The sequence below is a fragment of the Hippocampus bargibanti genome, linkage group LG20, assembly GCF_051943395.1.
Source record: "Hippocampus bargibanti isolate YZ-2025 linkage group LG20, ASM5194339v1, whole genome shotgun sequence".
NCBI lineage: Eukaryota > Metazoa > Chordata > Actinopteri > Syngnathiformes > Syngnathidae > Hippocampus > Hippocampus bargibanti.
The window spans coordinates 1,774,268-1,837,988 of NC_142753.1; the positions used below are offsets into that span (position 1 = coordinate 1,774,268).

Genomic DNA, 63,721 nt, shown 5'->3' on the forward strand with positions numbered 1-63,721 from the left:
TCTCTACTTAGTATTTGAACGGTAAAGGGGAAAATTCAGCAATTTTGAAGAAAAATCCAAAAAATGGTGAAGTTAAATGGAAACTTTTAACTTTAAAGTACAAATCACTAAATAAATCTGTTTAATTTGTTTTTTCATTTGATATTTCCATGATGACACGTGAGGCACAGCCTCACCTGACTGCACGTCACTGTACAGATGAAATTACTGTCCTCTCGGACTCAGCGTGCAAGGCACTTATAATGACTTCAACAAACATAATAAACACGAAAACACCCTGGCATCAGCAGTGAGGGTCGTTGATTAGATCACAGGAATGAGATCGCTCTACTGGATGTTGATTAAGAGGAAGAAAGCCCAGCTCTGAAATGTGCTGGACGGCAGCTTGGAATAAAAGCAACAACTCGAAGGGAAATCCTAAATCATGAGACTTCCATTTTCATTTCCGAGGTGAACTGAACTCGGTAATTAACGTATAGTGTAAAGTACTTCGAATCGACGTTATTGCAGTCATAAAAACGAGCAACAGGTGGCGGTATGGTTCGATAAGACAGTAAACCACCGTTCAGGAAGAAGCCGAAGAATTGCGACCAATCACCCTCGCGCGTGAAGAAAAATGGCTGCCTCCTTCCAAGTCGTTGTCAGGGCAATGTTCCGCATCTCGCCGTCTATTTTATATCCATTGCGACAATGCCAGGTAATATGTTCCGGTGGATATACTTTTCATTAGCAGGCATGGTGACAGTTTTTTTTTCTCGAGCGAAATCATGTTTAACCCTCATATTATGTTACGGGCCAATTTTGCCCGTTTCCGTTTTTTGTGTTGACTATATGCTGTCTTTTTCCTTTCTTCAAAACAGTCCTAAAATATCCCAATTGGATATAACATATTTTGTCTCTCTTTTAAAGTATCTATATAACATTTCAGGAACACAAAAGTTATTTGACTGTGGATTTTTACAAACGGGTAAAAATGACCCACAACATAATCAACGTGATTTTTTTTTTCAACATAAGGGTTAATCAGTAGCCGGTCAGCCACGTCACCAGCAACGTTCCAAATGAGAAATCGACTCCCCAAATATTGTTGTTGCCCGTTTCCTCCAAATGTCGGGATTAATTGACTGAGTCTTTGTATCGGCATGTAAAACAAGCCACCTCGCGACGCAACGCTATTTGCAGAAACATGGTCATTTGTGTTGAGCTGCTATTAAACAAAAAACACCTCGATTTTGGCCTATCACCCACCTTTATTTCTCCCGGGTGACATTTGCTCGTGTGTTCAATCAACGAATGGTCAATTCCACTTTGACAGGGGACATCTGCAAGGTGTCCATCTCTTGGGACCTTAGCACCACGCCCATGCCGTTCGTTCTGCCAAGCAGCGACACTCCAGGATGGTGATGAAGATGTTGCTGCTGCCGCGACTCAGGAAACCAAGACATCCTCTCGATACAAAGACAGGCCGTGGGACTACCTGGACAGTGAAGGTATCTTGCGTACACAGAAGGGGAAGCTTTCTCTCGCTCAGACCGCGACTCCCATCTCCTCGACAGAGTACATGGAGAGGTATGGAGCCAATCCGGTGTGGGCAGGTTACAGGAGGAACCACAAGGGAGGCATTCCCCCGCAAAAGACTCGCAAGACCTGCATCGTAAAGTGTTTCTTAACTTGCCTTTGTCAGACCAAATGTCATTTTCGGTGGGCGACTGTCACCTAAGTCTGAAAATTGCTGCTTTAGAGAGGAGACAAGATATGCGGAAACCCCTGTCCGATCTGTCGTGATTCCAACGTCGTGATTCATCATCAGGTGGGTCGCGCCCATGAGCTCGGCCGTAGGAGTGTCGTAGTTTGTGTGGCGAGGGATTTGCTCTTGTCACGTCACAGCAAGCTAACACACAATTTGTTTTTCACAGAATGTGAAGCTGTTGCAGCAGTTTATCAGCGACCACACCGGGATGGTGTACGACGCCACTCATACGGGTAAGGAGCGGGCGGCAAATTTGCTTGATTTAAAGTCGCAAATTTGCTAGATTTAAAGTCACAAATTTGCTAAATTTAAAGTCACAAACTTGCTAAATTTAAAGTCACAAATTTGCTAAATTTAGTCACAAATTTGCTAAATTTAAAGTCACAAATTTGCTTGATTCAAAGTCACAAATTTGTGAGATTTAAAGTCACAAATTTACTAGATTTAAAGTCACAAATATGCTAGCTTTAAAGTCACAAATATGCTAGCTTTAAAGTCACAAATTTGCTAGATTTAAAGTCATAAATTTGCTAGCTTTAAAGTCACACATTTTCTAGATTTAAAGTCACAAATTTGCGAGATTTAAAGTCTCAAATTTGCTAGATTCAAACTCGAAAATTTGCTAGATTTAAAGTCAAATTTGCTACATTTAAAGTCAAATTTGCTACATTTAAAGTCACAAATTTGCTAGATTTAAAGTCACAAATTTGCTAGATTTAAAGTCACAAATTTGCTAGATTCAAACTCGAAAATTTGCTAGATTTAAAGTCAAATTTGCTACATTTGAAGTCACAAATTTGCTAGATTTAAAGTCTCAAATTTGCTAGATTAAAAGTCACAAATGTGCTAGATTTAAAGTCTCAAATTTGCTACTTTTAAAGTCACAAATTTGCTACATTTAAAGTCACAAATTTGCTACATTTAAAGTCTCAAATTTGCTACATTTAAAGTCTCAAATTTGCTAGCTTTAAAGTCACAAATTTGCTAGATTTAAAGTCACAAATTTGCTACATTTAAAGTCTCAAATTTGCTACATTTAAAGTCTCAAATTTGCTAGCTTTAAAGTCACAAATTTGCTACATTTAAAGTCACAAATTTGCCAGATTTCAAGTCACTTCTGTCATTGGCCCAGGGGTGTGTAGGAAACAGCACAAGAAGCTGACTCAAGCAATCAACACGGCCCGAGATCACGGTACCGCGTCACGCATGTCGCGCCCGCCCAAAGAAAAGAATGGCGGCTCACCGGGAGAACCTTTGTCCTTTCAGGCCTTCTTCCCTTTCGGATTCCCTATGTGGACTTTGCGGGCGAAGATTACTCCAACGGCCACCACGCCGTGGGCTTGACGCCTCCCGCGCCACCGGTCCAGTCGGGCGACGACGACTGGTACAAATGGTACGGTCAAATAACGCCCGATCCCAACCAGGTGGCCAAAGTCAGGAAGACTTATAAGGCTTATCTCAAACCGGGCTTGTGAAACAATTCAAGGCATCGAGATGTCAATCCAACACAATAAAAGACAAAAAAAACAAAAACAAATCGGCTCCATCTTACTGCTTTCTTAACTTTATCATCACGTCTTTGAGAAGCATTGGATGGCGGGGCTGGTATACAGTCCAGCGGGGGAAGGGGAGGGCAGTCGCTGCCGCACGTTCCTCCCACTATCACGGGTTGACCTGATTATTGACCACCGTCTCGCCAAGGGACTCCAGAACTTCCCGCTTGTAGTCGTAAAAGTCGCCGTCGACCTGGTTGACGGAGCGACCCTCCACCACCCACAGCTGGCACCGAGTTTCCGTGATGAGGCGGGCGTCGTGACTCACGATGATCACAGCTGCGTGCGAGACAAGACGCCCGGGAAAGGCGCTGAGCCAGGGGCCAAATGCTGACTGACTGACTGACTGGATGGAACGTTCCTTGCACCCACCTCCTTTGTAGTCGTTGATGGCTTCGGACAAGGCGTCAATGGACTCGATATCCAGATTGTTGGTGGGTTCATCCTGAAGGGGCACAAGAGGCAAAAGCTTTTACCAAACCGACGGCGGCTTACGAGAGTAAAAGAGGCCAAGCGTCTCGCGGGCGCTTTCATCCGATCTGTCGCCAGCGCCAACTTTAGTGTCGCGTCGACCAGCGTCTGTCAAATCCGAATCCGACTCTGGCCATTTAAAAAGGCACGAGATCATTTTGAATCACCGATGACGGACTTTTGGGCGACCGTTTTGACGCTCCCCGTTATCGCACCGGTGTCAAAGTCAAGCCAAATCCGGCCCGCCACATCATTATTTTTTTTCCGGCCCGCGAAAGCCAATCACACGTGAAATTCCGTGATGCTGGTTAAAAATCTTAAAGGACAACCGACACCATTTTTTTGGTTTCCTAACTGACATCAGAAAAACGTTTTATAGCATCTAAAATAGTCAAAACGCGCAGGCTGATATTTTTACTCAAAGGCAAAACACCAAGAAAAATGACTTGAACTTGCCCAAAACTGCCACTAATGAGCTCAAAACTGGAGAGATTCAGAGAGTCCCGCCCCCAGTTCGTGACATCATATCAGGAAACTCCTTCACAAACTAAACTGCCTTGCTCCAGAATCAGAACAATGGCTTCAGAGAGTTCAGATTCGCAAAAACATCCTTTCTTGTTACTCGTATGATTCAAATGGTTCTGAAGAGGAAAGCAAAAGTGTTTGCCATCGATTAAAGAAGTCCTTCCGGATCAATTCGAGCCGTAAGCGATGAAACTGGTGAAGGACACGACATATGAAGCATATATGAAGCTCCGTGAATAAGCAATTTGATATTGATATAATATATGAATATATATTTCTAATTAATATATGAAATTTATATAATATATGAATATTTCTAATTAATAAAATATATGCCACATATCACGGAAGTTGATGCTATCATCAACTTCCGTGATATGTGGCATATAAGGACATGAATAACAAATAATAAGCTAAAAGATATCAACATCAATGCAGATTGTTTACTGGTTGTGCATGCAAAATGTTGTTTAAAGGACAACCGACGCCTCCGGACAAGTTGTGTCCATAATTTGTAAAATCACTTCAAATGACTTCTACTGAGCGTATTTTACAAAGATTCCACCGCACAACGCTATATTTTACGTTTTAAGACTCGGGCTGAATATTCCGGAAGTCTTGTTTTTGAGTCGGTGACGAGTCCGTACGTGACGTCACGGTAGGTATTGTCACTGACCGAGAAAGTGACACACAATGCATTTTGGGTACTTTGTTTGGTCTGAAAACTTCGTGTTGATGGTGAAATTAGAAGGAAAAAGACATAAATAATGCGATGGTGAATCGTGTGTTGCACCAAGACTACTATTTGATACTAGTTGACACAAATTTCCAGCAGACAAATCAGCCCATTCCCAACAGAGCTTGGGCGCCATCTTGTGCATTTTCTGGGACGCTACATTGGAGTCCTGACGGCTCGAATTGATACGCAAGTACTTCTTTAATCGATTGCAAACATGTATGCTTTCCTCTTCAGAACTATTTGAATCATATTCATAACTGGATGAGTAACAAGAAAGCATCTTCTCCAAATCTGAAGCCATTGTTTTGATTCTAGAGCAAGGCAAAGACGTAGTTTTGGGACACTGCAACTCATTTTTATTGGTGTTTTGCATTTGACCAAAAATATCAGCCTGCGTGATTTGGATATTTTAGATGCGATAAAACGTTTTTCTGATGTCAGTTAGGAAACAAAAAAAATGTTGTCGGTTGTCCTTTAAACTTTCAAAATGAAGAGTTACGAACATGCGAATGAATGACAGCAATTATCCATCGCTAACTCCAGTTAGCTCCTCGTTCCAGCAGCTAAATGCCTGACCGATAGGGTTGCTCCACTATTATGACGATTGCTCTCTTTCACCACTGGAAGCAAGGGGATGACAGCCGTTACCCAAGCGGGGTTTCGCGCTCTCTGGGGAGCTCCTCGGCCGGCGTTATACTGCTCTGGCTCCGTTGCAAATGCTGCATGATTTGTACGCTGGGAATTTGTGTCAACTTACACCTTCTTTATGCGTTGTTACCGCAATTGGCTGCCACACGATTCACCATCACGTTATTTATGTAGTTTTCCTTCTAATTTTGCCATCAACACGGTGTTGTCAGACGAAACAAAGTACCCAAAATGCATCGTGTGTCGCTTTCCCTCTGTGACATGACTAAGGGCATCGTCATCAACCCGAAAACAAGATGTCCTGAATATTCCAGTGCGAGTCAGAAGATGTAAAATATAGCTACAGTAAAGTCTCGTTATATCGATATCGGATATATCGATAGTCCCGGTTAAATCGATACTATTTCTATGCACGCACGGAGAAAATTACATGCAAACAGGGTCGGATATATCGATAGTCCCGGTTATATCGATATTTTTTCCGACTCCCTTGAATATCGATATAACGAGACTTTACTGTATATGCGATGGAATCTTTGTAAAATGTGGTCAGTAGACGTCATTTGAAGTGATTTTGACAAATTATGGACGCAACTTGTCAAAAGGTGTCGGTTGTCCTTTAACCAAAATTTCATATTTTTGGATGTAAACCACAATAACGGTTCTTGACTTCAGATTTGAAAACTAGTTATTCATTCATTTGATTTGTTGTGCGCTCTATATGTAATATGTGGAGGGGACGAAACATTCTAATGGCTTCTCCAAATTCATAACGGCCCTCAAGAGGAAAGCGGAACTACAATGTGGCCCGCCGCAAAAAATGACTTTGACACCCCTGCCTTATCGTATGCGGCGTTACGACCAGCGGGGGCCGCCGACCGCCTTACCAAGATGAGCACGTCTGGCTGGCGGCAGGAAAGTTCAGCAAACACCACTCTGGCCTTTTGACCGCCTTTGGGGAAAAGGAGAGAGAGAAGGGACGGCGCATCAGAGGCAGCCAGGAAGCGCCCGACTTTGTCGCCCGACTTTGTACCGACCGGACAGCTTGGAAATCTGAATGGTGTGCGCGTGGCTCTCCAGGCCAAAACGGCCCAGGCACTTCCTGCTGTCCTGGTAGGGGAGGTTGAAGTTCCTCATCAGGTACTCGCTGGCGTTCTCCTCCATGTTCAACTGATCGGCGTACTGCTGGTTGAAGAAGCCGATTTTCTGCAAGCAAACCGCACGCGGGTTGACGGCAAAGGGTCAAAGGGTCAAAGTGAAGCTGAAAGCGCCACCTACCAAGCGATGGTTCTTCCTCATCTCGCCTTTGGTCTGGAAAAGACAACAAAGCGTCACTCAAGTAGGCGGTGGCGTTGGACTGGAAGGCGTGGTGAGCACACGTACGGGCTGTAGTTTGCCGTTGAGGAGCAGCAGCAAGGTACTCTTGCCAACACCATTCGGGCCAACGATGCAAACTGGATTGAAGCAAATTGTGCAATCACAGTCAAATCCGCAACCATGTGTCCAACTATTGCACCTTATGCAAAGCGATAAAACAAGTGCAGACCCCTCCCCCGGCCCCCCACGCTTACTTCTGGACTCCAAGTCAATCCCAAAGTCGATATCCTTGAAGAGGGGCTTCTGACCCTGGTAGCAGAAATCCACACCTGCAATTGACAACAACGAAAGATGAGGCAAAGGCGGAGGCCAGCAGTGCCCCCTTTTACAGTGATACCTTGGCTTATGAACTTAATTGGTTCCCAGACAGAGTGTGTAAGGACAAAAAGTGTCTATCCCAAAAATGTATTTCCCATAGGAAACCATTAAAATGAGAATAATCCGTTCCCAGGTCCCCATGAAACATAATTTTCTACTTTCTAATTTTCTAAGCATTAAAACTACACAAAATATACCTTATTTTATGTATAATAAATCTGATATGATATTATAATTAAAGAAATAAACTGTACTGTATAATAGTCGTTTTATTTACCTTTGTGATGGCCGATGGCTTGATGGAATGGAGTGGCCAGTTTGATCAGCATTAAACACTTGATGAGGAACGCAGCCTTCTTCTTTCACCATCTAGCGGAACAATCCCTTGTAGGCGCTTTCCTCTACGATAATTTTACCTAGTTCCTCATCAATTGTGTTCTGTTTAGCTGGATTGATAGCTTTTTGCATCAAGTGTATAGATGGCGTGTGCGGGTTATTTGTGGAGCCTGATTGATGGGAATTTTAACCTTGCAGTCTGTACTCTGCTTTGGAACTATCAAAGTTGAAACGAGTCCTAATTTCACTGTTTTCTATCCATTGTCTCACTCTCTCTGTCGTCTGTCTGTCTTTTTAATGTTTAACCCCCCCTCACTGCTGCGTTCTTGAGCAATCACGTGGCTTTAACCGAAGACTGCGGGGAATAGAGGACCCAAAAAAAGTCGGCTGCCATTTTCATTTTTGGAGAACGGCCTCTCTCTCTGTCTGTAACACCCCCCACCCCGACTGCTGCGTTCTTGACCAATCACGTGGCTTTAACCGAAGACTGGGGGCGGGGAATGGAGGACAAAAACAAGTCGACTGCCATTTTCTTGTTAGGAGAACGGGCTCGTTCGCGAATGACACATCACTCATTGTGACGCTGCGTGTGTTTCCCGAAAAATAGTTCATATGCCAAGGTTAAATGTTCATAAATTTAACGTTCGTAAACCTAAAAGTTCGCAAGCCAAGGGGTTCATAAGCCGAGATATCACTGTACTTACTGTGCAGGCCCAGGATGGGTGGTGAAAGAGGGGGAGGGTTGGGAAAGGTGAATTTGACGGTGTACTCCTTGGGCCTCTTGAGGAGCTCGGTGCTTTCTTGGCTCTCCTCCTCCTGCGCCCCCTTCTTCTTGCCTTTCTGTTGTTTCCTGGTCAGCGTTTCTTTGGTCTGCTTCTCCTGAAAGGGGCGCAGCGACAGGCGTCACGCGCCGTCCCCCACCCGGAAAGCGGGCGAGCGGGCGACTCACAGCCTGTTTGGTGGACTTGCCGCCGGCCTTCAGGTCCTTCAGTTTCTTCTCCTGCTTGTCGTACTGCTTCTGGAGCTCCTTTTGCTTCTGGACGTACATTTTTTTGAAAGCCACTGCAAAAAGAAAGCGGCGGGCGTCGCGTGTGACTCGTTTGGGCCCAACGCTCGCTCGGCTTGGGCTCGGCGGACTTACGGTAGTTCCCTCTGTAGTAGTAAAGTTTCTGGTTGTCCAAGTGCATGATGTCGGTGCACACGTCGTCCAGGAAACTCTGGTCGTGGGAGACCACCAGCAGCGTCTTCTTCCAGCCTTGAAGGTAGCTGGAAGGGGTGGCGGAGCTCTGTGAGCCGAGAAAAGGGGGTGTGGGGGGCAAAGATCATCTCACTTGTTGAGCCAGATGACGGCATTTAGGTCCAGGTGGTTGGTGGGCTCGTCCAGCATCAGCAAAGTGGGTTCCATGAACAGGGCCCTGCGGGGAGGGGGGGGGGGGTCGGTGAGGTCAACCGGGAAGGAGCGGCCGTCAATTGGGTGGGGGTCTACCTGGCCAGCGAAACTCTCATCCTCCAACCTCCCGAGAACCTCTTGGTGGCTCGGTTCTGCATCTCGGGGGTGAACGAGAGGCCGGCCAAGATCCGCCTGGCCCTGGCATTGGCCGCCGCCGCCCCAATGGCCCTCAGCTCTTCGTAAACCTGACCAGGGGGGAAGGGTGGGTGAGCGGCGCGTGGGGAGCGAATGGCAAACGGCGCGCGGCACCTTGTCCAGGCGCTCGGCCACGCTGTCCTCCCCCGTCTCCAGGCGGGCCTGCAGCTGCTTCTCCTCCTGCAGCAGCTTCAGGCGGCGCGTGTCGGCCTTCAGCACCGCCTCGACCGCCGGCGTGTCGTCCGCCACCACCTCTGAGGGCGGCGCGTCCGCCGGTGAGCACGGGGACGACGGCTCCCGCAAGCAATAGCTGCGGCGGCGTTCTCACCTTGCTCACAGAGCAGCACGTCGATGTTGGGCGGAATGCTCAGCGCTCTGTTGGCGATGTGCTTCAGCAAGGTGGTCTTCCCTTTGCTGAAAGAAAAGCCCGCAAAGTCGATGAGGCGGAAGACAAAAGCAGAAAGAAGGTGGAGGGGAGGCTTATACCCATTGGGTCCAACCAAACCGTATCTTCTTCCCGCCACGATCAGGAGGTCGGCGTTGACAAAAAGCTCCTTGCCGTGGGCCGAAATGCTAAACCTCTCCAGCTTGGCGGGAACATGGAAAAAGGGAGCGCCAGGTGAGCAATTGCATTCCAGCTGATCCTTCCGCCACGGATGGAGACGAGAGGAACCTTGATGTCGGAAGCATTCTCCAACATGGCCTGCCTGGAGGACATTTCGGCTTGGGAGACGGAGAAATCGCCCTCCAAGTCCTTCTGGGCCCGCAGGCTTGCCACCTGACGCTCAAACTCCATCTGGAAACGTCCGCGCGACACAATCGATGAAGACGTTTTCTAGAAGACGCAAAGAGACGGCGGTGGAGGCAACGCCTTACCATTTTTTTCTTCTTCTTTTTCTCCTTCTTGCTCAGGTTAGAAAAGGAGTCGTCGGCAGCGGCGTCTTGTGGCGGCTTGGCCTGCTCGGCGATGACATCTTCGGCGCTCTGCTTGGACCGAGATGGCAAACGTGGGCCACGTGCGGAGGAAAGAGACAAAATGGCCTCAGGCGCCGACAAACCATCATCATATCATCCGCTTCGCCCTTGTGGTCAGCCGCTGCCTTTTGTCGGAGCAAACGGTGGAAATTGACATCGGGAACAATCAAAACGTCAAACAAATTGCCGGAAAGGTCGTTACGTACAGCGGCTTGTGTTTTGTCCTTGTCCTCCTTACCACTCTCTTGCATCTACGAAGGAAAAAGAACAGGAATAAAAAGCACCTTCAAAGAAAAGCAAAGACAGGTGGTAGCTGGGTATGCCCCCCCCCCCCCCCCCCCGGTCGAAGAAAAGCGTCAACGCAAAGCCAAATTGAGTCAAGGAGCAATCGGAGCTGGAGTCCATCACCCACCTTCCGCTCGGCTTTCTCTTCATCCTTTTTCTCGGCCTTCTCAGCCTGCTGAATGGTTCAAAACAATGGCGCCAGTCAGAAAAAGTGCAAACCGCGGTTTGCACTTTTTCTGAGGATCCCGTTTTTACCGGTTCCTCTTCCTCCTCCAAATGGCAGTCGTCGTCCTCATCACTCATCCCCTGGCTGAGAGCTGCAAAAATGTTGGCAACCTGCGGGAGGACAGAAAACTCTTGACGGGGTCGCTGCGCAAAGAGGCGGCGGGAGCAGATGATGATAGCAAACCTTGTTTTTCTTGTTTCCTTTCTTGGGGGCTACTACTACGGGGTGGAAAAAGACACTTGAATAAACGCGCAGACTCAAATCCAGACGACATCCCGGGCCTTCCTACCGCGCTCGTCGTCTTCCTCATCGCTAGCTTGCGCCGAGAGCTTTTTCAGCTTCAGCAGGACATCTTGGTCGCTGTCGTCGCCCGCATCAGCACTTTTTCCTTTGCGACGCTCCTTTTTCTTTCGATGAGGCTGAAAAGTCAAATGCGGCTCACAAAAGGTCATCACTCAAATTGAAGCTGAATTCATTGGGAGGGGAACTAAAACAACAACAAAATCTTCAGAAGACGCTACCCCGAGCGCATCGTCACCTGTTTGGCATCCTTCACGGGAACCTCGACGTCCTTTTGAGGCACATCTTCCGACTGGATTTCCTCAAAAAACTGGAGGAAAACACCATTTGCAGCAAAGCAAATCAAAGCCTGGTAAAGTCAGCCACGCAACTTGAAAAAGGGAGACGGACACTTTGTACTCACACTTTTTTTCCCCTTTTTGTCTCTCTTGCCTTTTTTCACAGCTTTTTCTGCAGGGTGAAAGCACATATATTAGACACGCTACAGTGATTATTTCTGTCCAGTGAACCAACGCACTCTGTACTCGCAGTTGTATATCCTTGCATTGGGTGGGGGGGGGGGGTGACATCAAAACAATACAAATCAACTATTTTACTTTCACTTGGCATTCGGTGAATGTCCCGTTTTGGACAGCCCAGGTCGCTTGAAGGCTCATGTTCAAGCGACACCTCCGCCGGCTTCTCGGGGACATTGGAAGCTCGTTCCAAAGCTAACAATTCCTTAGAGGACAACCGATGCCTCCGGACAAGTTGTGTCCATAATTTGTAAAATCACTTCAAATGACTTCTACTGAGTGTATTTTACAAAGATTCCACGGCATGTAGCTATATTTGACGTTTTAAGACTTGCGCTGAATACTCAGGAAGTCTTGTTTTCGAGTTGATGACGATGCCTAACGTGACGTCACGTCTGGAACGCCCCTGACCGAGAAAGCGACACACAATGCATTATGGGTACTTTGTTTAGTCGGAAAACTTTGTGTTGCTCAGTGTGGATGGAGAATTTAGAAGGAAAACAGATAAATAACACGATGGTGAATCATTGTGTGTTGCACCAAGACTACTATTTGATACTAGTTGACACAAATTCCCAGCAGACAAATCAGCCCATTTCCAACTGAGCTTGGGCGCCATCTTGTGCATTTTCCGGGAGCTACAATGGAGTCCAGACGCCTCAAAATGATACGGGAATGAATTCTTTAATCAATTGCAAACATGTGTGCTTTCATGTTCAGAACTATTTGAATCATATTCATAATTGGATGAGTATCAAGAAAGTATCTTCTCCAAATCTGAAGCCATTGTTTTGATTCTTGAGCAAGGCAAGAGGTCCTGATGTGACGTCACGAAAAGGGGCGGGATCTTCTGAAACTCGGAATTTCCGGGGTCATTTTGAAGTAGTTTTGGGACACTTTAAGTCATTTTTATTGGTGTTTTGTATTTGCCTAAAAATATCAGCCTGCGTGTTTTAGAAGCTATAAAACGTTTTTCTGATGTCAGTTAGGAAACAAAAAATGCCGAGCCGAGTTTGAAAAGAGCCCACCCAATTTGTGTTCGTTTACAAACTAATCATCGGGCGAAAAAGCAATTTGACGTTAGAGTCGCCACAGAAACACGCTGCTAGCTAGTGTGGCTATCGTGGGTAGCGGGCCACCCCAATGGCCGCTTGATCTCACCTGTTGTCGGGGGGTCTTCGTCGCCAACCCACACTGCTTCTTCCTTCCCTTTCTTCGGCATTTCGTCCCGGAATTAAACAGGTGGATTCAAATGTCCAAGACTGCGGTAACAGAGTTCTCAAACTGCGACGCAGCACAGCACTGTAGGTGATGCACTTCGTCGTTTTTTTTTTCTTCCGCCTCGTCTTCTTCTGTTTCTTCTTCTACTACTTCTGTTTCTTCTTCTTCCGCTTGTTGTTCTTCTTCTACTCCTCCTCTTCTCCCGACCCCCACCCTTCATCTCCTTGTCCTTCTTCGATGGTGAAGGTGCATTACTGCCCCCTACTTGACTGGAGATTGAACTGACAAATGAATGAAAAAGGCTTTGAGGGGCTCAATTCGGTTCGCAACACGGCTTGGTGCATTGGAATCCTTAATCGACGTGATATTGGTGAACAATCAGGATTCTTCGTCATCGCGACGGCGAATGCAAGGAGAGGTTGTTGAGTTGGACGCTTTTGGCGACCAAAGTCGGCGCACCGAGTCGCCTGATTTTTTTGCGTTCTCGAAACACCTTGAGAGTTTTGAAAGGCGGTTATCAATGAAATGTATGATTCCTATGACTCCGCCTGCCGCTCATCATGACTCGAGGCGGTCGCGTCCAGCTGACGTCAACGACACGAAGGCCCAAATCGTAGTGGGACATCTTCAAAACGCCGCGTGACGCCAGCCGACGCGCACGCTCGCCGACCTTTGCTTGTTTCGCCTGGCTGAGAATGCTCAACGACCGTCGCGCAATTTCCCGACGGGCCCAGAAGGCGGCGTGACGCCTTCCAGTGCGTGTGTGAGTGTAGAAGAGGCGCGCTTGGCAGAGGCAAGGGCACACGAGTCTGGGTGACACTCCAGTAAGTCCGTTGAGCTGTCATGAAGCGCGCGCGCACGCTCGCTCACATTTGGGGCCATAGCAAAGGCGATTCGTGCTCGACACGCCGCGAGTCGAGCTCTTGGCAGACGATCCCGTCAGGTGTCGCTTAAGTGTCGGGGACGTTGGCGCGTCCGGGGCGAGCCGGCCGCTAGCTAGCATAGCTCGGGTCGGTCCCGCTTAGCCCGGTCGCGCGAGACCACAGGCGGACGCCGATGCCGCCCCGTCCGACAGCTCCTTTGGAGGGGGTTGACGAAGCGACTCGTTCGGCGCGAGGGTCGATTGGCGGCTCGGGGAAAATCGGCTGCCTTTGCGCGTCATGCCGGCTAACTAGCAAGAGTTGCTGGCCCTTTATTGATGACCCCCGACGTTTGACTTGTGTGCGCGCGTTTTAACGTGAGAAGCATCCCGTTATTTGTTGACGCCATCGTGCGAGGCAGCTTCTCGTCCCGCAACTGCACCGTCCGTGCTCGGCTTTGAAATGTCAAGGAGGCAAACGTTGTAAAGGCAAAAGATTTCGCCTCCATTTTCTGCAGGGACGGACGGAGCTCTTGTGGCACCAGATAAATGCCCCAAATGTTCTGCAACACTTGCAACATTGAAAAGTCTTGAAATGATGGAGCTAAACGATCGCCTGGAAAGCGCGTCCATGTAGGAAGCCATAGGAATTCATCAACTGTGTGCGTTCCATTGGAGGTGGTCCAATGTTGCTATTTTTCGAAAATGGACACGTGGGTTCGAAAAGAACAAAAGGCCACGATGATTCATGTCATTTCTTGTCATTTAATAACTGAATGTGTAAAGGACAGTCGGTCACGTCGCCACCTGAACATGCTGAACATGCTTCATCTAGGGCGGGTCCAAACTTTTCAGTCAACGGAAAAATGCAAGGACGAAATGTGGCCACGCCAAAGTCACTCCGCCCGCTTTCATTTTTGTGGGCCAACCTTTGGGGGTCAAGTCATGGGCCACAAATGGCCCCCGGGGCTCTAGTTTGGACAACACCCCCTCCAATGATGGCAAGTGTCGGTCCCGTCCAATTCGAAGAACGCTTGGCGGCTTTGAGAAAGGCTCTCTTGGTCAGCGCCGGTGTCGCTCTGCCTCAAAGCGACGACACCTCGTCGACCAACGCAATGGCGGTCTCGGGTCTTCGCCCCCATTCGTCGCGGATCTGGCTCCAGTGGCTTCCGGTCAAATATATGTAACGGAGTTGTGCACTAAGATGATTAAATTATGACAGAAGTGACGCAACAGCGCACTGTATGACACGAAGTCCCGCCCATAGTTGTCAGAACTACTTGGACGAGACTTACGGTGAAGTCGCTTGGGTTTTGTCTTGTGATTAACTGCGCAACAGAAAAGCAGTATGAAGCACATGTGCGTCAAAGTTCCACTTGACAACACTTGAATTAAATAATGACACAAAAAGTAATCTGGACTCGAAAGGAATCAGGGAACTAATTAGATAACACTAGACAGGACAAAAGGGGAAACAAAATAAGATAGTCATGAAAATGCGAGTTAATCCAGACCATCAGAGAAATGCGATTCACCATAAGTCTCATCCAAGTAGTTCTGAAAACTATGGGCGGGACTGAGTGCCACACTGTGCACCGTTGCGTCACTTACGTCATAATTTAATAATCTTAGTGCATATAGAATCAACTTTAAAATTTTTCTTTATACTTTTAAAGCTATCCATAACCTTGCCCCCCCCATACATATCTGACCTTCAAATTTCTATTCCCTCTCGTTCCCTCAGATCCTTTTCCTCCCTCCACCTCTGTGTGCCCCCCTGCCCCGTCCGTGTCAGCATGACGGGGGGACAGAGCTTTCAGCTGCTCTGCCCCCAAACTCTGGAACTCACTTCCTCGTAACATCGATTCTCTTCCCACTGTCAAGTCCCATCTCAAACCCCACCTATTTAAAATGGCATTTTCTATGTAGCAATCTCTCTTCTTTCTATTTATAATTGCGTTTTATTTATTGTATTCTATTTGTAATTGTATTTTATTTATTATAGTATCTATGCATGTCTGTGACTGTAAAGTGTCCTTGAGAGCTTTGAAAGGCACTTAAAATAAAATGTATTATTATTATATCTGTAGGCCACAAGTTGGAAAAGGGGGGCTGGGGGTCAAAGTCCCGGTGACGTTCGCCCTTTTCTGTGTCTCCCTCCAGGAGGGGGTTCTGTCCTCACTCTCTGCAGAAGAACGCGGGTGACCACCTCAAGGATCTCCGCGGCGACCTTGCCGCGTGCGATGGCGACCCGCTGACTGCGCTCGGGCCCCGGACGTGAATGGCTGGAAGCGGCGGGGCGGCGGCGTTGTGGGCGGCCCGCGCAGGCATCCGCGGCGGAAGGCGGCCCGCCGCCAAGCACATCGGGAGTCTGGCTCAGGTGATTTTGGGTCCCGCCGCCTCGTCGGCTCACCGCCTGCAAATCCGACAGACGGCACGTCAAGTGCTCGGTCGCCACTTTTCTTGTCAACAGGACGCGGGCGGGGTTGCCTTTCAGCCAGCCCACGTGCGATGGACCCGCCCCCAGGCGCCACCCACCGCTCTGAAACGCAGGACGCTTGACGAGGCACTTGCCCGGCAGCCATACCGTCACCCGGAGGACCGGCTCTGGGCTCAGACCAAGATGGCCGGGTTCCGGAAGCCCAAGCGCGCGGCATTCTTGTTCCCGTTGACGAAGGACGGCGGCAAGGAAGACCTCGCGGACGTTGGAAGGAGCTGCCGCAGAAGCCCGTTTGAGGCAGAGGCTCGCCTAGCGCCTTTCGCCGGCGGCTTTTACCGCGTCCCTTTCCCGGGAACGGAGGCGACGGCCCCCGGCAGGCTCGACCGGAGGCGGCCGGCGGGACGGTGCGGCGGCCGCGAGGCGGGAACCGAGGCGGCACGCCGGCAGGGAGACGACGAAGGGGAGCAGTTGGCCTTGGCCCACCAAAGACTCGCGCAGGAGGTACGCCGCCCGACTTGCGCTTTAATACGCCATTTTGGCTTTTGTTTGGTCCACATCCCGAGCCCACCCGCCCGCCGATTGTTGGAAAAAGGAGTGCGGCGGTCAGCCTCCCTCATGCCAAACGGTGCTTTGCAGCTCCCCAATTTCTTCCGGAAGAACCACGACTACACCATGTACTCCAACGACGTGGAGTTTGTCAACGGGATTCTCAACACCAAGAGCAGGTAGCCTCGCCCCCTCCCCACCCGAGAGACCGCCTTTGGGCCGAGCGTGACCGGCTGCGGTTGGACCCGCAGGGGTCGCGCGGCGTACCGCCTCACCCTGTCGCTGTGGCGCCTGCTGTGCCTGCTCTATTTCGCTGACGCCCACCTGGAGGTGCTCAAGCTGACCAAGCACGCCGAGGACGGCAGCGTCAAGGCCCGCTGGAGGCTGCGGGGGCTTCCCTTCCTCACGCTCATGCTGCGCTTCTACCGCAAAGACAAGTCGCCGCTCTACAGGTAAGCGAGCCCTCGCCGTTTCCGCAAATTGGGTTGGTGAGCGGCTTTGGGTGGGAGAGTGAATGTCAGCCTTCCGCTCCAGATGCTACGACGCTTTCTCCACCTTCTACGTGGGACGCGACGGCCTCATCCACTGTCATAAAGTTGAGAAGGTAAGAAAGGCGTGAGACGGCCGCCGTTTGATCGAGTCACACCGGATGGCGTACGCAGGTGATGCCGGCGCAGCCGCCGGCCCTCCCCGGAGTCACGTCCCTCCTGGCCGGCGCTTTGGTGGCCCTGGGGGCACAGGAGAACCGCCCCGCTCTCAATCTGGCGCCCCTGCTCCTATCCTCGCCGCAGCAGGCGCGACCGTGACCGCCGTCGGCGGCGCCCGAAGATTGGGTCAAGGCGCCGCTTGTTCCACTGACTCGGAAACGAGCGGCGACGAGCGTTTACCGATTGACGCTGTCGGTCGTCGTCATTGATGCAAATAAAATCATCTATCGTTGGAGTTTGCCAAAACGACAGCAAGGACTTGAAACAAAACACTGACCTGCCTGACGTGCGTCGGGATCGAGCGACGCCACTTTAGTCTTTGTGCACTCCGAGCTGTTGTCACTTCAGCACTTGCCGTTGATTTCATTCGCAAAATGTTTGGACTGTTGAGCTTTGCCAGGACGGAAACGGAGCGACGGCAGCCATCGGCCCCTCCCAGAGAGGTGTGGAACCTTCGCAAAGTCTTTTTGAGGATTTTGTGCCGACGGTTGTCAATCCGCTTCCCCGTGTCAACGTCTGTTGCGCCTTCTCAATTCGAGTGAAATAAACGAGCGTTGAAAAAAGCAGCCTGGCTATTTTGACCGCGGCCCCAACGACGCGACAAACTGCCATACCTTCTCCACATCCGGCAGCTGAAACGACCCCACGTGTGAAAAGCAGCACCCGTACAACAAACTTAACCGTCTGGGTCAGATGTCGGCGCGGGAGCGAGCGGCGTCCTTACCTTAAGGTAAGACGACTGGTCAGGCTCTTTTGGCTTTCCACGTGCCGCGTTGCCATTTCGCCGTTGTCGATTGAGGCGTCATCTGAGGAGAGAGCTCGGTCTGCGTCTTTGTCTCCCATTTTGGACCTGTTAGCGGCAACACAAAAGCTTGAGGAACAGGTGGCAGTGGCACAGGACGCTAACTCCTTGGCTTTCGGACAGCGCCCCTTGGAAGATTTCATTTGTTTTCACAATTCAGCAAAGTTGATACGATGATCCTTCAGCCTTCATTGGAGCGGTCCAAACGTCCAGCGGAATCGGTCTGAAACCTTCAAATTTAGTTGCTCCAGGGGGAAAAATATGATGTCATTTTGTCTTATTTTAGTATAACAGGGCAGCGAGCGTTTTTTTTTTAATTCCTTTCGCCTTCTACTTGGCCAATAAAGATGATTCGGATTCTATCGATCCTCGCGCCATATGACTGGAATTTTCGTGAGGGGAACATGAAATAGGTACGCTACAGTGACCTAAATTCCACCGCGATTGTTTCTGTCCAGTGAACCGAGCGCACTCTGTACTCGCAGTCGTATATCATTGCATTTTTGGGAAGTACCTAATGGTTTTGGGTGGGATTTTCCAAGCTATGCAATTTATGATGACATATGACACGTTTCCGTCCATGCTGGTTCTTGAAATTTCCCAATACGACAACGAGAAACGGGGGGAATCAGAATCAGAAAACTTTTATTTGTCCCACAATTGGGAAATATTGAAGTTTACACTCTTTTTGCTAACACTACAGTTTATAAAGGTGAGTAAGTTGTATTTTTATAATTCATAGAAGTGGTAGAATATATTTCACCTTAACTGCCAGGTTTCAAACAAAAAGAAGCATCAGCATAGAAATATATTTCTAGAGCTCGCAATTTTCTTTCCGAGTATTCAGTGACAGCCATTTTTGATTTCTGACGAAAATCTGCCTGCATTCGATCGTTGATATTTGCTCATTTATATTTTTCTTGTGTATTCTGTTCTTGTTTAGAATTTCCAATGGTACCTTGCTAGTTAAGATCTGCCAAAATATAAGAAAGTTATGATAGTTTAAACTGTAATAAAGAACTCTGTCACATATTTTAATTTTTTAACTGTAATTACAGAAAATCCCCTCATATTTAAAAAATCCATTATTTCCTTATTTGTCATAGAACAATAATCTATACATTTGAAAGCTATTTAAATGCACTTGGTATTAGAAAATGTGTGATGAATTATTATTGAACATTTGTGTCACATCCCTAGAACTTGGCGTCTAAACGGGCTGCCCTTCCATATTTATTTGTCATGTCTTATTTTAGGATGATAACAGGGCAGCGTTTTCTAATTCCTTTCGCCTTCTACTTGGCCAAAAAGATGATTCGGATTCAATCGATCCTCGCGCCAGACGACTGTTGAATTTTCGTGGTGAGAACATGAAAGAAGGGCTCAGGGAAAGCAGCGCCATGAGTTGCAACTCGAGTTCAAAATCAAAACATACACAAGGGCGTCATGTGTCCATCCTACGAACCTTGCTTGGTCTTGGCGTTCGCCAAATTGTTGTCGCCGCGTACTCGACATTTGTCTCCAGCATCAACAAACGGCGTTTTGGCGGCTGTAACGTGACACACGGTCTCGTTTGCACACTTGAGTCCATTTGGGAGCTCGAAGCTCTTCCTCAAAACAAGGCGCCGCGTCAAAGGACCCCTGTGACGGCATCCGTTTCAAGGCGTCCGTGTCGCGCCTGAGCGTCTTGTCGCTCGCGCGGTCAATGAGTGCTTTATTTGTATCCAAGTGTTCAAATGGCACTCTATGACTGTGAACCTAAGCACAACAGCAGTATTTTCATCTTCCAATCACAATACGGTAGATAAGGCGCACCAGATTGTGTCTTATTGCGAGGGTTTCCGACATCCCCCACAGCAAGACGAATGTTTTCTTTTTCGCTTCTTACTCGGCCTCCGACGGGCTCGTCATACCGCGCGCGCGCGCGCGCGCGTTGTTGTGTCCTCAGACAAGTTGAAACAGAGGCGAAGGTGTGGCCGGAGTCACTGAAGGGAGGAGGCTGGTGGCTTTCTCAAGTGTCTCTCCAAATATTAGCGGAAATTTCCCTTGAGTCATTCTCACCGTGCAACGCTCGTTCGTTCGTTTGTGCTCGACGATCTTTTCGCGGGGGGGAGACCAGATGCGCTCAAGGAGGACTGACGCGAACTATTCAAGACCCACAATGGAAAGAGTCCAGTCCACCTGGAAGAAGAGCTAAGTAAGCTCACGTCACGGGCCCAATTGCTTCATTTGTGATCAGGACGAGTGTACTTGAACGAGTGTGGTTTTAAAAGACTCTGTTTGGTTGTTGACTTGTGTATTTATTTGGCTGAAAACATTGCGAGCGGACTTCAATGGCCCCCCTAAAAATGAAATCATAGAATAAGTCCTTCCGAGCAACTCATTGTCCAATTTCAACAGCTGCGCCTTGGACTCAAAGTCTGCTCCGGTTCTTTGTACCTTGATCCCTTCCCTAGCCCCTCCCGTTTGTCTGCAGAAGTTCCTTCCTTCCTGTCACGGTCCCCGATCATCTCCCATGGCCACTCTGTGGAGATTCAGCTCAGAGGGATGCCTCCTGGATCTTGATTTGTTCTCGTGGAGGAAGGCGGACCCGGAGGGACGGGAGCGCGACACCCAGCATGACGGCGGCTTGTCTTCTGCGGCTGTGGTCGAGGAAGACGGTGAGCCAAACGCTTGCAAAGTTGAGAAGAAAGAACTGAGCAGGGAGCAGAGCGTCAGCGCCGAGAACCTGAGGGACCTGCAGGAGAAGAAGAGCAAGAGCCAGCGCCTAGAGGTCCTCGGCGAAGGCTGCCGGGCCTACAGCGAGGGCCAACTGGCCTCTGCGGCAAAGGGAAGCGGCGGCGTGGAAGGAGAAGAGCTGGCCTCGCCGACCGCCCATCCGCTCAAGTCCCAACATCGGGCCAAGCTTTCGGCGGCTAAACTCCACCTCAAGAGTCTGTTTGGCCAGGTAGGCCCCCAACCGAGACGCCACGTCGGGTCTGTTTTGTCCAATTCAGCCAACAAAGACGGAAGGAACGAAAAGTCCACGCCGAGACGTTGTTAGCTCGTCGATGACGAGAAGCGCAAGGCCGCTATGTCAAGCGTGTTCTGTCTTTCAGAGTCCCCATTCGTCAAGCTCCAACCTTTCAAACGCCGAACACAAAGACAGGTAAGAGTCGGTCCGACACGCGCGACCTTTTCCAGCGTCGGGCGGAAGGACTCGGATCCAAAATGGCTTTTTCTTCCTGAAAGTGGACGGCGATGAGGCGCGTGTGCTCATCTGGGTTGTCTTGCCGCAGTGCCAAAGAAAGGAGGTCGCGCCTGCTCTTCATGCGCCAGTGGAGCCAGCTGGGCCACGCCAAGAGGCCCGCCGTCAGCCGACAAGAACTGCAAAGGTGGGCGCAGTCCCTGGACAACCTGCTGGACAGTCAGAGTAAGTTCTCATAACAAAAAAAAAAACACTTCCCCCTCGTCTCCATTTTGAGTCGAGTGCACAGGTGGGCCTTCCCCTGCCCTCCCCCGCACTACCTGATGCCAGTTTTCTCCAAGGAGTGGCAAGTTGGCAAGAAGCAGAAGCAAAAGTGAAACAAATGGGGGGTGGGTCAAAGGGCAGGCAAAGAATGCTGCAAAATGGGATGGCAGAAAGATGAGACAATGGGGAATTCTCGGCGCTGCACAAAGAAGCGCTGACAATCCGGCTTCCCCACTTTTATCCCATGACGACAGTGACAGGCGTGATGTTGGCATTCGTGGCTTGTTGAAAGGCGGGCAGAAGAGCGGCGGGCCTTCCGAGGCCAGCTCGCCCGCCTGCCGCTTCCTCGTCTAAAATTAGAAGCTAGCGTCAACCTCGACACAGCTCCAAATGGCCGCAGTCACGTCAAGTCTTTCTTGCTGGAACTTGTTGAGCGACTTTGCGCCAGCGAGGCGGCGCGACATTTCCCAAGGTGCAACGCGTGCCCGGGTCGCAACGGATGCATGTCGGCCACCCAAACAAAACCCGATGGGTTCACCCGTCAACGCTTAGCATCAATCGTAGCGCGTTTGGAGACGATGGGCTTGGGAGTGGACTCACTTCGCCCTCCCCCTACCCGCCTTCTCTCAGATGGGCTTTTGGTGTTTGGGGCTTTTCTTCGTTCCGAGTTCAGCGAGGAAAACCTGCAGTTCTACCTGGCCTGCCAGCAGTACAAACATTCGTCCAACAACTTCAGCTTGCAGAGGAGGGCCAAGGACATCTGCGCCACGTACATCCAGGCCGGCTCGCCTCGGGAGGTACCCCCCCAACCCGTTCCTTCCTTCAAATCCATCCATGTGAAGCATGACGCCGCCCTCTTTCCGCAGGTCAACATCGACAGCAAGACCAGAGATCTGACGCTGCGGCTGCTGCAGGCCCCCTCCCACACGTCGCTGTCGCACGCGCAAAAGCGCATCTACTCGCTCCTCGACACGGACTGCTACCCCCGCTTCCTGGAGTCCACCATCTACTTAGCTTTACTGCGAGAGGCCGACTAGCGGCCAAAGATTCAGTCTCGGCCTCCTCGGAGACTGCAGAGTCCTTGAAAAAACGGCTGTCACCCATGCGAGAGGAAACCTGAATTTGGGACCACAATGAGAAATTTGGTGAAATGACACCCAGCGTTTCTATTTGGGGACAGGAGGCTTCACTCATGCGCCAGAAAGGGAATTGATTTTGCCGTCAACAATTTGAATTCAAGGAAAGCGCTCAGTCATGCTGGGTGATGGCGATACCCCCCCCCCCCGACCCTAAAAAAAATGACTTTGGGGGCAGGTGGTGTGCAGCCTTCAAGAGAAGAGAACACGTTTGAGAGACAAGATGGGCTTTAACTCTGGAAATTGGCGTGGCCGAGCCTCACATACGACCGGCAATTTCCAGTCACACGCGTGTCCAAAAGCTGGTAGTGATACCTCGGTTCATGAATCCCTTTGCTTACGAACTTTTCAATTTACAAACGTTAAATTTATGCTAATTTTACCTTTGCATACGAACTATTTTTCGGGATACACACAGAGCGCCACAATGAGTGATTAGTCGTTAGCGAATGAGCCCGTTCTCTGAACAAGAAAATAGCAGCTGTCTGTTTTTGTCCTCTATTCCCCGCCCCCAGTCTTCAGTTAAAGCCACATGATTGGTCAAGAACGCAGCGGGGGGGGGGGGGGGGGGGGGGGTTAAACATTAAAGAGACAGGCAGACGAGAGAGAGTGAGAAAATGGATAGAAAACACTGAAAGTTGGACTTGTTTCAACTTTGATAGTTCAAAAACAGAGTGTAGACTGCAAGGTTAAAATATCCCATCAATCAGGCTCCACAAATAACCCGCACAAGCCATCTGTACACTTGATGCAAAAAGCTATCAACCCAGCTAAACAGAACACAATTGATGAGGAACAAGGTAAAATTATCGCAGAGAAAGCACAATCATCATAGAAGGCTGCATTCCTCAAAAAGTGTTTAATGCTGATAAAACTCCATTCCATCACAGTACAGTTTATTTCTTTAATTATAATACCATAGCACATTTGTTATGCATAAAATAAGGTATATTTTGTGTAGTTTTAAGGCTTAGAAAATTAGAAAGTAGAAAATTATGTTTCATGGGGACCTGGGAACGGATTATTCTCATTTTAATGGTTTCTTATGGGAAATTAATTTTTGGGATACACACTTTTCGCCTTACACACTCTGTCTGGGAACCAATTAAGTTCATAGGCCAAGGTATCACTGTACACACTATTCCCCTTACACACACTGTCTGGGAACCAATTAAGTTCGTAAGCCAAGGTATCAGTGTTACCTGTTTTGAAGTTTGGGCAGACGGCCTGAGCCGCGCGTTCCCGTCGGCCATTGAAATACTGACTTGGTCTTGCGCCGCCGATCTAGAGGAGACATTTTGGGGACACTTGGCATCCTTTTCCAAATCACACCAACATGAGCTTCGACTTCAAAAACTAAATAAAATCAACACAAGAACAAAAGAAAAAAGATGATCCACTTTTATCTCTTTTTTTTAATTTTTGATGACCATCAGCATGATTTGAAAAGCACCTGATGAGTTGGGTCAAGTTTACCTGGCAGGGGTCTTCCCAAAGATTTGGGGTCCTGGTGGCGACTGTCCAGTCCGTCGTCTCTGGCAATTTGACCCTGTCGGCTAGCAGAGAGAGGAAACGGCGACCGTGTGGGGGCAAAATACAAAAACAACAAGAAAACCAAAGGGGACAGACAGATGACAGCGCCAGGCAAAGGAAAGGCAACCACAACCCCCAAAGAAAAATGGCGACTTGCAAAGCGCCGACGATTCAAACACTGGATTTCCATTTTGTGGATGTTTAATACGTTCAAAGGGGGAGGGGCGAGGCAGGGTCAGAGCCACCGTGTTTCTTTCTGATGACCCCACAGACAAGAGCCTTCTCTGAAAAGGGAAAAAGGGCCTGCGCTGGACTTCCCTTCACAGCTTACGTTTCATTTTTAATCCAACTCTGAGAGTCTTTCCAAATGGCGTCGGGGGGGCGGGGCAGGGGCAGGGGCAGGGGGGGAGGGGTCAACGGAAACCCATCCGAGCTTGATGAAGAGAACTATTGCAAAAAAACAAAACAAATCCAAAAGCAGATGACAGACGTTGGTGAAAGAAGCAAAACAGTATTGAGGGTTATGGGGAACAAAGAGGGGTGAAAGGCAGAGAGAGAGACAGAAAACGTGTTAAAGAGCCAGAATTGGGGGGGGACGGGACGCCCACCTCCCCTTCTTGAAAAATGAATAATAATAATAATAATCCATTTCATTTCTAAGCGCCTTTCAAAACTCTCAACGACACTTTACAGTCACGGGATATTTTTTTGTGTGCAGGTGAGCAGCGGCAGCCATTCGCGCCAGCGTTCACTCTGCCCGATAATAATAACAATAATAATAATAAAAATAAATAAAAAATACAGTAAAGTCTCGTTATATCGATATCGGTTATAGCGATAGTACTGCTTATTACGATACTATTTCTATGAACGCAAGGAGAAAATTTACATGCCGCAGGATCGGATATATCGATAGTCCGGTTATATCGATATTTTTTCTGACTCCCGAGAATATCGATATAACGAGACTTTACTGTAATTACAATACAACTATCAATACAACATTAATAATACATTCGATTTATAAGCGCCTTTCTCAAGGTCACTTTACAGTCAGGTCACAAAGTGCGCTTTGCTGGCAAACGGCGGAAACTCGCGTGCAAAGAAGCAATCGCGGGCATTTCAAGTGTCCCCAAACATCACAACCAATGCGGCTGAAAATCACGTGATCGCCACGATTTCGGACCCCCTACGGAATTGCAAAAATAGATGTCTGCCATTTGGAGCTTCATATTTGCTTCCATTTCCCGCAATCTCCGAAGACGGCGAGGGGTTTCAATTTGAAGCTTCGTCATGCCAACGCCATGACAGGACTGCAAATCTGCCGGCGAAAGACGCTCACGAGGGAGCCGGGAGTCGGCGCGCTTACTTGGTTCGTCTTTCCCGCGACGGGAGCAGGAGAGGAAAGTCGGGATCCCCCCGCAGAGCGGTCGCCGACGTGACGGCCCCGGTGGGGGAGGAGGCCACGCTGTGAGAGCGCCGGGGAGACTGGGAGGCTGCGAACGGCCATGGGAGACTCCCGCCCTCTTGCCGCAGCGCTGTTGAGCAAACGGATGGTTGGATCGAGGCTCCCGCTCGACCCTCCCCCCCCCCCCCCCCCCGGTGACGGACAGGGACCGCCGCAAGGTCAAGCGAGGTCAAACCCTGCCGCTCCGAGTCGTCACGCGACTGTCGTGTCGTCATCGTCAAAAGCGAGCGTCTTGTTGCCGGGGACTACCTTCGCGCTCGGCCATGGAGTAGGGTTTGATGTCGCCGTCGGGCTTTTTGGGGGCCGTCCATCTGGTCGGCGCCGCTGCGGCGGGAAAAAGACGCTGACAACCCGCACTATTCCCATCGGGACTTGTTCCGCCACAAATTCCCACACAAAAGCAGGCCAAGAGAAGCCATGACAAATTGAAAGGTGCCGCAGTTGGCCAGAAACGTACCCGATTTGTTCCGGAAGAAGCCATCAAACACCACAAAGTTGTTGACCTAGGAGCACAAAAAGGCCGAGTGAGACAAAAAGCTTGCCGATGTGCCAAAGCAGCGGTCGGGAACCTACGGCTCGCGTTCTTTTGATGATTGCCAGGATAAAACTAAATACTCGCTTTTTCGCTGTTCATATCCAATTGGCGGAAAGCACAATTTTGATTGGATGATACTGGCCGTCATGTTGAAACAGGTAAACGGCCCTTTAAATAAGCCTACGAGTAAAAAAAAAAAAAAAAATGCAGAGTACACTTCAGCTTGAATGCACCGGAGCATTCGCCTTTGTGGAGAGAAAAGGGTCTGATTCTAATTTGCAATGAAACAATACAATCGATGACACAGTCAAATGTCAGTGGCATTTTAACAAGCCCCATGCTAACGTTAGCATCAATATACATCTGTGAGACAGCAGACATCTAGCGTGCAAGCTAATGAGCAGTATGCAGGCTAGAGAATAAGAAGTATTTAAAATATATATAAATATTTAAAAGTTTCATGCTGTTATATGCTTTGTGAACATGTGTGACTCGAATACACAATTGAAGCACAGACAACCTAGGGTCAATCTGAGGTCAACAGACACAGCTTGTTAAACTGTCATCTTCATCTAGGAGCTCTGGCCTTAGACAGAATTTAGGACTTGGGAAACTCCTTTACCACCGAAGCAATTTACGACCTGAAACCCCTTCATAGGAAGAGCTCATCAGCCAGGTTACAAATTTATCAGTTCATGGAAAAGACAATGTTTTATTGCTAATAGCTATTCGCGCTTAGAACTCAAGAGGTGTGGTATTCTAATCAAGAAAACTATGTTTTACTAATGTATCATTATAATTTTCGACTTAAAACTCCTTCACAGGAAGCGCTCATTAGCTCATTAGGTTACAAATTTATCAGTTCATGGAAAAGACAATGTTTTATTGCTTACAGCTGTTTGTGCTTAAAACTCAAGAGGTGTGGTATTCTAATCAAGAAAACGGTTTTACTAATGTATCACTTTAATTTGCATTTACTCTCAATAAATAGCTTGGCAGAGGACTGCAGAATTCAGGCGTCTGTCATGAATGGCTGCGTCTCCTGCCGGCAGTAAAAGACTTTCTGGGGTCGAGCCTTTGTCCACAGTGTCCGATCGAACATCTCTGACAGCTAGCGAGCAATAACTTTGTGTATGGACCCGGCAAGTTGACTTTCATTCTGATCGTTTGGCTGGATTTCTACTAATCATGAGGAAGAACGGAAAAACATTCATGTTAATGGCGACTACTATCACAAAGTCATTTTAAATATAATACATTCTGATATTTCCTCTAAAAGTGACCGCGCCTGCGTGCGTGTTTGCGTGTGTGCGCTCACTGAAAAACATGTCTAATTACAGGTAACATCCGATTTACAACCGGCGCGAGTTACGACCACCCGTACTTACGACCACAACCGCCACTTTTTTTTTTTATTCTATGGCTGCCACGGCTACAGTCAGAGACAGAGGTCCGTGCAGCAGGATGATTTATTAAGCTACAACACAAAGCACTGGTCCCAAAAAGAGGACCAGGGGAATAATCAAAAATAAACAATACCAAAAACGACGAGGGGGAGGGGGAATGGCAACCCGTGGCCCCGCCCCAAGCTGTCAATCCGAACGTGACAATATTGAGTAAGTAGGATGTTTATTTGCCGGAGCAGCATTGCACACAATGACGATACAAAATAACTGTTTCGTAACCAAAGCAGGGAGAGCGATTTTTGGACAGCTGTTTTTTTTTTTTTGACAGCTTGCATGCGCGGTAAGCCGTGCGGATGTGTGTCAGCAGAAAGCGTGTTCCCCGACACAGTAATAAAGATCGACAATACGAAATATAAAATGATTAAAATGACATTAAAAGTTATAAGATTTATAAATGAACGGTCAACATTTTGGTATATAATAGTATTCAATAGAAAATGTTGCTTAAAAAAACAGATTGACATCGTATACTATCCTGTCGTATAGGAGATGCCGGCGTGTCGTCATTTGTTATAATCACGTGATCCTTGCGTCAGCCATTTTGAATGCTTTTCGATTTACGACCGTTTGACTTACGACCGTTTTGTCGGAACGGAACCCGGTCGTAACTCGGATGTTACCTGTATTTTACTTTTATGGCTCTCTTAGTCAAAAGGGTTCCCGACCCCTGCCCCAAAGGATCAAAGGGCACACTCAAAGGATTTTCGGCAAGCCCAACAAACATATTTACAAATGAGGACGTCAGAAAATGGACCTGAGGAACACTTTGGGTCAGGCGGTAATGCTTGGCCAGGAAGGACAACAATTTGCGCGAGGGCCTGTCGTACGCCATCAGCGCCGGCTCCATATTCTTGTGCTTGCAACAAAAGGACAAAGGTCACGTACATCAAGACAAAACTCCAGTTACTTGTGTCTACGCGTCCTTTGTTGTTTTCATGGCTAAAACTGCGCTGGCTCATCTTGACACGGCCATGGCAAGAGCGGAGAAGGGCCTCACCTGCAACATGAAATCAAAGAGCTCCAGGCCGTGTCCGTGCCTCTGCAAATTCTCAGCAATGAAGAAATCCAAAACGCAGAGCGGCTCAGCCTCCACGTGCAAACCTTGCTGGTCCTGAGAAAACAAGGCACCGACCGAGTGCGGTCGCAGCATAAAAACAAGGAAAACAAGTCCACCTGCGCGTGCGGTGGTGTCGAGCCGCAAAGACGTCGCCAGAGACTCACGAGCAGAAACAACTTCTTGTGGCCAACTTTGAGAAATCCCACCATTGCGCCTCGGCCTCTGACGGGAGGAAAGAAGGATTGGGTTGACGGCACAAGAGCAAAGTTGCTGCAATGTGCAGGACAAAATACCCTCCGCCTTCTCCGTCCTTCATCAAGTAGAGTTGATGATGCTGAGACTGCATCTTGGCGGCGCTGGTGATGGGCGCGTTCAGCTTTTGGGCCTGTGGACGCAGCGCACAAAAGCACTGGAAAATTTTTTTAGGACACCAAAAGCTTTTACGCAATCACAAATGTCTGGACAGTATCAGAACGACAATCAATATTCCAAATTCATGAAACGTACAATTGAAACACACATGGCATGTTAAAGTTCATGAAAAAGTACAAAATGCAAGACATAGTGACGCCTTTAAAAACAAACAACAACAAATTCATGACCTTCTTCTCATCATCATCAAGCTGTGCACGCGAGCCAAAATGGACGTCAACCTCACAATGAAGATGAGGATGATACTGACCTTAGCAGAGGCTCTCCCCAGTTCATCAATTACAGTTGCTATATGGGGCTGAAGATCTGGCCTACAAAGAACACACAAGGCAACATGGCGTTTCACACTACAGTATGTGTCAATACGTGGGAGGCAGCGGTCCTCCTCATTCATCTTTTAAAAATATTCTATTTCAATTCCATCAGAAAAAGGGCGCGTTTATTTGAGGTGGAAAGACAAAATAAGATCTACTTCTTCATTAATTGGACCAATATTTTGGTGGGAACATTTGCAAGTCGGACTGCAAAAGAAACGCCCTCAAGACGTTCAGAAAATATATGAAAGTAGCAGGAAGCAGACCCCTATAATAGAAAGGATTTCAAAAATGTCTACCTTCTCGGAGATATACGTCCCGCATCAAGGGTCTTGTCCAAAACGGAGAACCTCTCAGAAAACAAGTGGTTAACGTTGAAAGGAAACTCCATAACGTTTTCCTGCTTTTGTAGGCGAGGTGGACCCAGTCCAACTCCAACTCAAGCAATCCCAGCAAACGTGCGCTCGCTCGCAGGTGGCCGGCTCCCTTGTTTGCTCGCTAACCAGGATACCGCAAACCATGCAGATGTTGAGCTAGCAACAAAACCAACTTTAATGAATACAAGTAAAACAGAGCACAAAAAAATATGTTTTTGTGATCCTTCTTTCTTCAGATCAGTACTTTGTCTGTAATGGAAAAGGAAAGTGAGAAAAAAACTGTCTGCACGGCAAAAGCCGTTTATTTTATAGGATGGCAAGGTGCCTCCATTGGGTTGTCGGGGCTATTCGCTGGGATCATCACCACTACCGTAATTCCTAGATCGACAAAAGAAGAGGAGCTCGATTGTGACGTCATATACATGGCGAGAATGATAATCTTTCACGTTCTCCAATTCCAAACTTCTTTCGTTTGGTTTCTTTTTTGAATTACGGTAACAACGTCACAAAAGCACAATCGTGCACGATGACGTCACCTTTTAGCCGAGGAACAACGACCAAAGAAATGACGGCCCAATTGGCTTTCTATTTTCAAAATCCGGCCAATTAGGAAGTAGTCTGTGGCACGTTACAACATTCATCTCATACTGTTTCTCCGTTTTCTATGTAGCACTCAGTGTACGCCGTGAATTATTTCTTTCAACACGCGCCCACAAGAAACCTTTACTCTGTCGCTTTCTGGTGACGTCACATACTAGTGCCAACCACTCTTCAGCCTCCATATAATTCGACCCCTCTGCAGTAAATCACTGATTAAATAAAAATGGCAGAGGGCATAACGTTGACATAACCGCATTCGAATGATGCTGTTCTTTCATTAGTCCACGCTGAGAACGAACGAACGTGACTTTGGTACGTGTACCACCCCACACCAGGCGGTGGCAGACTTGCTTCCTCGTCTCTTTCCGACATCAGTAAAATACAGAACAATCAAAGGGCTTGTAGCCACGAGCCAACCAATCCTTTAGAGAGCCGAGACGTGAATCCAAATTTCTGCATATTTTTTTTCCATTTTATTTCCAAAACGTCGTACGCAATGAGGTAAATAATCGAATTCCTTTGCCACTTTATCGTCTCGTGTGGATATACAGCGGTCGTGTTATTTTTTTCCCCTTTAATGTGTTGTGCTGCTGGGCTTCATTGTAGTGGCTGTTAGCCTAGCCTAAAACGAGCCAACGATGCTCATAAGGGATCGTGATCATCTTTATCGCTGTGGTTGTTCAAACGCGTTCTATACGTGAACTCTGCTCGTCTCGACGGATCGGTTTCCTCACTGAATCCCGTTCGTGGTCAATGAAGAATGCCTCAATGCGTTAGCACTTGTATGAATGGGGAAAAAAATGAATGAATGGAGCGATTAAGCAATCCCGTTCGGTCCATTTTAGCATCGGCAATCGTTTACCGACGCGTTTGTGTCTTTGTGCGCAGAGGGGACCGCGGCAGGGGTCGAGGAGGCCGCTTTGGGTCCCGCGGAGGACTGATCCAGGGGTGAGATCACGGTCGCGACGTCTTCTTCGCCACCTTTCTTTTGCCGATCCAAACACCTTCGAAAGCGTTTGCAACCTGAATTGTCATTTGGCGTGACGAGGAATTGTTGACCGATGGCCAAAAGCTCACTTGGGTCAGTCAAAGTGCGTCCTGGAGCGCCGGCGTCCAGGCTGTTTTTCACGTCTTGCGGCTGCAACGCATCACTTAGGGCTCCTTCTGGAGCTCGCCGATGAGCTAGCTGATCGTTTGGATCAGGTCTGTTGCGGCAGGAAGAGATGGAAAACCAATGCAGGGTCCTCCAGGACTGGACTTTGACACAGAATGCCTGCCAAAATCTTTCCAGCGTTTGCTTGACAAGCATTGGAAGATTATTTGATGATTTTCAAAAAGACACAAATCCAATCAGATTTCAGCCTGCGAGTCCTGCTTAGCCAATGGAATGTGCTCGCCCGGCCAGGGACGTGAGAATTTCAATGAGATTTCAGCCAATCACATTTTGAATAAAACACATTTCCATCCTTTGATGGGTGAGCAGCGTCAATGGAGTTGACCTGCGAAAAGCACATAAAGATGTTTGAGTGGCTGAAGTTGTGATTGCAAACACACGAGACTACACACTAACAATTGCAACAATTGGGTGCTCCAAACGTGACGGATCCGCCGGCCTCTTGTTGTTTTCCTTGCCAATAAGAAATGCCTGTGGACTCTTCTTTCCTGTTTAGGCACCGCCTATTTGTTCCACACATCCCCTTTGATTTCTATGTGGTGAGTAAAAACAGAGGAGTTGATTTTGGGGGTTGCTTGCCTCATGCCTCCTCAACGTTCAGCGTGCGCTTCTGATGCATTCGGTGCATCGGGCTGCGCACGGTTGACGTGAGCAGACAAACGCTTGTCGTCCTCAGTGCGAGATGGCCTTCCCTAGGGTGAAGCCGGCGCCCGACGAGAGCGCCTTCAGCGAGTGTTTGCTGAAGAGAAATCAAGACCTAAGCCCGACATCCACCGAGCAGGTTTGGGAAACGGACGGCTTCCGCACCTTGGCCCGAGCGCCACGCTCATCGCCTTGTTCTGCTTGTCCGTCGACAGTCGTCCATCTTGTCCCTGGTCACCAAGATCAACAACGTCATCGATAACCTGATCGTGGCCCCCGGGAACTTTGAAGTGGTGAGTCGGACTGCGTCTTCCAGTTCAGCGGCGCTGGCGAAAGGAGCTGACATTTCAACATTTGCCAGAAACGGCAAGCTGCCGATTCATTCAAGTTGGCCATTGATTGACTTTCCGCAGAATCAAAATGGCACAGATTAAAAAAAAAAGTTGTTTTTTGTGGTGGGGGTTGTGGGCAGCAAATTGAGGAGGTGCGTCAGGTGGGCTCTTACAAGAAGGGGACCATGACAACGGGCCACAACGTCGCCGACCTGGTGGTGATCCTCAAGATTCTTCCCACACGTGAGTTTACCGTCAAACCGAAAATAGGCGTAGCCTCCTTACGGGTCCGACGGCGGTTGGGCGCTTTTGTATTTTAGTGGAGGCCGTGGCAGCCCTGGGCAACAAGGTGGTGGACACGCTTCGGACGCAGGACCCGAGCGAAGGTAGCACTCTTTAGAGCCGTTGATCGCGTCCAATGGCGGGCGAAAGGAAGGCAACCTGTGAGTGTGGCGCGCGTGCATCTCTCCCAGTTCTGTCCATGCTGACCAACGAGACGGGCTTTGAGATTAGCTCGGCGGACGCCACCGTCAAGATCCTCATCACCACCGTTCCCCCCAACCTGCGCAAGCTGGACGCCGAGCTACACCGTACGAGCCGCATGGACTCAAAAAAAAAAAACCCCGGCTCTTGAGCCCCCCCCCTTAACCTCTGTCGTGTCTTTTGTGTAGTGGACATCAAGGTGCTGCAGAGTGCTCTGGCCGCCATCCGTCACGCCCGCTGGTTTGAGGAAAACGCGTCTCAGTCCACGTAGGTGAATCGGAGGGGGGGGTCTTTGTTTGTGGCGTGACGTCATGTCCCGATGTCCAGGGTGAAAGTGCTGATCCGCCTGCTGAAGGACCTCAGGGTGCGCTTCGCCGGCTTGGAGCCGCTCACGCCTTGGATTTTGGACTTGCTGGTAAGTTGTCAAAGAAGCCGTTTGGCGGGTTGGCCATTTTGGCGGGTCCCTCCTGACCTCTGATGCTGCAGGGTCACTCGGCGGTGATGAACAACCCGTCCAGGCAGCCGCTGTCCCTCAACGTGGCCTACAGGTCAGTCGGTTGACGCGCTCGGCGGCGTCTGCGACGTGGTTTTTGAGGCTTTGGTTTGCTTGTCCGGAAGGCGCTGCCTGCAGATGCTGGCCGCCGGTCTCTTCCTGCCCGGCTCAGTGGGCATCACGGACCCCTGCGAGAGCGGAAACTTCCGCGTGCACACGGTCATGACTCTGGAGCAGCAGGTGGGTGCCCCCTCGTGACGCCTCGCCGCCCACTCGTGACGCCTCGCCGCCGGCTTTTGCGCAGGACGCCGTATGCTTCACCGCCCAGACGCTGGTGAGGGTCCTGTCGCATGGCGGCTTCAGGAAGATCCTGGGCCTGGAGGGGGATGCCAGCTGTAAGGGAACCCGTCCCAACACGCCGCCGCCGCCACCGAGCGTGTAAGCCTTGTTGACACGAGTGCTCTTTGCGCTAGATGTGGCCACGCAGATGTCCGTTTGGGACGGTGTGATCGTTACGCCTTCGGAGAAGGCCTACGAGAAGCCCCTGGAGAAGAAGGAGGAAGAGGAAACGCTTGGGGAGGCAGGAGGGGCCGCGGAGGACGACAGCATGGAAACGCAGAATTGACCACACGTCCCTCGGTCCGTCGGCGCTCACCTTTTTCAATCGCACGCTGGTTATCTTGATTTGTGACCTTTCCATGCGCTTCTTCCCTACAGGAAGCCGCTCAGCTCTGCTTGCCAGACGGAAGCGTCGTCGTCAGTCCACGTTCACCTTTGGGGGTGGGGAGGCTTTTGCTTTGCCATTGGAAGCCTTTATTCTCAATTACACTCTTTTTTTTCCATTGTCTCTCGACTTTTGTCATGATGACGTAGCAAAACGTTCCCGTCGCAGTTGTCTACGTGGCATGAAGCCATTTAAAGGACAACCGACACCATTTTTTTGTTTCCTAACTGACATAAAAAAAAACGTTTCAGAGCATCTAAAATACCCAAAACACGCAGGCTGATATTTTTAGTCAAATGCAAAACACCAATAAAAACGAGTTAGTGTCCCAAAAGTGCCACAAAATGAGCTTGGAACTGGGCAGATTCAGAAAGTCCCGCCCCCTTGTTCGTGACGTCACGCCAGGATACTCCTTCACAAACTGCCTTGCTCCAGAATCAAAACAATGGCTTCAGAGAGTTCAGATTTGGAGAAGATGCTTTCTTGTTACTCATCCAGTTATGAATATGATTCAAATAGTTCTGAAGAGGAAATCATAAATGTTTGCAATTGATTAAAGAAGTCCTTCCGTATCAATTCGAGCCACCTGGACTCCAATGTAGCACCCAGAAAATGCACAAGATGGCGCACAAGCTCCGTTGGAAATGGCTGATTTGTCTGCTCGAAATTTGTGTAAACGTACACATTCTTCATGCGTGTTAACGCAATTGGCTGCAACACACAACGACTCACCATCACGTTATGTAGTTTTCCTTCTAATTTCGCCATCAACACGATGTTTTTAGACCAAACGAAGTACCCAAAATGCATTGTGTGTCGCTTTCTCGGTCACGGGCGTTTCCTCCGTGACGTCAGGTAGGGGATCGTCATCAACTCGAAAACAAGACTTCCTGAATATTCAGTCTGAGTCTTAAAACGTAAAATAATAGTTATATGCGGTGGAATCTTTGTAAAATGCGTTCAGTAGAAGTCATATTACTAATTATGGACACAACTTGTCCGCAGGTGTTGGTTGTCCTCTAAGATGGCGACGCAGTTCCAACTCATATTCAACGGTTGTAAACGCGCCTCGCTCGGATGATGCGTGACGTCATCCTGAAAAGTCGCTTTCCCGTCAATCTCATTTTCAAATCTGCGTCGGGTGAGGGGTAGACAAACAAAACATGTGCCCCATCACTGAATCACGCTGTAGGAACGAAGGCGGCGCGCAAACCGAGGCCAACAAAGTACCTGGGTGAATTCAGGGGGGCCCCTAAATCACGAGGGGAGCGTCAGCAAAGTCGTTCAAAAAAGCGGCAAAATTGCAAGGTCGGCTCGGTTCCTCCAAACGGCCTCCAAAAGCAGACGTCCATCCCGACGGTCTCACGGCTTGAGTTTCAGCCAAGGGTGGACGATGGCGAGGATGGCCAGCAAAGAGGAAGCCAGGCCGCAGGCGCCCACAAAGCCCGCCCCCGTCGGACAAATGGCCAGCCGGTCCAGCGGGATGACCAGGTCGCACGCGTTCTTCAGCAGGTCCAGCAGCAGCGGCGGGTTGTCGCGCAGCAGCGCCGCCGACAGAGACAGCCGCGAAGAGGCGGGACGTTCGACCGCTCGGCGCCGCGCTTCGCGCGCCATCAGCAGATTCAACTCGTACACGTCTCGCGTCAGGTTGAGGATCAGCGCGAACAGGTAGTACCTACAAAACAACGGGCCACTCGGTGGAATGGCCCGGTCCGGACGCGGCGGCGGGCGGGCCGACTCACTTGAAAGATCTGCGGCTCCATTTGCCTTGGTCCACTTTGGGCAGGAGGCCCGTCTTGGCCGCCCACAAGACGTTGTCGCAGGCAAAGTACATGGCCCGATTGAGGTGGGCCACGGTCAGGCAGAGCCTCAGGACGCCGTCGGAGAGATGGACGGCCCTCTTTGCCGCCTCCAACGCCTCCACTGAGTTCCCCAGGCGAAGCACTGGGACGCAAGCAAATGGCCGTTCACCGTCAACCGTTCGCCTTCCCGTGAAGCTGCGCTTGAAACTCAAACCCAGTGACACTGCGGCGGGTTTGAGGTTCAAGTGCTTTTTTCCCGTTTTTTTATTTTGCTCTGGGGCTTCCGCCATGTTTTGCTTACACTTTCTTGCCAGGCTCATGTGTGTTTCCAACTGGCTAATGGTTCTGCAAAGTTGCGCTCCCGCTCCGCCTTTGTGCAACGTGTAGCCCAGCAGGGTGCAGGCATATTGAGCAGCCCTGGAAAAACACAGAAGAAATACAGTGATACAGTGAGACCTCAACTTACAAACTTTTCATCTTACAAACGTCAAATTTATGAAAAATAAACCTTATAATAAGCACTATTGTCATAATACACACCCACCACGGCTGGCGGAGTGATCTTCGGCGGAAGCACACGACCGAACAGCACCAGAGGTTAAGTTACCAACAGTCCATATGGAAGGTGACTCTCCTTCCATAAGCCATCAACGACCAACAAAAAGGTAAATAAAACTTGATTTTACAGCACAGTTTATTTCTTTAATTACAGTCCTCATGTAATGCGCCTCTCTTTCCAAACAGCAATTCCCTTTGACCTTCGACCTCCAACGCCATTCCATCAAGCCATCAATGACCATCACAAATGTAAATAAAGTGACTTTATGATACAATGCAGTGTATTTCTTTCATTACAATACAATAGCACATTTATTATACATCGAGTAAGGTATGTTGTGTGTAGTTTTAAGGCTTATTTAGTTGAAAAGTATATTTTATGGAAACCCGGGAACGGATTATTCCCATTTTAATGGTTTCCTATGGGAAATTCATTTTTGAGATACACACTTTTCGCCTTACACACTCTGTCTGGGAACCAATTAAGTTCGTAAGTTGAGGTCTCACTGAACCTCGCTTTACGAACCCCTTAGCTTACGAACTTTTCGGTTTACGAACGTTAAATTTATGAAAATTTTACCTTGGCATACAAACTTTTTTTCATACACGGAGCTGCCTCAATGAGTGATGTGTCGCTCGCGAACGAACCCGTTCTAACAACAAAATGGCAACCGACTATTTTTGTCCTCTATTTCCCTCCCACAGTCGTTGGTTAAAGCCATGTGATTGGTCAAGAACGCAGCAGTGTGGGGTGTGGTTTAAACATTAGAGACAGGCAGACAACAGTGAGAGAGTTTCAACTTTGATAAGGCAGAGTGTAGACTGCAAGGTTAAAATATCCCATCAATCAGGCTCCACAAACAACCCGCACAAGCCATCTGTGCGCTTGATGCAAAAAGCTCTCAACCCAGCTAAACAGAACACAATTGATGAGGAACTAGATAAAATTATCACAGCGAAAGCACCTACAAGGGATCATTCCTCAAGATGGTGGAAAAAGGCTACGTTCCTCATCAAGTGTTTAATGCTGATGAAACCGGCCACTCCATTCCATCAAGCCATCAACGACCATCACAAAGGCAAAAAAAATGACTATTATACAGTACAGTTTATTTCTTTAATTATTATACCATGGCACATTTATTATATATATATAATAAGGTATATTTTGTGTAGTTTTAAGGCCTAGAAAATTAGAAATGTGGAAAATTATGTTTCATGGGGACCTGGGAACGGATCATTCTCATTTTAATGGTTTCCTATGGGAAATTAATTTTTGGGATAGACACTTTACACCTTACACACTCTGTCTGGGAACCAATTATCTATCACTGTACATCAAGAGCATTTGTGTCGCGTTTTGCTTTTGTTTAAACAATTCATTCTCGGAGCTGCTTATTTTTAATTCACGCCTTAGTGAAGCAGTGCGATTTCTGTCCATGTTCAGGTGACATTGTACGGAGCCCCTAAGGCAGGGGTGTCAAAGTCATTTTTTGCCGCGGGCCACATTGTAGATATGGTTTCCTCTCGAGGGCCGTTATGAATTTGGGGAACCCATTAGAATGTTTAAATCCCTTCAAATATTGCATATAGAGCACACAGCAAATTAATGAATCAAATCTGAAGTCAAGAATAATGACTTTTATTGTGGTTGACATAAAAAAAATATGACATTTTGGCTCAGATTTTAGCAATCATCATGGAATTTAACAAGTTTGATTTGCTTTCGCGGGCCGAAAAAAATGATGTGGCGGGCCGGATTTGGCCCGCGGGCCTTGACTTTGACACCTGTGCCCTAAGGGGACATCGAAGAAGAAAAAAACCAACTTAGCGAGATCTCACAATACTTTGCGAAGACATAAAAATGTTTCTGCAGAAAAGATTCAAAGGAAGATAGAAATTTGGTGGCTCCATTTTTATGGCAACGATTACCATCAAGTGAGGACAAGCAAAGGTGGAGGAACAAGGCATGCCATCCTGGAAAAAACAGCAACTTTCGCCCAGACTTTGGAGCTGGGAAAAGGGCTATTTTTCCCAGATGGAAGCTCAACCAAAGGACCTGTTGAAGACTTTACGTTTGAGGTCTGTGATTTCAAAAGAAACCACATTGCTTTAGATGAAACAATTGGCAGACTCTCTGAAAAAAGCAAATTACAGATTTATCAAATTACCTCTACAGTTGTATTTTCCATTTGTGTCTGCAATTGATTTCATGGTTATTATCCATTTATTTCATTTTCTATATCACTTATTCTCCTAATGCAGGGGTGTCAAAGTCATTTTTTACCGCGGGCCACATTGTAGTTATGGTTTCCTCTCGAGGGCCGTTATGAATTTGGGGAACCCATTAGAATGTTTAAATCCCTTCAAATATTACATATAGAGAACACAGCAAATTAATGAATAACTCGTTTTCAAATCTGAAGTCAAGAATAATGACTTTTATTGTGGTTGACATCTAAAAATATGAAATTTTGGCTCAGATTTTAGCAATCATCATGGAATTTAACAAGTTAGATTTGCTTTCGCGGGCCGAAAAAAATGATGTGGCGGGCCGGATTTGGCCCACGGGCCTTGACTTTGACACTTGTGTCCTAATGGTTTCGGGTATGGTGCAATTTTCAGTTTGACGCAAAGGTTTGAAGTTGATAGGTCATGTAATAATGCAAATATTTGCACGGTTCAAACAAAGCAGTTATTTTTCTACTTGATATTGTATTCCATGTATATGTTTGTGATTGCTGTTCATACGAATTTGTCAATGTTAATAAAATTTGTTCCCAAAAAAATCAGGTTTTTTTAAACACAAGACACCACCTGCTGACGAAATTGAAGCGTGACAATTATGTTATCATTTACAAGCAGGTGATTGTGTACTGGGATGCAGGAATACTATTCTGGATCCACATTGGTTAAGTATTTGTGGTTAAAATCAGCAACCAAGACAGTATATTTATTGACACCAAGAATGATTTGACAAACGAACATTTTATATTGATCAAATATGCTTTAAGTAAGAAAAACAGCAGACAAAAAAAATGATTTAAATTGTGATGGCTATGTATTATTAGTCCTCAAATGTATCCCAATTATCCATTTAAAGTGAAGTGATAAAAGAACGGCTCTTTTGCTGGCATCAGATGAACAAAGGACAACCGACGTCTCCGGACAACTTGGTCCATAATTTGTAAAATGTCTTCAAATTACTTCTACTGAGCGTAACAAAGATTCCACCGCATATACAGTAAAGTCCGCTTATATCGATATTCAAGGGAGTCCGAAAAAATATCGATATAACACTATCGATATATCCGATCCTGCGCCGAACTGCATTAAACAAACGCCGCCAAAAGAGGGCAGCCAAGCGCCATATAAGAAACGGAGCTGGCCATTAGCGTTGGGCCGACCACTGAAGACATTTATGTTCTTTGATCACGTAACAAGACACGTGACCAAGTTGACCAATGGCGCGACGGATATATCGATATAAACAACAAAAATGGCCGGCGGGGGATGAAAAGGAGCACCGTAATAACCGGATTATCGTAATAACCGGGTATCGTACTAAACGGTACTAATTATACATAAAAAGACTAGAAATGTGCAAGGGAAATGAAAATAGTATCGTAATAAGCGGTACTATCTATATAACCGATATCGATATAACGAGACTTTACTGTAGCTATATTTTACGTTTTAAGACTGGCGCTAAATATTCAGGAAGTCTTGTTTTTGAGTTGATGACGATGCCTGACGTGACGTCACTAAAGGACCCCCCCGCCCCCCACCGACAAAAAGACATTGTAGCAGAGGGTTGTGTCAGGAAGGGCATCCGACGTAAAAGCTGGGCCAAAACAACCATGCGTATCATACCTCTGAAGATGGAGGTTACTGATTCGCTGTGGCGACCCCTTGAAGGGAAAAGCCGAAAGGAAAAGAAGAAGAAGCAGTCCATCATGTCAATGTATTTTGCTGTAGTTTGTCTGAAAACCTTGACGTTGCACCCAAAAGCCGCCAGAAGAGGGCGTCCAAGCCTCATGGAAGGAATTTATCAGCCTGTGGAAACGGGCTGATTCATTCCGTGCGACATCCCCCCCCCCCCCCCCCCCCCCCCCGCGCCTGTTTGCCTCAAAATGACACGGAAAAAATTATTTAATCGATTGCAAATTTGTATATTTTCCTCTTCAGAACTATTTGAATCATATTCATAACTGGATGTGTAACATGAAAGCATATTCTCCCAATCTGAAGCCATTGTTTTGATTTTTCAGCAATGCAAGACGTCTTGGCGTGCCGTCACAAACTGGGGGCGGTACTTTCTGAAAATGCCCAATTCGCAGCTCAATTTTTTGCAGATTTTGGACACCAAGTCATTTTTATTGGTGTTTTGCATTTGAATAAAAACATCATATTGTGGGCCTGATGAGATGGCTGTTCCAAACTCGGGCAGTATCATCCAAATCATCCTGTTGAGAATAATATCAGAATCAGAATCATCATTTTTTGCCAAGTATGTAGAACACAAAAGAAATTTGTCTCCCGTAGAACACGCTGCACGAGACTCATCAAAAATGGAGGCACTATACAGTTCTATTTGGATTACTTTTTAGAGAGTTAATGGCTTGAGGGAAGAAGCTGTTTAAATATCTGCTGGATTTGGTGCGCATATACAGACAGATTTAGGAAGAGTTGCACAGTCATAGCAGCCCCTTCGAGCAAGAAATTATAGAATGAGACTGCTTTTCGCTCTCTTCCTGCTCCCTCCTTTCCGCCTTACACTCGTCACTCTCGTGTTTACCACTCTGCCCATCCCCACTTTTCCTTCATCTTTGTTTACCTTGATCATTTCACCTTCACCCTATGTCCCCCCACACACAGACCACTATCTTCTTTCCACTATCCGATTTTTTTACCTTCTTTTGTGTACCATCAACACACTCTCAAATACAAAAATACATATTTCATAAATGGAGCTACAGAATGTATGAACTCACCTGAATAAGTCCAATGCAACAAAATTGCAGGATGCTTTTGTCCAGAAATCCACCATCAAATAAGCCATTGTCTCTGAGGTCTTTGAAGAGGGATAACCAGAATTCCATGGAAACCCCCACCAATATTCAATTCTTTGATTGTCGGTGCTGGCTCCATCCAAGTAAGTGTCAGGGGTGCTGCCTGGCGGTATGGGCACCAGGAAACACTGGAAGCCTTTAACATGACCATTTTCAGTCCACAAATCAGCTCGAACGATTCGAGGACAACCTCCCAAACGGTGCACAACTTCAATGTAGTAACCCCCAATTAACTTCGGGTCACTATTGTTGTGTAGGCATTGAGCCACGTCATTTTCCTTGAAAAGCCATCAATAGCCCCATTGACGCAAATTCCAAACTGTTTCAGTTTGTCATATGAATCCATATGACAAATAAAATTCGGCCCTTTCGAGAAGTATTTTCGTCGTCTCAGACGTCTTGACACTCTCGGATCCAAGCCTTTCAGGACGAGACGAGCATCCTCTTTCCTGACAGGAAGCCCATGTTCTCTGCACTTACTGTACATCCACCTGTAACCGTAGTTGTCCGGAATGCTGCAACTGGTTGTGAATAAAGTCAACCAAGACGCCCAAGTCATCGAACGTTTTTCGACGAAATAGTCCACTTTTGTTCACCACTCGCTTCAAATGTGTTTCACTTATTAGGAAACAGTGTTTAATCTCATGAACGGATTTCATATATTTGTATTTCAAGCCACTATTAAAGTAAAACTGGATTAAACGAACGAATGAACGGGTGAAAAGGCTCCGTGTTTGTTGTTTTCGGTTCACTGACGATGAACCGGAAGTACATGAACGCGTATTTTTTTTTTTTAAGATTGTATTGCGATATGGCAAAGTATTGCGAGATCTCACAAAGTTGGTTTTTTTTCTTCGCTGTCCCCTTAGGGGCTCCGTAACATTGGCCACGCGGGACTCAAAAAGTGGTTTTTCAAACAGTTTCAAGACGGCGGCGGAGTCATGGAACGAAAAACCCTCCGCCCCGGTGTTGGTCGTCAACTCGTCCCAAGCGCGCACCGCCACGGCGACTTGAATTCTTGGACACTTTCAATCCAAGTGCAAAGTTGCCGACCGGCCGTCTTCGGAACGTCTAAAATTAGCACAATTGCGTAGCGAACGCACCGGGGCGGAACCTTACCGGATGATCCTCTCCTTGCCCTGGCTCTGCGAATTGAACCGAACCCACGAATCCATCGTGTCGTGGGTAAAGAGCTTCTCCGTCGCGAGTCAGTTCGGGCAGACGAGCGTCAGCCTTTGGTCGCCGTTTTACGCGACGGCGGAGGTCCGCTATCGTTGAAATGGTTGCATTGGCGCTTTAAGAGCGGTCAAATGTCAAACGACTTTCAAAGTCAACGAAATTCACAGCAGCAAGCACCGACGTGCCGCCCACCAATGCTCAATTCGACATCTTTTTCCGGATCCGTCCCACTTCTTGTTGACGTCTTGGGACTGTTGGGAGCATCCAGAAGCACGCGAGTGCCCCCTGGCGGCAACGGGTGGTAGTCGCCCGGAAGTCAAGCAATGGCCAAAGTCCAAGATGGCTGCTTGAATGATGGATGGCAATTGCGTGCGGCCCCTTCCTTCTTGAGGCTTTCGCGGTTCTTTCTGGCCTTTCTGCTTCCCGAAGCAAGACAACCGCAAGCGTCTCTTCATTGGCAAGGACGAGTCGACGTCCAATTTATTTCTCTTTTTTTCCACTTGGACTTGTGACCACAGACTTCACAAATCCACTCAAACCCCACAAAGACAACATCCACAACAGTAGTCAATCGGATATTCTTTGTCCTCTGAGAAGAACGACGAATAACAAACAGGGCTACATGACGATCTGAGCAAAGACAGAAGGGGGAGGGGGCAGCCAATGGCCACTGAGTTGATGAAGAATTGTCATTCTTTATTGATTCCATGTCAGCATTAGTGCTTCACGTTTTTAGGGGGCTTTGGTGCTTTATGGGATCCTCTAAAGTACTGGAATTTTCTTTAAAAAAAAAAAGGAAATAAATACAACTAAATACACAAACCCTATTCATTTGGGGGTGAAAATGAGCTTCAAACATGTCCTAAGAAGGGGGGGGGGGGGCACTGTTGGATAATACGTGTTTTGGTTTTGTTGACCAGGAAGTGACCTCCAAGCCATATCTACTCAGATTGCAAACTGGTCCTCTGTCAAGAGCCGCCGCCTCGCGTGGTGTTTGAGCCAAGGGGGAGCTTCCCCGCGCACCTCAAACAACCTTGAAGGGACCACTCGGCAAAAGCCAGAGTGGAGCTCGGAAGGCACGACCGGTGTGCTCAACACATTTTTGGTAAGACCGGACCAGGGTTTGTCGCTCGGGTGACGGACGGCACTCGCTCGCCAAGCGTTTTTGATCCGTTGCCTTTGGACTCTTTCCTCCGGCGCTTTTGGTGGAGGGGGGGGAGGATACAAGCATCGCCATGAGGTATTGCAACTTTTGTGAGTCACACCAAACATTTGGTTAAATGTGGTGGTGCACTTTAAAGCTCAACCTTTTTGGCTTTTTAGTCTTTGGCTCTGAAGATCTGACCACTCAACAGCGCACGTGGGGGATGGACGGGGGGGGGGGGGGGGGGCGATTTCCGACGCATCGGGCGGCCGCATTTATGTCGGTTGGCAACAATTCCACAAAAGAATCGATCCAAACATGGTGACCGACACCCCGAGTGCGCGGCGGTGCACTTGAGAGGCATTTTGGGCTTTTTGCGCACCCCCTCGTAATCTCCGCCACGCCTGCCGTGGTACGAGGTGAGAAGAGAAGTTTCTGACAGTTCTGTGATTGGTCCCGCAGGCTTGACCGTTTGAGAATCCCTTTGTCGGCGACAAAGTAGCGATCCCGAGCGCCGGCGCGTTTGGGCTGAGTCAGTGGGCAGGCCCCGAATCGGCCAAGGGCATGGTGTGCAGCACCTCATCCAGGAGCTGCAGGGCGCGGTGGAGGTGGACCTCCACCCAGCATGGCGTGTGCTTGATGCTCTGCCGGGGGTAGTCGGGCCCCCAGCCCTTGACGAAGCTGAGACGCAGGATGCAGAGCCGCCGCAGGTCATCCACGCCGATGCCCGCCGCCGCCGACAGACCTGCCAAACGGGCCGGATTTGAGGGGACTCCCGCCTGGATCGGAACGAGCGGCCGCAAAGTCCCGGCAGGTGGTGTCCAATCTCGGCCGGCGCGGCGAGACTCACCCACGGCGGGCGCGATGCCGCCTACGCTGCCCGCCCCGGGGATATTCCCCGCCACCGCCGCGGCTTGCGCGGCGGCGGCGGCCTGGGCGGTCGCCGCCTGCTGCTGCATTTGTCTGTGGCACTGTCGGAGGTCAAACACCTAAAACCAAAGCGAACCAAACGTGACCCGATGACATTTCACAGGAGACTTTTTGTTTGTTTTTCTTTCTCCTTTTGGCGTTCCTTTCGGACCTTGATGTGGGCTCCGGGGTAAATCTTGTGCACGGCGTCGCCCGGGGCTCGACCCGCCTCCCTGTCCAGGTAGTAGCTCTGGACAAAGACGGCGTGATCGCTCAGGCAGCGCATCCACACGTGTCCGTCGCCGCGGCGCTCCAGTTGCACCCCCTTGCCGATGTGCAACCTGGAGGAAGTCAAAGGGATGAGCAGGAAATCCCCGCCGACAAAAAGGCCGAGAAACGCCGCGCATCCTCTCGCCATGTTTCGTCCCGTGAGATTCGAAGGACAGCAGGGAAACGTACCGCGCTCGATCGCTGGCATCGGTGCGATGGACATTACTCAGCTGGCCCAGACAGAAGCGGTCTCCCCCCGACGGATCCACATAACCGTCCACCGTCACGACGGGGCAGCTGGAGGGCACCTTGAACATCTCGCCCACCTGCATGTCCATCTCAAAGTAGGAGATGGAGCACCAGAACTCGGGTCCTGACCAAACCAGAACGCCGACCAAAGAGCTGCTCAATACCATCGCGACAACAACAGAAGGCCAAAGACAGTCCAAAGCACAAAAACACTCAACCGGAGACTGACGCTCAGAGTCCAAATGACTTACGAAGGGAGTTGGGGAGGTACCATCCATCCATCCAGCTAGCTAGCTAACTGGCGAGCTAACAAGATTGCTCACTATTTTAGCTGTCTGTCTGTCTCTCCCGACATTCATCGATATCAGGGGTGTCAAAGTCATTTTTTGCCGCGGGCCACATTGTAGTTATGGTTTCCTCTGGTGGGCCGTTATGAATTTGGGAAACCCATCAGAATGTTTAAATCCCTTCACATATTACATGTAGAGCACACAGCAAATTAATGAATAACTCGTTTTCAAATCTGAAGTCAAGAATAATGACTGTTATTGTGGTTGACATCCAAAAATATGACATTTTGGCTCAGATTTTAGCAATCATCATGGAATTTAACAAGTTTGATTTGCTTTCGCGGGCCGAAAAAAATTATGTGGCGGGCCGGATTTGGCCCGCGGGCCTTGACTTTGACACCTGTGATCTATATGGTTAGAGATAGCGAGATGAAATGTGTGCGCCGCCTGTTTGTCTACTTGGATTGTGGGTGAGTGAGCAGCATTTAACTCAGGCCAAAAGCTGCCTTTTGAGAGTTTGTGGCCCTTAAAAACAACGACGGTAAACGTCCTTGTCTCTGACCTGCTGGATGATTTGACACGGAAGAGGGGAAACAAGTTGAGCCATGATGCGGAGACCCTGGAAAGAAAACAAAACATGATCAGTGAGCGCCGTTTGCCGGCTTGGTTTTGTATGTGCACGGACAAAACAGACTTTTGCCGAGGGGAAGCGGGCGACAAAATCTTACAATGCGGGTTTGGCTGGTGAAGGGGCGTCGGCTGATGGGCTCCCATGGGCGAGTAGGAGGCGGCGCTGCCCGTCCAGGCCGCTACATCGCCGCATAGCACAAAAAGGGCAACGTGAGCGACCACTCGGCCAGTCACAAACATGGCAACAACTTCACCGGAACAACGGCCAAGAGCACAATTTTAACATGGAATGCGTGCGATGGGGGGGGGGGGGGCACTGGAGGGCGCGCCCGTGGCATCAAAACACTCGCCGTGGAAGGCCGCTGGACCGGGAGAAGGCTCGCCGCCGTCGTATCCGTTTTGGCCGTGGGATGGAAGAGGAGGAGGTCGAGAAGCGGGATGATTTGGAGGCGGGGACGCCGTCTGAGGGCGGCCACCCTGTAGCGCCGGCCCGGAGCCGCCGTTGGACGCTGCAGAGGAGAATGCGCAACGGTGAATGCTCATCAATTTCAGGAAACGCCAGCCGGCGTCTATTGGCACTCACTTTTGGGCGAGACGGGCAGGTGGGAGTATTGGCCGAGGGTCTGGGGTCCCCGCGGCTCGGGCGACGGAAGCGGAGGAGCCAGCGCTTGGCCATAGCGCTCGGCGGCGGGAGGCAGCTCCGGCGCGCCCACCTGGCGCTCGGACAGCGGCGGCAGATCCGTCCCGACGCAGTCGCGCATGTACTCGTCTTTGATCAGACCCCCCAGCGGCCCTGCGCGGGGAACGCGCGCTCGCTCAGCCCACGACGCAGGTGGACAAGAAGCCCACCCCCCTGGCTGGGACGTACCTGCATTGTGGAGGCTGAGGCCGACTGCGAAATGGGCAGAAAAAGGGCAGGTCAAAAGGTCAAGTGGCAGGCAGGCGGCCAACGGCAGGCGGGCGACTTTGTACCCACCGATGCCCGGGGAGACCACCCTCTCGTAATGGTAGGGGTTGACGCACACGTTGTCGTACTTGAGGTCAAAGGCAAACTGGCAGAACTTGACGTGCTTCAGCTCGTTCTTGTGCAGGTCGGGCCAGCGCCACAGGCGGGCGTAAATCACGTGGGGGAAGCCCTTCCTGCCGGCCACCTGAGGAAGAGAATGGAAAATGGCGAAGAAGGCCCCGCCGCGGGAGGTTTTCGGGGGGGGGGGCCTGACCTGGAGCCGCCCGTCCAGCGTCCGCTGGATGGTGACGCACTTGCTGGGATGGACGCCGTTGGTGGTGATGGCGGCGATGAGGGCGTCCAGCTCGTCTTTCTTCTCCTTCAGCTTCTTGACCAGGCTCTCGATGGCCCGCTTGGCGAAGCCCTCGTTGTCGCCGCCCTGCCGGTGGCACATGAGGCTGTGGACGATGCTGAGGCAGGCGTCGTTGCTACTCGGGGCCTTGCCGGGCGCCGCGCCGCTGCCAACCACACAGAAGGGAGCCCGCTGCGCTCAATGTCATGCGCGCGCCAGCTGCCGTCGTGCCCGCCACCGACAAACCCAAACAGCGATAGGAAGGACCCCAAACACGCCAGGCGAGCGCCAAGCCTCTACTTTGCCCTCAAACAAAAACGTCAGCGATCGCCGGCGAGTCCCTTTGCGCCGCAGCAAGGCCGAGCCCTCCTCCTCCTTCAGCTGAAGGAGGAATCGTTCAAGGTTGCGTGGCCTTCTGCTGTCTGAGGAGCAGCTCACCCACCCTCCCACACGGACGGACGGCGGCATTTGCTCCATTTCTGCCGACAAAGAGGCCCGTCCGTCTTACCTGGGATGGAGTTGCTCAGCCAAAGAGTGAGCGGAAGCTTCGCAGGGATCATGATGGCCCAGTTCCGAATCGGCCCCTGTTGACAAAGACCAAGAAGTGGCAGCGTCAGTCAAATTGCAGTCCCGGACTGCCATCACAACAACCTCAATCTACAGCAATTTGGTCCACACGCACGATGAGGGGGAAATCATTCTTCAGGCATGCAAATGACACCTTGTCAGTGACGTCTCCTTTGATGTGTTTGGTGCGTAGCAGGTTTCACATCTAGTGGTCTCAACACATCTGGGAACGCGGCACACATCCTGTTTCTTTTCGTGTCATGTCTGGAGCTCCTTTGCCTTCAGACGGTCACGGGGGTTTGTGGCAGCCCCCCCCTCCCCAACTCCCTCGCCCGCCTGTGAAATGCGCGGTGGTGTCTGCTACTCATCCCGCAGGCCCCGAGCTCGACGGCCCCGTGGACACACGCGGTGGTCCGAACGAAAGCGCCAATCATCACCGGGAGGCGCGTCGACCTCGACACGACGTCCGCTTACACCGAGCAAAGTTGAAGCGCGTGAAACGGAGGGAAAGAGCTACGAGAGCGGGCGCGAAGGGGAACCAGGCGGCCGTCGGTCGCTCGAGCTACGACCACCGGCTGGAAATGTCGGCGACAGCTGTCTGAGAATACTTACACATCGGACGGGGACTGGCGACCAACCGGGACGGACGGAAAGAGCGCCGGGCTAGCCGACAGGTTGCTTCCGGTGGCGTCGACCGGCTCGTCGGCCCGCTGAATCGGCGCGAGCACGACTCGCCCCCGGCTCGGTTTCAAGGTCTCGAGCGTCTGATGAGCGTCGACGGCTGTCGGCCTTATCGTCTCTTCGGTCTTGCCGCGTCGTCTAGCATCCCGCCCGCCAGTCGCGGGCTCGCGCGCGCGCACGGCGCAATAACAATGTAGGGGGGAGGGGCGGGCGTCGCGCTCCAGCCAATGGCGGGCCGGTCCTCGTGCGCGCAGCCGCTCTCGGCCAATCGAAGGACGGCTTTCATCCCGACGCCGCCAGCCGGGGTCTGTCCGCTTGGTCCACTTTGACAAACGCGTCAGACTGTTTTCTTTAAAGTGGCGCCGCAGAGATTAGACCCCCCCCTGGCCCCCGCTAGACAACATTTGCAAGCGCGAGAATTACAACCAAGATGGAGCACATGTCCGCTCCAAACTGGATTCGCCAACTTGTCCTTCGAGCATCACGAATGCTTCGATTAAATGCTGATCGATGTGATCAGTTTTTGGAACGCTCGCTCTTTTCCTTCCAATCACAAAGAAATACTCCATCCAGGTTGAACATTGGCCTTCTCCCAAGCCCCCCTTGAATGCTTAGCAAGCCGCCCGTTGGGCGGAAAGCAAAATGGATTTGGGGGAGGTGGCACTTGCTGCAACGACTCTGAGAACCAGTGCATGACAACATGGTTTTTATTCATCCGCATTCGGCAAATAACTCAAAACTGGGCATTGAGGGCAATGGCTCGGGGGTCAAATAAGAAGAATACATTTGGATTTCTAAGCACCTTTCAGAAAGCGCAAGTTGCATGATTATTCCTATTTGATCGGAGCCTTGCTGGAAGTCAGCCGGAAGGAAGATTTTGGACTTGTTCAACTGCTCCACTTGGCTCGGCAAGTGGGGGCAGAATGACTTGATGCAAAGTTGAGCCACGAAAGACTTGAAACAATAAAAATGACGCCAACAATATTTGGATTGAACACGTGTGACAAGAGAAAACCACAAATATTCTGCCACTGTCAAAGAAATGGGACAAGGTGTTTGGGAGGAGTGCAAGAGTGGCTTTGTGAGACCCAATGAATCAGACAACGCCAACCGATGAGCGGAGGGCACCATTCAGCTCTCAACTCAACTGGATTTACAGAGCACTTTCAAACTAAATCAATGGAAGTTGCCTTCCTCAAGGTCAACTGTACCCCTGTAGATTTGCCCCAAACGGTTTTGGTTGTGCACAAGTGATGGAATGTCAGGGTTTAGTGGGAGGGCGCGAGGGTTTAGTGGGAGGGCGCGAGGCCAACACCCCCGAGGCTTCCAACATGGTCTTTCTTCGCGCTGTCTCTTTGGCCACATTATGGTTCAATCTTCTGAGACGCTCCTGCAGACAGAACAAATCCATGCTAGCATTTTCAAACGCATCTTTTCTTGATTGCTGAGCAGAAGCTAACAGTGAGGTAGCACTTTCAACCTGCATCTAAAAAAAATGGCCGCAGCTCTCGTGTAGCGACTCGGCGAGTCGAAGTGAAGGAGACGGCGTGTCGAAGTGAAAGTGACAACATTTTTCCCAGCCAACCTGCCAAATCAGAGCGTCCGGACACTTGATTTAAGGGCTATAACGACAGTGGAGCAGGAATTCTGAACAAAGGCCCCTTTTCATAAAGCGGCAGTTGGCCAAAGACTGAGCTGACCTCACTTGGTGAACTCTTTGCACACGAGCAACAAATGTTATTACGTTAAAATGTATTATACGTACATACGTAAAAATGTATTATTATTATTATTATTAATGTGACCGAATATGTGTGCGTTCAGACTCACCTGAGCATTCTGCAGTATGTTGTTGACGAGCACGACTCTTCGTCTGGCATTCAGAAGTTTCTTGACGTAGGGGTCCAGATCAAGAGCCACCTTTTGATGTTCGTTGATCCTGCATAATTCTGCACAGAAAGGAAAGACAACCAACATCCGTCCGAAGTCAAACCGAGGGCATGACGCGCGTCTGTGGTGTCATTCAGTCTGCCAGAAAGAAATCCATTTACCCGAGGCAAGATTGTCGATGTGTTCCCTGAGTTCCACTTGGCTCTCTCTGTAGATGACAGAAAAACAGAGAACAATTTGACGAGATCAAGCGTTTCCCGGAGAGCCGCGCGTGAGCAACGAGACCCAAGCTAGCTAGCTAGCTAACTAGCTAGCAGCGATGTGATGCTCGGCGACGGTTCAAAATGCTGATCGATGCGCGCGTTAACACCTGACGGAGTGAACGTGCAGGTCCAATTGCTGGATGGTTGGTTTCAAGAGATCGAGCATGCCCTCGGCGATTACATCTTTAGCGGAGGAGCTGTCTACGACGAGACCGGAAGCCATTTTCCCGGAGGACCCGAGCAGCGGGACCGGAAACTGCGCGTCAGGACGTCAGAGAGCGAGCGTCTCCATTTTCTTCCCACCATTTGGTCGGCTTCATGGGCGGCACCATTTTAAGAGGTCGCTTCGTCAGAGTCGCATATCAACGTTTTTCTTGTCGTTGCTAACTGGCCCGGGAGGCAATTGTTTGACGTCGTTCACTTCTTTTTTTGGGGGGGTTGTTTTATTTTTCGCGGAGATCTCTTTGGTGGTGTTTATTTTGAAACAAAAGGGGTGAATCAATAACACCCCCTCTGCCTGGTGCTTTTGGAACAAGCTAGCTCTTGAAGCTAAGTCGGGTTCGCTGGCTCTTTTCGACCAATCCAACGTTCATTGTGAGTCAAGGTTTTATCGTTGCTCAAACGAGTTCGGTTTTAATCGAGAATTGTGTTTCCTGCGACATAATAACGTTGAAGATGGCCGTATTTGGCTCAGTGGAAAACGAGCGATAGTAAAATCAAATCAATGACGGAAAAGGAGGCCCGTGTGTTTGGAGGGGGGGGGGGGGTAAGAAAGTGAGCAAACGATCGATTGAGCAAAACGGCTGGCGTTGTTTCTATCAACAGACTTTTAGGAGCACCGCCATCGTTCCGTGCACATTTAGCAGGGGGATAATGTCAACAGTACAACATTGCTTAGGGCCGCCAGTCGCGTTCGCCACCAAGCGGCGGGGGTCGAAATATCGTCACTCATATTGGAACTTTAAATGGGATTTATCAAAAGTACTTGATTGACAGTACACAAAGTTGGGTTTTCGAGTTTTTGTTGGCATTGTTTGTAGTGACGCCGTTTTCCATTTCCAGGAGCCCGCCAGAGAATTGGATCAGAATGAGTGCCACCTCCTCTCAAAACGTGGTCCTGAAGAGCACCACCAAAGTGTCCCTGAACGAGCGGTGAGGCGTCATGCATCCTGTGGGAAGTTTAACACCAGAATCGAGGGACATCCTTGGGGTTTGAAGGTCCTTGCGCTCTCTGAAGAAGGATACGCTCAGGCACCCGACCTAAAAATGGATGGCGTTTTCAAGTACCCTTGCGCGTGCGCTGCTCACTCGTGAATATTTTTGGGGTGCGTAAGCTCAAATAACGACAGCCCGAAAAGCTGTGCGTGAGCAGCGCAGAAGGGGCGAGCCAATCATACTTGCGGGCCCGTGACGGACCACGCCGCTGTCCTGAAAATTCCATGGCACTCGCACTCCCTGTTATGTAACACGATAGAGGGGGAGTGGAGGTATCGGAGATCATTCTCCCTCAGACCAGCACCGGTCGTCTTTCTTCTCTGTTCCTCTTTCTCCATACAAGTCGAGGCGCTCGGTCCGAGCGTGGACGCGACGAGGCGGCCTTCTTTTCATCCTTGTCGCGGTCCTCGCTGTAAGAGGCCAAGCGGCCCACGTGGTCCGTGGCCTCCGTTCCCGCGGGGCTGGAGGCCAGTAAGTGGCGATTGGACTCCCCTTCCTCTTGTCTTTTTCTTTTCTTCAGATCTTCTTTCTCTCTCTCCCTGTCCTCTTCTGCCGCACCGCTTGTGCTGAGTTTGGAAAATGAAAAAGTGTTCAATGGAATTTGGAGAGAAATGAGTGGCAGCGAGCGGAACGTAAAGAAGCGTGGCCGCATCCACACGTTGAAAAATGAGTTGATGTGGAAACCTGCTTCCTCCTCCTCTGTGTCCCCTGTCCTGGTCTTTTACCGCCTCTTCTCCCTCCCTCCCGCCTCCTAAAGCTTCACTAACATGCTGAAGAACAAGCAGCCCACAGCGGTTAGCCTTCGAGCCAGCATGCAGCAGCAGCACATGGCCAGTTCACGCAATCGCCGGCTGGCTCAGCAGATGGAGAATCGGCCCTCGGTGCAAGCGGCTCTGAGTCACAAACAGGTGACCGATGAGGGAGGCCGCGTTTTGGGGCCGTCCGGCCAGCGCCCGTCTCAAAGTGCTGAAAGACCCTTTGCAATCCTTCTTCAGAGCCTGAAGCAACGACTGGGGAAGAGCAACATCCAAGCCAGGTTGGGTCGCCCGGTTGCCATGGCGATGCGCGGCGGCGCCATCGGTGGCCGAGGTGGATTGCGTGGGATGACCAGAGGACTTCGCGGAAGGGGCAGAGGGGGGATGATGAGAGGGGCTCTTTCGCTGAGAGGTGCCCAGACGCTTTGTCGCGTACATCCCATTCCCCCCAAAAGACCCCCACCGAATGCAACCCCCCCCCCCCCCTCTTTCTTTAACGACGCAGGAAAGCGAATGGCTCCCGGGTTCCCCGTCCGAGGCCGCGGCTTTGCAGGCCGCATGGCGTTTCGTCGAGGCGGACGTCAGCGAGGGGGGATTCCTGGCCGTGGGGGGGCGGTGGGCAGAGGATCCCCTCGCGGAGGAGTGTCCAGAGGTGCCGTTGCCGCACGCGTCGCCTCCGTTGTCTTAAATTTTTACGCTCAAGCATTGCTTTGTGTTTGTCTGCGGACAGGGCGCGGCGGCCTCCGCGGGCGCGGCGCTTTCGCCGGCAGGCGCGGGCGCGGCAGAGGGCTGGGACGACCGGCAGTGACCCGCGAGCAGCTGGACAACCAGTTGGATGCGTACATGTCCAAGACCAAAGGTCACCTGGACGCCGAGCTGGACGCATACATGGCCCAGGCCAACCCGGAGAGCATGGAGTGATGTCGGAGGGCGGGGGGGACCGCCAAAAGCGCCGGCCCCGTGGCGTCGACTCGTTCTCAGCCAACGGGAGGCGTCCTTTTAACGAGAGCGTCCCAGGCGGCGCGCTGTGGACAAGCGGGAAATGAATCTTTTTCTCCAATCGCTGCCATGATTTTGAATTCTCCGTCGCAGTCTGAAAGGACTTTTTGAAATGTGAAAGAAGTGGCTTGTTTTGTTTTTACTCATTGTACAACTTGTTCCGATATTCTCCTCACCCGTTTTGGAATGATGCGGGAGCTGCCTTCCGACTTGCTTTCTTTCTGCTCGTTGCGACTGTTGCTTTTCTGCGCAGTCAAGCAATTTGGCGCAGCTTCATAAGTTCTGTCAAAAGAATGTGACAACAAAGACTAAGCCCACCCTTCCCAGGCAACGCGTCGTGTGCTTTCTGTCACTTGTTTGCCGCTCAGCATCCCAACAACCATCAGATTTGATTTCCACATGAATTTCAGGAGCCTGCAAATAGGACAAGTAGGTCCATCTCGGGAGCCAAAACTTATTTTCACAATGATAAAACCTTTTTCTTACATTGGAGAACTTCCTATTTCACTGCAACAAAGTTCTTTGCTAGCTATCTATTAACGATATAGCTACCTAGCTATTTAGCTGTCTACCTAGCTATCAAACTTATCCTGTTACTATAAAGTGCCCTTGATAGTTTTGAAATGAGCTTGAAATATTATTAGCTAGCTAGCTTTCTATTTGAGTAAACACTAGCGTGTGTGGCTGCCGCTGCTCACCCACTGAAAAACTTATCCTGTGACAAAAGAGACCTTGAGAGTTTTGAAAGGCGCTTCTAAATGAAATATGACAACACAAAAGTGATACAATGAATCAATTGAAAGGGGCTCGGAAATGGCTGGCTTTTCTGGCCTTTGGGAGCGCTCTCTCAACAGAACACAGATGGTGAAATGTTTGGTGGCTGTCCAGGGACGCGGCAACATTCACATCTTCCAAGTTAAATGAGCGGAACATCGACGCCAAGAAACTCGTGATGTGTCGTTCGCGAACAAGCCGGATCTCTAAAGTGAACGAAGCGAGCCGGTCCCTAACAAGGAGCCGCGAATGTATGTTCTTTTGCTAAGATTTTAACCTCATTGTCATCAAATGAGTGGTTGCTAGCTTTTATCATAGCTGTGTCCGGCGCCGCCATGTCTGGACATTAGGGATATATATTTAGGGCCGATACTACCAGTAAGACTTTAGTTCGCTGAAGAAGCATCTTGGATAAGAAGCGAAACGTCCGACACCTTCAAAAAAGTACAGATGACGGCTCAAGAAACCTTTTCATCGATAGTTGGTATGATTATTAACATGAAAAGCAAATTAGTGACAGCTGATCATCATACCAGAGTAACCACAGGGAAAGTGAAAGTTAGCGTCCACTAACTGCACATATAAATCAATCCATATAAATAAAAATATTTGATCTAGTGTATTTTTTACACGGGTAATTCCCTTTTTCACATAATTGTACATGATTTTGGTAGTTAATTCATTGAAGCAAAAACACTGAGGAGCCATTTTGGACCCAAAATGGCCGGATTTTTTTAGTGAGCCGAGCCAAACGAACCGGCTCTCTGAAAAGAGCCGGAATTCCCATCACTACAAGAAACGCCTGTGTGACTTTGACGTCGTCAATTAAAGAGAAGCCGAAGTTCGTGCGTCGAAATTCAGCTTACGCAGCCCGTGTCGACCTTTTTGTCACGTGAAATCAAGAGAGCAGAAGGAAAAAAAAGTCGAAAGACATTTTCGAGTGGAGACAAAAACAACCGGCTGTTCCGGATCGGCGGAAACAAAAGGAACAAGCGACCAATCGGGGCTTTATCGTAAAGTGCTTGCAATTGTCGCAACGCGCCTATAAAGGCTTTTGCGGCAACGTCGGACGGCCCTTTCCACGAGCTGTTCGCGGCCGAGCGACTTTTCAGCGAACGACTAACTCGCGCGCTCTTTTTTTGTCATTCGTTTGAAGAGGGTGGAGAATTTTGCACGCCCGTTTCAAGAACTCCTGAGTATTTTCTCGCGCTGGGGCGGGGGGCTTTGACTTCGTTTTATGCGTTTTACGACCACGAACGATGTTGGAGAACCGGCGGGTGGACTTAAAGGGATTTTCCAACGCTTTTGTCCGCGAGTGGACTTACTGTGAAAAAAAACCTGAAGTCACCTGAAGGCGGTTTCCTTTCGCCTTGATGGGCGCGTCTGCCGAAATAGACGAGCGAAACGGCCTCCTTGGTCACGTGGCCCTCAAATGGCCGAGACGAAGAGGTTGCGTTGCTATGCTATCCTGAACATCGCACCCGATGCTGTAAGTGGACTCGCTTTAATAGTGAGCGTAGATGTTTGAAACGGGTGCGTTTCATTTCATTCAAGTCGCGTCAGCTCAACTGCCGTAGGCTTTTCAAAGTTCGGGGTGGACCTTGTGGAGTGGCCCCTTCCCGCAACGGGCGCGGCCAAAGGAATTCAGGTTTTGCTTTCACCTGCGCTCAATTGGTTGCTGCACGGTGTCAATGAGGCTTGAGACAGGACTCGTCGTCCACGCCACGGATTTGTCACTTGATGGGGGGGGGGGGTGCTCTCCGTGACTTCCATACCCCATGTGGCATTTCCTTGCAGGGTGGGGTGGCATCACTTTTGCGGCTGGCTCGGGAGCCTGAAATGCCAGGTGAGTCCTTTGAAAGCTTTTTGGCAGAGCAACAGCTTTCGGTCCGGTGCGGTGGGCCGCGGAGCTGTTGCAGTGCCAAGATCAAGCACTTGTCATGCGACTCACTGCAGTCAATCCTTCTGCTGTAGTGTTACTTAAAGGCAAGGACATTTTGTCATTCAGCCTTCTCCTGGTGTCTTTGGAGCTAAATGTGCCTTTTTTTTCTCTCCCCTCCACTGCCGCCATTGTTCCAGCTTGGTAAGTTGTCCGCTTGGATTTTGTCTGGGCGCCACCACGCCTAACATGATGATTGGCTAAAAATGTTCAACTGCTCTGAATAGTTAGTGACGGACGCTTGCCCTTCTGATGGACGCGCTGCCACTTTTTTAACCGCGGAGTGAGTTAGCTTGGCGGCTAAAGTTGATGCTTCTGCTTCTAGGAGACTTCGACGCTGAAGTCGCCGACTTGCACCTGGGACGGGAGGCGGGACCCCGCGCAAGTATGGCTTCTACCCGACCGCAGTACTTACGGTAGCGGGGAGATCGGGTCCCATGTGGTCCCAGGGCGCACCGTTCGGTATCTGCGGCCCGCCGCTCCATCGGCGGGCTCGTTCAAAACTCGGTGCCAGAGCAAAGTCAGCGCGTGGCATCGTTGGGCTCCTTCCTTGCGTGTGGGCGGAGTCCTGGTATGAGGGTTGATACAATAACATTAGCTTAGCAACGCGGCCTTTTTTTTCGTCATACTGATCAACGCGTCATCGTTTGTGTTCAATTGGTCTCAATTGATTTTTGGGCCCTTTTCCTTCAGAGAGCGCGGAGGCCGAGCTGAAGCTACCCGGAACCTTCCAGCTGCCAGCCAAGGTGACTCAAATCGACTTACTATAGTGGACCCCCCGCCGCAAACTGAATTTTTATTTTTTGTTACAAAAAAAGGACCCTCAAGGTGGTGCATTTTAACTCAAAATGTGTCCACTCCAGTGCCAGGGTTTTCGTCATTCGAAATCCAGGACCCACACAATATTGACTTAGGACTGTATAAACATTCAATTCAGCGTAAGAAACTTTAGACCACAGGTGTCAAAGTCAAGGCCCGGGGGCCAAATCCGACCCGCCACATCATTTTTTCGGCCCGCGAAAGCAAATCAAACGTGTTCAATTCCATGACGGTTGCTAAAATCTGAGCCAAAATTTCATATTTTTGGATGTCAACCACAGTAAAAGTCATTATTCTTGACTTCAGATTTGTAAACGAGTTATTCATTAATTTGCTGTATGCTCTATATGTAATATTTGAAGGGATTTAAACATTCTAATGGGTTCCCCTAATTCATAACGGCCCTCGAGAGGAAACCATAACTACAATGTGGCCCGTGGCAAAAAATGACTTTGACACCCCTGCCTTAGACTCACTTCTTTCATCATAAAAATAGAATTCATTCCTAAGTGATATGGGTCTGAAGTTATACGAGCTTGAAAAGAGGATGGCTGCCCAAAATACAATACATATTGATGTATGTAGCGCTGGAACAACAGCTGAAGCTGGAACAAAGCGCTAACATTGGCAAAAGGCAAATGCTTCCCCCTTGTGATCTGGCCTGCACTTGATCGGCACCCAAGCAAGAAAAAAAAAACAAATTTGGGAATGGCGTTCGATGTTATATTTTCGATTTGGTTGTTTTGTCACGGTTGGGCTTCCTCGCTTGCCCCTGTTTGGAGTCCCCAGCGGAACAAAACAAGCCGTCGGTCGCCGGGCTTTGAAAGCACTTGCTGTTTTTGCCCTAACGCCATCTGTTTTTTTTTTGTTTTTTTCTTGACAGACGATCGACTTCCTTGCTCCGCGACGTAAGTCCTCAGCCGCCATATTCTCGGTCATATACCAAGGCTTTCAGGCCACTCTGTTCCTGACTTGCTGTGGACTTGACCGCAAATCAAAAGCATCCCTGTGAGCTTCTGCGGCAGTCTGCTGAGAAGACTCACGGGGAAACACCACATGTTCTCTGTGGCATGTCTCTGGTTGCCTTGTTCTGATTCCGCTGCCCTCCCTACAGCATACCGCCATGAATGGGAAGAGCGAGCGATCTGGTCAACGTTGTTTTTTTTTTTGTCTTCTCTTGTTTTGTCAATAAAAGACTTGTCAACATCTTGAAGTGGTCTTCTTGTTAGGAACAAGATGAGTTTACTGTCCAGCGAGTGGCATTGCACACCACCGTGACTTTTGGACAAAAATAATGCGCTCTCGGCGACGGCGACAGAAACTTTGGCCTCAACCGGTGACCGGTTGGACCGGTTTTCGACCCTGACGCGTTTCGCCGTGAAATATTTCAATCTCCCCGAGGTCAACGTCTTGTGCTTGAAACCATTTTGACAGGACGCTGACACTTGTGAAGCTCCAAGATAAACAGCTGTCTTACCCGGAGCGCCGTAACCTAAACAGTCGTCATTCATTGGCGACAACACTGAGCAAATGCGATGCGTTTACACGTTTCGGTCTGGCGGCAAAAAAGGAATGAGTTGTGAGCAAAGGCTCCAAACCAGACAAAGGACAAAAGAAGGACGCCGTCTTCTCGGGGAAACTGAGCCAATTTTGTGTCACAGACAACTTTTTTCCCAAAGTCCCTCACCTCCTCACCCCAATGGACGCGACTTGCCAGGATGTCATCAAGAAAGCCACCTGGAAGCGGCCCCTTTCCTCCGCAGCACCACTTGAGCGGTGGACAAGACCATAGGTGTCAAAGTCAAGGCCCGCGGGCCAAATCTGGCCCACCACATTTTTTTCGGCCTGCGAAAGCAAATCAAACTTGTTAAATTCCATGATGATTGCTAAAATCTGAGCCAAAATGTCATATTTTTTTATGTCAACCACAATAAAAGTCATTATTCTTGACTTCAGATTTGAAAACGAGTTATTCATTAATTTGCTGTGTGCTCTATATGTATATTCTAATGGCTTCCCCAAATTCATAACGGCCCTCGAGAGGAAACCATAACTACAATGTGGCCCGCGGCAAAAAATGACTGACACCCCTGGAAGACAATTGGTCAAATAATCAGTCTTCGTCCCAATCTCAGCTCAACACCTGACCAATTGCCACAGTGCTCACGTGCAGCTGACAATCGTTTGGTTTGCTTGATTTGACACATTTCTTTTGGGGTTTGGGGGGTACATTATTGCGCTTATTTTTATGGGGGATTTTTTGAAAATCCACAGTGACGTAAACTCGCCCTACACTCTTTAGCGTAGTACTTCTTTTCCTTTCGGCTTTACCCTTCAGGCGAATCAATATCCTCCATCTAGCCCGGTTTTGTGCATCCTCTTCTCTCACACTAGCTACCTTCACGTCCTCTTTTGGAAACACAATTTGGAGTGTTCAATCAGCCTGACATGCATGTTTTTGGAATGTGGGAGGAAACCGGAGTACCCGGCAAAGCACGCGACTACCTAAATATCTGATTTACAACAGATTATTTTTTGACAAACAGTGGCGTTTTAGGTGTTCAATTACTTGACATGTTTCGGCCTTTGTCAGAGTGTCACGGATGTTGTTGTTAGGCGCCCTTTTTCAGCAGAGACGGCAACAAATCAAGAAAGAGTAATACATCTTTCTCAAGATGGCGACACGTGAACACGCAGCGGCTCCTCTCTCTCCCGACAAATTGGCGTTTTCGTGTTTACTATGTTTGTCAAAGTCATTAGAAGTGCCTTGCACGCTAGGTCCCAGACGACAGTAATTTCATCTGTGCTGTATGTCATGTATATTAGCATATTTGACAATAAAGCTGACTTTGACTTTGAAAAGAACAAGCATTACAGAAACACCACAAATCAGCCATCACAGACCATTGCAAAAGAGAACATCACATCATGGACTGAGAGAAGGCCAGAGTCATCCGGACCGGAAAAAAAAAAACAAACATCAGCGCTGGATCAGGGAGGCAATTGTGATCAGGAAATGAGGACCAAAGACCATCATGGCTGTCTTTCCAGCAGCTCGTGTATTTTGTTTTTCTACTTTCATTCATTTTATCACTTTGCTGCTGTGAAATGTAAATGTCTCCACTGCGAGACTAATAAAGGCAAATCCAATCCAATCGAACACCTAAAACGCCACTGTCTGTAATTAAATAATCTGTTGTAAAATACTGTTTTTGATATGTTGAGATTCTTCTTTCCTTTCGGCTTTTCCCTGCAGGGGTCGCCACAGCGAATCAGTGTTCTCCATCTAACATTTTGTCCATTGTTCGGTCAATTTACGTTTCCACGTTTTCCCACCGAAAGGGATTCCAGAGAGACCACACTGATACAACTCAACTCACTCTCGTTATTTATTGTTGATTGAGTTTTGAATACATTGGTTCTTTTTGTTTGGTAGACGAGCAGTGAAGTAGGTCATAAACTTACAAATGGAACCACAGAATATGAACGCCACTCATTCACAATCATTTCTATCGCTACTTTGACATTATTTTAGTTTTAATCAACAGAAAGGTAGAACGTGGAATGCAACTCACCGGCGGTGTGTCTCCCTTGGCTAACAAGAACCACCTGGTTCAGACAGCATTTATCTCCACAGCCACACCCACTCACCGGCTGATCGGATTAACCCTTTCAAGTCTGTACTGCATGTAAAGCCAAGTTTAACATGCGATTGCCTATTTACACAACATCCATCCTCCATCCTCATTTTGTGCATCCTCTTCTCTCACACCAGCTCTCTTGTCCTCATGTCCTCTTTGACAACATCCATAAACCTCCTCTTTGGTCTTCCTCTCGGTCTCCTGCCTGGCAGTTCAAGGCTCAGCATCTTTCTCCCGATATAGTCACTCTCTCTCCTCTAGACATGTCCAAACCATCTCAGTCTGGCTTCTCCGACTTTTTCTCCAAAGTCTCTAATATGAGTTGTCCATCTGATGTATTCATTCCTGATCCTATCCAACCTGGTCACTCCCAAAGAAAACCTCAACATCTTCAGCTCTCCTACCTCCAGCTCTGCTTCCTGTCTTTTCTTCAGTGGCACCGTCTCCAGTCTAAACATCATGGCTGGCCTCACCACTGTTTTATACACTTTTCCTTTCATCCTAGCTGAAACCCTTCTATCACACATCACACCTGGCATTTTTTTCAGACGATCCAGCCAAAATGTCTCCTTCTCCGCCAGCTCACATCCTACCTTATGGGGCATACCCACAAACAACATTTAACACCTTCCATTTCTAACTTCAGACTCATCATTCTATCTGATACTCTTTTTACTTCTAAGACATTCCTAACAAACTCCTCTTTTAAGATAAGCCTAACTCCATTTCTCTTTCTGTCCTCACCATGGTAGAACAACTTAAACCCCGACCCTAAGCTTCTAGCCTTGCTCCCTTTCCACCTGGTCTCCTGGACACACAGTATGTCTACCTTCCTTCTCTGCATCATGTCAACCAGCTCTCTACCTTTACCTGTCATTGTTCCTACAATTAAAGTTCCTACTCTTAGTTCTATACTCTTGGCGTTCCATTTCTCTCTTTTCCTCCGGGCACACCTCCCTCTTCTCCTTCGACGGGAAGTTTTTCTGTGTCACATCCTCGTCGACGCCAGGAGCGTGCCCTCCCGTCCTGTCTCTTCCTCCTCTGCTCCTGCCTTCCTGGCTCTCCAGACTCATGCACCTGTCCCCCATTTCCTTAATCGTGCCTTCTGGCTATAAAAGCCACCCTTACCGGTCAGTTGTTGTCGGTGTATTCTAGGAAGTTCCCCGTCACCCATCCGCACGCAGGTCTGTTTTGTCGTTGTTCTTCTCCTTTGCCCGATTTTGTTTTGCCTCATGTATCTCTGTAAAGACTTTTATTGAATCACTGTCTCCACCGAGTATTTCGGATCCAACCTTTACTACCTACCGTCGTCCCTCGAGTTCTGTCACCACTCCTCGAGCGGATGTGACATTCTGTGGGTGAGCAGCAGCAGCCAGACGTGCCAGCGTTCGTTCGCTCAACCCGGAAGTAACACACAAGTCAAACAATAACATTAAAAACTAGTCAAAGTAGTCAGCATTTGGTGACAATGCTGACCTTACCGTCAAATGGCCATTTCTTTTCTTTCATTTCATCACAAACAGAACTGTAAAGTCCCAATTGACAAAATATGAATTATTTTCCTCCTGCTTTGCTGGAGAAATGAATTTTATTGAATTAATTGACAAAAAATTATTTGGCTAGGCATCGATGAGAAGGTTTCTTCAGCCAGAAGGTTTCTTCAGCCATCATCTGTACAAATTTGAAGGTTTCGGACGTTTCGCCTCCTATCCAAGAGGCTTCGTCAGCGAACTAAAGTCTGACTGGTCGTATCGGCCCTATTTATATATCCCTAATGTCTAGCCATGGGGGCGCCGGACACAGCTATGATAGGTCCCTACTCTCAGGTTGGGGGGAGCAGAGGACCCCTCCCTGTGGCCCCACTGATTCCTGACTAAATCAGTCCGGCGTGTCCGGCGCCGCCATGTCTGGACATTAGGGATATATAAATAGGGCCGATACGACCAGTCGGACTTTAGCTCGCTCACGAAGAATCTTGGATAGGAGGCGAAACGTCCGAAACCTTCAAATCTGTACAGATGACGGCTGAAGAAACCTTCTCATCGATGGACCACTCCTGTACGACTGAGAGCTTACACAGACGTATTGGCGAGGCATGTTCAAAATTGCCTGCCATCTGACGCAGGCATTAAAGGGCAAACCCTGCTTGGCGATCGGAAATGTGATTGAAAAATGGTTTGCTTCGTCAACAGAAAATTCTGAGTCTCCTGAAATACGTTTGGTGAAAAAAAAAAAAAAATCAATAAAGCAAGATATCACAAATCTCTTTTGTAATTTATTATCAAAACATAAAAAAAATACATGTATCAAAGTTGCATGACACCAATTTTTGTTTACAAATCAGACAAAATCAGGTACAAATCAGGCAAGTTTTTTTTTTTT

General features: G+C 49.0%; 11 protein-coding genes, 2 long non-coding RNA genes and 1 pseudogene across 25 annotated transcripts in view; 6 read left to right on the forward strand and 8 right to left on the reverse strand.

The window, feature by feature from the left end:
* Positions 1-588: 588 nt before the first annotated feature.
* mrps18b (mitochondrial ribosomal protein S18B) lies at positions 589-3,287 on the forward strand. The gene is made up of 7 exons (XM_089022993.1): positions 589-697; positions 1,316-1,490; positions 1,557-1,654; positions 1,742-1,810; positions 1,917-1,983; positions 2,883-2,942; positions 3,017-3,287. The coding sequence occupies exons 1-7, from the start codon at positions 617-619 to the stop codon at positions 3,223-3,225; spliced, it is 759 nt and encodes a 252-aa protein (XP_088879119.1). The 5' UTR covers positions 589-616; the 3' UTR covers positions 3,226-3,287.
* A 5-nt stretch (positions 3,288-3,292) lies between these two features.
* On the reverse strand, positions 3,293-12,963 carry abcf1 (ATP binding cassette subfamily F member 1). 2 transcript variants are annotated; one of them, XM_089022986.1, is made up of 26 exons: positions 12,765-12,963; positions 11,492-11,538; positions 11,327-11,398; positions 11,078-11,207; positions 10,972-11,003; positions 10,818-10,898; positions 10,690-10,737; positions 10,484-10,528; positions 10,361-10,402; positions 10,179-10,286; positions 9,976-10,098; positions 9,789-9,889; positions 9,631-9,716; positions 9,417-9,556; positions 9,204-9,352; positions 9,049-9,132; positions 8,859-8,983; positions 8,667-8,779; positions 8,422-8,596; positions 7,258-7,332; positions 7,070-7,140; positions 6,965-6,997; positions 6,724-6,892; positions 6,574-6,638; positions 3,676-3,748; positions 3,293-3,582 (listed from the first exon to the last, which is right to left on the reverse strand). In XM_089022986.1, the coding sequence occupies exons 1-26, from the start codon at positions 12,823-12,825 to the stop codon at positions 3,413-3,415; spliced, it is 2,418 nt and encodes an 805-aa protein (XP_088879112.1). In that variant the 5' UTR covers positions 12,826-12,963; the 3' UTR covers positions 3,293-3,412. The 2 variants fall into 2 exon arrangements, with proteins under 2 accessions (XP_088879112.1, XP_088879111.1); XM_089022985.1 differs by having other exon boundaries at positions 10,972-11,006; positions 12,765-12,962.
* A 222-nt stretch (positions 12,964-13,185) lies between these two features.
* Positions 13,186-17,582, forward strand: lg20h6orf136 (linkage group 20 C6orf136 homolog). The gene is made up of 7 exons (XM_089022987.1): positions 13,186-13,648; positions 15,847-16,063; positions 16,157-16,624; positions 16,760-16,848; positions 16,921-17,121; positions 17,204-17,273; positions 17,332-17,582. Exons 2-7 carry the CDS (start codon positions 15,965-15,967, stop codon positions 17,473-17,475), a joined length of 1,071 nt encoding a protein of 356 aa, XP_088879113.1. The 5' UTR covers positions 13,186-13,648; positions 15,847-15,964; the 3' UTR covers positions 17,476-17,582.
* On the reverse strand, positions 15,961-19,988 carry LOC148882634 (uncharacterized). The gene is made up of 3 exons (XR_016118581.1): positions 19,644-19,988; positions 18,101-18,226; positions 15,961-16,099 (listed from the first exon to the last, which is right to left on the reverse strand). It is a non-coding gene; the product is annotated as an uncharacterized LOC148882634 (long non-coding RNA).
* Positions 19,989-20,183: 195 nt separating this feature from the next.
* LOC148882635 (regulator of G protein signaling 18) lies at positions 20,184-24,133 on the forward strand. 3 transcript variants are annotated; one of them, XM_089022990.1, is made up of 6 exons: positions 20,214-20,375; positions 20,635-21,125; positions 21,277-21,326; positions 21,457-21,590; positions 22,260-22,426; positions 22,496-23,326. In XM_089022990.1, the coding sequence occupies exons 2-6, from the start codon at positions 20,694-20,696 to the stop codon at positions 22,664-22,666; spliced, it is 954 nt and encodes a 317-aa protein (XP_088879116.1). In that variant the 5' UTR covers positions 20,214-20,375; positions 20,635-20,693; the 3' UTR covers positions 22,667-23,326. The 3 variants fall into 3 exon arrangements, with proteins under 3 accessions (XP_088879115.1, XP_088879114.1, XP_088879116.1); XM_089022989.1 differs by having other exon boundaries at positions 20,184-20,375; positions 20,655-21,125; positions 22,260-24,133; XM_089022988.1 differs by having other exon boundaries at positions 20,201-20,375; positions 22,260-24,131.
* A 46-nt stretch (positions 24,134-24,179) lies between these two features.
* Positions 24,180-30,423, reverse strand: atat1 (alpha tubulin acetyltransferase 1). 2 transcript variants are annotated; one of them, XM_089022991.1, is made up of 10 exons: positions 29,870-30,423; positions 29,507-29,567; positions 29,118-29,209; positions 28,989-29,046; positions 28,765-28,878; positions 28,522-28,623; positions 26,224-26,269; positions 26,016-26,090; positions 25,668-25,836; positions 24,180-24,321 (listed from the first exon to the last, which is right to left on the reverse strand). In XM_089022991.1, exons 1-10 carry the CDS (start codon positions 29,959-29,961, stop codon positions 24,198-24,200), a joined length of 933 nt encoding a protein of 310 aa, XP_088879117.1. In that variant the 5' UTR covers positions 29,962-30,423; the 3' UTR covers positions 24,180-24,197. The 2 variants fall into 2 exon arrangements, with proteins under 2 accessions (XP_088879117.1, XP_088879118.1); XM_089022992.1 differs by lacking the exon at positions 24,180-24,321 and adding an exon at positions 24,498-24,745 and having other exon boundaries at positions 29,870-30,416.
* A 484-nt stretch (positions 30,424-30,907) lies between these two features.
* On the forward strand, positions 30,908-34,518 carry ilf2 (interleukin enhancer binding factor 2). The gene is made up of 15 exons (XM_088986893.1): positions 30,908-31,048; positions 31,436-31,495; positions 32,218-32,260; positions 32,398-32,502; positions 32,579-32,656; positions 32,836-32,938; positions 33,016-33,081; positions 33,169-33,285; positions 33,367-33,445; positions 33,506-33,593; positions 33,665-33,726; positions 33,797-33,911; positions 33,976-34,066; positions 34,145-34,310; positions 34,389-34,518. Exons 1-14 carry the CDS (start codon positions 31,044-31,046, stop codon positions 34,294-34,296), a joined length of 1,164 nt encoding a protein of 387 aa, XP_088843019.1. The 5' UTR covers positions 30,908-31,043; the 3' UTR covers positions 34,297-34,310; positions 34,389-34,518.
* Positions 34,462-43,251, reverse strand: pex11b (peroxisomal biogenesis factor 11 beta). The gene is made up of 4 exons (XM_088986897.1): positions 42,947-43,251; positions 36,499-36,614; positions 36,138-36,339; positions 34,462-36,070 (listed from the first exon to the last, which is right to left on the reverse strand). The coding sequence occupies exons 1-4, from the start codon at positions 43,000-43,002 to the stop codon at positions 35,758-35,760; spliced, it is 687 nt and encodes a 228-aa protein (XP_088843023.1). The 5' UTR covers positions 43,003-43,251; the 3' UTR covers positions 34,462-35,757.
* Positions 38,868-42,770, reverse strand: LOC148882639 (uncharacterized; annotated as a pseudogene). Its single transcript, XR_016113460.1, has 4 exons — positions 42,757-42,770; positions 41,750-42,553; positions 41,161-41,221; positions 38,868-38,892 (listed from the first exon to the last, which is right to left on the reverse strand). The product of XR_016113460.1 is annotated as an uncharacterized LOC148882639 (transcript).
* A 1,133-nt stretch (positions 43,252-44,384) lies between the features above and the next one.
* smad10a (SMAD family member 10a) lies at positions 44,385-49,325 on the reverse strand. Its single transcript, XM_088986892.1, has 13 exons — positions 48,976-49,325; positions 48,305-48,380; positions 47,719-47,962; positions 47,475-47,649; positions 47,367-47,390; positions 47,082-47,291; positions 46,849-47,007; positions 46,597-46,677; positions 46,431-46,487; positions 45,519-45,702; positions 45,232-45,400; positions 45,001-45,139; positions 44,385-44,895 (listed from the first exon to the last, which is right to left on the reverse strand). The coding sequence occupies exons 1-13, from the start codon at positions 48,977-48,979 to the stop codon at positions 44,684-44,686; spliced, it is 1,734 nt and encodes a 577-aa protein (XP_088843018.1). The 5' UTR covers positions 48,980-49,325; the 3' UTR covers positions 44,385-44,683.
* Positions 49,326-49,733: 408 nt separating this feature from the next.
* snapin (SNAP associated protein) lies at positions 49,734-51,532 on the reverse strand. 2 transcript variants are annotated; one of them, XM_088986899.1, is made up of 5 exons: positions 51,305-51,445; positions 51,096-51,142; positions 50,875-50,993; positions 50,525-50,629; positions 50,298-50,434 (listed from the first exon to the last, which is right to left on the reverse strand). In XM_088986899.1, the coding sequence occupies exons 1-4, from the start codon at positions 51,418-51,420 to the stop codon at positions 50,531-50,533; spliced, it is 381 nt and encodes a 126-aa protein (XP_088843025.1). In that variant the 5' UTR covers positions 51,421-51,445; the 3' UTR covers positions 50,298-50,434; positions 50,525-50,530. The 2 variants fall into 2 exon arrangements, with proteins under 2 accessions (XP_088843024.1, XP_088843025.1); XM_088986898.1 differs by lacking the exon at positions 50,525-50,629 and having other exon boundaries at positions 49,734-50,434; positions 51,305-51,532.
* Positions 51,533-51,538: 6 nt separating this feature from the next.
* chtopa (chromatin target of PRMT1a) lies at positions 51,539-54,497 on the forward strand. Of its 2 annotated transcripts, none has more exons than XM_088986895.1 (6): positions 51,539-51,791; positions 52,260-52,522; positions 53,170-53,320; positions 53,408-53,579; positions 53,673-53,819; positions 53,898-54,497. In XM_088986895.1, the coding sequence occupies exons 3-6, from the start codon at positions 53,180-53,182 to the stop codon at positions 54,086-54,088; spliced, it is 651 nt and encodes a 216-aa protein (XP_088843021.1). In that variant the 5' UTR covers positions 51,539-51,791; positions 52,260-52,522; positions 53,170-53,179; the 3' UTR covers positions 54,089-54,497. The 2 variants fall into 2 exon arrangements, with proteins under 2 accessions (XP_088843021.1, XP_088843020.1); XM_088986894.1 differs by having other exon boundaries at positions 51,540-51,791; positions 52,260-52,349.
* A 1,506-nt stretch (positions 54,498-56,003) lies between these two features.
* Positions 56,004-58,904, forward strand: LOC148882643 (uncharacterized). Of its 6 annotated transcripts, XR_016118676.1 has the most exons (5): positions 56,004-56,429; positions 56,738-57,023; positions 57,205-57,264; positions 57,573-57,625; positions 58,582-58,904. It is a non-coding gene; the product is annotated as an uncharacterized LOC148882643 (long non-coding RNA). The 6 variants fall into 6 exon arrangements; XR_016118680.1 differs by having other exon boundaries at positions 56,004-57,450; positions 58,582-58,606; positions 58,813-58,904; XR_016118677.1 differs by having other exon boundaries at positions 56,004-57,264; positions 58,582-58,606; positions 58,813-58,904.
* Positions 58,905-63,601: 4,697 nt separating this feature from the next.
* The window catches only part of txnipa (thioredoxin interacting protein a), a 2,618-nt gene continuing 2,498 nt past the window's right edge, over positions 63,602-63,721 (reverse strand). Inside the window, exon 6 of the mRNA XM_089023762.1 lies at positions 63,602-63,721. This exon is cut by the window's right edge and continues 605 nt beyond it. The gene's annotated coding sequence lies outside the window, so the exon portion shown is untranslated.

What these genes read in the sequence shown, in the direction of transcription:
- mrps18b (XM_089022993.1), top strand. Translation starts at nt 617, where the DNA reads ATGGCTGCCTCCTTCCAAGTCGTTGTCAGGGCAATGTTCCGCATCTCG. An exon ending in ATCCATTGCGACAATGCCAG is followed by an intron (nt 698 to 1,315) that starts GTAATATGTTCC and finishes CCACTTTGACAG; the next exon opens with GGGACATCTGCAAGGTGTCC. An exon ending in AGACTCGCAAGACCTGCATC is followed by an intron (nt 1,655 to 1,741) that starts GTAAAGTGTTTC and finishes TTGCTGCTTTAG; the next exon opens with AGAGGAGACAAGATATGCGG.
- abcf1 (XM_089022985.1), bottom strand. Translation starts at nt 12,825, where the DNA reads ATGCCGAAGAAAGGGAAGGAAGAAGCAGTGTGGGTTGGCGACGAAGAC. An exon ending in CGAAGACCCCCCGACAACAG is followed by an intron (nt 11,539 to 12,764) that starts GTGAGATCAAGC and finishes TTCACCCTGCAG; the next exon opens with AAAAAGCTGTGAAAAAAGGC. An exon ending in AAAAGAAGAAGAAAAAAATG is followed by an intron (nt 10,099 to 10,178) that starts GTAAGGCGTTGC and finishes GGACGTTTCCAG; the next exon opens with ATGGAGTTTGAGCGTCAGGT.
- lg20h6orf136 (XM_089022987.1), top strand. Translation starts at nt 15,965, where the DNA reads ATGGCTGGAAGCGGCGGGGCGGCGGCGTTGTGGGCGGCCCGCGCAGGC. An exon ending in ACCAAAGACTCGCGCAGGAG is followed by an intron (nt 16,625 to 16,759) that starts GTACGCCGCCCG and finishes GGTGCTTTGCAG; the next exon opens with CTCCCCAATTTCTTCCGGAA. An exon ending in GACAAGTCGCCGCTCTACAG is followed by an intron (nt 17,122 to 17,203) that starts GTAAGCGAGCCC and finishes CTTCCGCTCCAG; the next exon opens with ATGCTACGACGCTTTCTCCA.
- LOC148882635 (XM_089022989.1), top strand. Translation starts at nt 20,694, where the DNA reads ATGGCCACTCTGTGGAGATTCAGCTCAGAGGGATGCCTCCTGGATCTT. An exon ending in TCAAGAGTCTGTTTGGCCAG is followed by an intron (nt 21,126 to 21,276) that starts GTAGGCCCCCAA and finishes TCTGTCTTTCAG; the next exon opens with AGTCCCCATTCGTCAAGCTC. An exon ending in AACGCCGAACACAAAGACAG is followed by an intron (nt 21,327 to 21,456) that starts GTAAGAGTCGGT and finishes GTCTTGCCGCAG; the next exon opens with TGCCAAAGAAAGGAGGTCGC.
- atat1 (XM_089022991.1), bottom strand. Translation starts at nt 29,961, where the DNA reads ATGGAGTTTCCTTTCAACGTTAACCACTTGTTTTCTGAGAGGTTCTCC. An exon ending in TCTTTGATTTCATGTTGCAG is followed by an intron (nt 28,624 to 28,764) that starts GTGAGGCCCTTC and finishes TTTTGTTGCAAG; the next exon opens with CACAAGAATATGGAGCCGGC. An exon ending in CTCCATGGCCGAGCGCGAAG is followed by an intron (nt 25,837 to 26,015) that starts GTAGTCCCCGGC and finishes TTTGCTCAACAG; the next exon opens with CGCTGCGGCAAGAGGGCGGG.
- ilf2 (XM_088986893.1), top strand. An exon ending in GCCCGACATCCACCGAGCAG is followed by an intron (nt 32,503 to 32,578) that starts GTTTGGGAAACG and finishes GTCCGTCGACAG; the next exon opens with TCGTCCATCTTGTCCCTGGT. An exon ending in CCTCAAGATTCTTCCCACAC is followed by an intron (nt 32,939 to 33,015) that starts GTGAGTTTACCG and finishes TTTGTATTTTAG; the next exon opens with TGGAGGCCGTGGCAGCCCTG.
- pex11b (XM_088986897.1), bottom strand. Translation starts at nt 43,002, where the DNA reads ATGGATTCGTGGGTTCGGTTCAATTCGCAGAGCCAGGGCAAGGAGAGG. An exon ending in GGCAAGGAGAGGATCATCCG is followed by an intron (nt 36,615 to 42,946) that starts GTAAGGTTCCGC and finishes GTGTTTTTCCAG; the next exon opens with GGCTGCTCAATATGCCTGCA. An exon ending in TGGAGCCGCAGATCTTTCAA is followed by an intron (nt 36,071 to 36,137) that starts GTGAGTCGGCCC and finishes GTTGTTTTGTAG; the next exon opens with GTACTACCTGTTCGCGCTGA.
- smad10a (XM_088986892.1), bottom strand. An exon ending in GGTGGTCTCCCCGGGCATCG is followed by an intron (nt 47,391 to 47,474) that starts GTGGGTACAAAG and finishes CCCATTTCGCAG; the next exon opens with TCGGCCTCAGCCTCCACAAT. An exon ending in ACCCCGGAGCCCACATCAAG is followed by an intron (nt 45,140 to 45,231) that starts GTCCGAAAGGAA and finishes CTTTGGTTTTAG; the next exon opens with GTGTTTGACCTCCGACAGTG.
- snapin (XM_088986898.1), bottom strand. Translation starts at nt 51,420, where the DNA reads ATGGCTTCCGGTCTCGTCGTAGACAGCTCCTCCGCTAAAGATGTAATC. An exon ending in CTGCACGTTCACTCCGTCAG is followed by an intron (nt 51,143 to 51,304) that starts GTGTTAACGCGC and finishes TGTCATCTACAG; the next exon opens with AGAGAGCCAAGTGGAACTCA. An exon ending in ACATACTGCAGAATGCTCAG is followed by an intron (nt 50,435 to 50,874) that starts GTGAGTCTGAAC and finishes TTCTGTCTGCAG; the next exon opens with GAGCGTCTCAGAAGATTGAA.
- chtopa (XM_088986894.1), top strand. Translation starts at nt 52,285, where the DNA reads ATGAGTGCCACCTCCTCTCAAAACGTGGTCCTGAAGAGCACCACCAAA. An exon ending in AGGGGCTCTTTCGCTGAGAG is followed by an intron (nt 53,580 to 53,672) that starts GTGCCCAGACGC and finishes TTAACGACGCAG; the next exon opens with GAAAGCGAATGGCTCCCGGG. An exon ending in TCGCGGAGGAGTGTCCAGAG is followed by an intron (nt 53,820 to 53,897) that starts GTGCCGTTGCCG and finishes GTCTGCGGACAG; the next exon opens with GGCGCGGCGGCCTCCGCGGG.